Source organism: Staurois parvus, unplaced genomic scaffold (assembly GCF_062004578.1).
Source record: "Staurois parvus isolate SC_StPar_1 unplaced genomic scaffold, SC_StPar_1.0 ptg000071l, whole genome shotgun sequence".
NCBI classification, from domain to species: Eukaryota; Metazoa; Chordata; class Amphibia; order Anura; family Ranidae; genus Staurois; species Staurois parvus.
In genome coordinates, this window is record NW_028317867.1 from 1,002 (window position 1) to 73,090 (window position 72,089).

The window sequence follows — 72,089 nt, forward strand, 5'->3', positions numbered from 1 at the left end:
TGACATGTTTATTTACTTTATATTTTAAATTGCCTTTAACCACTTGCCCTCCTGAGGATTTACCCCCTTTCCCTCACCAGGCCTTTTTTCGCTGTTGGCGCTGCACTATTTCGACTGATAATTGTGCGGTCATGCAATGCTGTACTCAAACAAAATTAACATCCTTTTTTTTTATTCCACACAAATAGAGCTTTCTTTCGGTGGTATTTAATCACCTGTGCCCTTTTTATTTTTTGCACTATAAGCAAAAAAAGACTGAAAATTTTGAAAAAAAAACTATATTTTTTACTTTCGGCTATAAAAAAAAGTTAAACTTAAAGTTAGTAATAAATTTAGGCCAAAATGTATTCTGCTACATGTTTTTGGTAAAAAAAAAATCCCAATAAGTGTATATTGATTGCTTTGTGTGAAAGTTATAGCGTCTACAAACTATGGTATAGATAATTTGAAATTTACACAGCTTTTACTTTCTGGCTGCCTATCACATTTCTTGAGGTGTTAAAATGCCAGGATAGTACAAACACCCCCCAAATGACCCCTTTTCAGAAAGTAGACACCCTAAGCTATCTGCTCAGAGGTATATTGAGTCCATGGAAGATTTATTTTTTTCCCACAAGTTTTTGGAAAATGACAAAATCTGTTTTGTTTTTTGGGGTGTTTTTTTTTTTTTTTTTTTTTTTTTTACACACAGTTGTCACTTAAATGATATATTGCTCACACAAGCCATGGGTATATGTGGAATTACACCCTAAAATACATTCTGCTACTTCTGCTGAGTATGGGGATACAAAGTGTGTGAGACTTTTTGGAAGCCTAGCCACATACAGAAGCCTGAAATCCAATGACCACTTTGAAAGCCTGAAGGTGCGTAACTTCCTCATTACACTTCCTCACTACCTATCACAGTTTCGGAGGCCCTGAAATGCCAGGATAGCACCAACCCCCCCCCCCCCTCACCCCCTTAAATGACCCCTTTTTGGAAAGTAGACACCCAAGGAATTTAAAAAGAGGCATGATGAGTATTTTGCAGATCTAATTTTTTTTCTCATAAGTTTTGAAATATAAAGAAGAAAAGAAAAAATGGTTTTGTTTTTTTTTTTTCTTTATTTTCCAAAACCTTGTGGCAACAAATGAGATCTGCAAAATACTCACCATGCTTCTTATCAAATTCCTTGGGGTGTCTACTTTCCAAAAATGAGTCATTTGGGGGGGGGGGGGGGTTGGTGCTATCCTGGCATTTCAGGACCTCCGAAACTGTGATAGGTAGTCAGGAAGTGTAATGAGAAATAAAGCCCTTTTAAAAGCCTGAAGGTGCTTATTGGATTTGGGGTCCTGTACTTGGCCTAGACTGCCAAAACGTTTTTCACATGTGGTACCCCCATACTCAGGAGAAGTATCAATGTATTTTGGGGAGTATTTCCACATATATGACATTTGTGAGCAATAAATTATTTAAAAACATTTACAAGCTATCATTTTAGATTTACAGAGGAGGTCTAGTGCTAGAATTACTTCTCTTTATCTGACATTCGTGACGATACCTCACATGCATGGTGCAACCGCTGTTTCCATACTGGCACAGGGTCAACGCTCATGCACGCAGGTGCGTGGGGGGGGGGGGGGCGCGAGGGTACCTTTTTTTTTTTTTTTTTTTTTTTTTTAAAGTTATTTTGATTTATTTGATTATTTTTACACTGTTCCTCCCCCCTGCGCCTGTGTGTGCAAGCATTGACCCTGCGACGGTATGTAAACACCATGCATGTGGAGGTATCGCCGCGAATGTCAGATCAAGGGCAGTAATTCTAACACTAGACCACCTCTGTAAATCTAAAATGGTAGCTTGTAAAGGATTTTAAAACCTTGCCTATGGATATTAAAACCATATGCAGTTTGTTGCCATGCACGGGCATGCGCAGTTTTAAAGCATGTCATCTTTGATATCTATTTACTCGGCATACCATCATCTTTTATATGTTACCAAATAATTGCCAACTATATTGTGTTTTTGTGCATTATAAGTAGAAAAAAAGTTTGGTTTTTTTTAAATTGCGTTTGAAAAACAGATGTGTGAGTACTATGTGATATAAAAAATTGCAGCTCCCACCATTTTATTCACTAGGGTGTCTGCTTTAAAAATATATATAATGTTTGGGGGTTTAAATTAATTTCCTAGCAATAAATACAGATTTTTTTTCATGTGAACAAAAAGTGTCAGAAAAGGCTTGATCTTCAGGGGGTTGGAAGAGTGAGTGATGTGTGGCATAAACTTTTAATGCTGGACCTAAAGTGCCCCCACCCCCCCCAAAGCGACCCCTTTTTGGAAAGTAGACACCCCAAACTATTTGCTTAGAGGCATGTTGAATCAATAGAAGAATGCATTTTTTACCACAAGTTTTTGAAAAATAAGTTTTTTTTTTTGTTTGTTTTTTTTATTTTTTTTTTTAATACAAAATTGTCATTTAAATGATTTATTGCTCACACATGCCCTGGGTATATGTGGAATTACTCCCCAAAATACATTCTGCTACTTCTTCCAAGTATGGGGATACCACATGTGAAAAACATTTTGGCAGTCTAGCCAAGTACAGGACCCCAAAATCCAATAAGCACCTTCAGGCTTTTAAAGGGCTTTATTTCCTCATTATACTTCCAGACTACCTATCACAGTTTCGGAGGCCCTGAAATGCCAGGATAGCACCAAAACCCCCAAATGACCCCTTTTTGGAAAGTAGACACACCAAGGAACTTGATAAGAAGCACGGCAAGTATTTTGCAGATCTTGTCTGTTGCCACAAGTTTTTGGAAAATTAAGAAAAATCAAAAACATTTTTTTCTTTTCTTTTTTTTTATATTTCAAAACCTTGAGAGAAGTGAGATCTGCAAAATACTCACCATGCCTCCTTTTAAATTCCTTGGTGTCCACCTTCCGAAAAATGGTCATTTGGGATGGGGGGTGCTATCCTGGCATTTCAGGGCCTCCAAAACTGTGATAGGTAGTGAGGAAGTGTAATTAGGAAGTTACGCACCTTCAGGCTTTCAAAGTGCTCTTTGGATTTCAGGCTCCTGTATGTGGCTAGGCTCCCAAAAAGTCTACCGAGTATGGGGATACCACGTGTGAAACTTTTTGGGAGCCTAGCCACATACAGGAGCCTGAAATCCAATTACCACTTTGAAAGCCTGAAGGTGCTTAACTTCCTCCATTTCACTTCCTCACTACCTATCACAGTTTTGGAGGCCCTGAAATGCCAGGATAGCACCCCCCATCCCAAATGACCACTTTTCGGAAGGTAGACATCCCAAGGAATTTAAAAGGAGGAATGGTAAGCATTTTGCAGATCTCATTTCTTCTCACAAGGTTTTGAAATATAAAAGAAAAAATTGTTTGTTTTTTTTTTCCTTTCTCTTCATTTTCCAAAAACTTGTGGCAACAGACGAGATCTGCAAAATACTCACCATGCTTTTTAGTAGCAAAAAGAGGCCTGGTCATTAAGGGGGGTAAATCCTCTGGAGGGGAAGTGGTTAAGAAGGTGCTCCTAACAACAACTTGTTACTGAATGTGTAAAAAAGACAACTATTCACAGAATCTCTTTCTTGGGCACCACCAGGGCAAGACCAAAGAGCTGTCAGAGGGCATCAGGGACAAGATTGTAGACCTGCACAAGGCTGGAATGGGCTACAAGACCATCAGCAGGAAGCTTGGTGAGAAGGAAACAACTGTTGGAGCGATTATTCGCAAATGGAAGAAATACAGAACAACCATCAATCTCCCTCGGTCTGGAGCTCCATGCAAGATTTCGCCTCATGGGGTAAGGATGATCATGACAAAAGTGAGGGATCAGCCCAGAGCTACACGGGAGGAGCTTGTGAATGATCTCAAGGCAGTTGGAACCACAGTCACCAAAAAAACTATTGGTAACACAATACGACGTCATGGACTGAAATTCTGCAGCAAGGTCCCCCCTCCTCAAGAAGGCACATGTACAGACCCACCTGAAGTGTGCCCGCGAACATCTAAATGATACAGGGAAGGACTGGAAGAAAATGTGCTGTAGTCAAATGAGACCACAATTTTAGCTCTTTGGCATTAACTCAACTCGGCATGTTTGGAGGAAGAAAAATGCTGACTATGACCCTAAGAACACATCCTTACAATCAAGCACGGAGGTGGAAACATTATTCTTTGGGGATGTTTCTCTGCTAAAGGTACAGGCCTACTTTGCCGCATTGTGGGGCAAATCGACCATGTGTTGTAAAATCTTGGATGAGAACCTTCTTCCCTCAGCCAGAACACTAAAGATGGGTCATGGATGGGTCTTCCAGCATGACAATGACCCAAAACATACCACCAAGGCATCAAAGGAGTGGCTCAAGAAGAAGCACAATAAGGTCACAGAGTTGCCCAGCCAGTCTCCAGACCTTACTCCTATAAAATATTTATGGAGGGAGCTCAGATTTCGAGATGCCAAGAGACAGCCAAGAAACTTTAAGGATTTAGAGAAGACCTGTAAAGAAGAGTGGACCAAAATCCCTTCTGAGATGTGTGCAAACCTGGTAATCAACTACAAGAAACGTCTTACCTCTGTGCTTGCCAACAAGGGTTTCTCCACCAAGCACCAAGTCATGTTTTGCTTGGGGATCAAATACTTATAAATTGAAGTGCAGTTTAGTGAGTGAAATAACATTTGTATCATGTGTTTTTTTTTTTCCCGGATTTTTGGTTGATATTCTGTCTGTATTGTTTAAAATACACCTATGGTAAAAATTATAGACCCTTGATTTGTTTGTAAGTGGGCAAACTAACAATCTGCAGGGGATCAAATAATTATTTTCCCCATTGTAAGTGGCAACCACAATCTATAATTAGCTTTTACAATAAGGTGCACATGGAAGGGGCTGAGGACATTACAAACAGAAAATTTCCCAGCACACCAGCTTGCCTGCAAAAAAATAAATTAGCCTGAACAGCTTAAGTGGTTTTAAAGGCTGAAGGTTTTTTACCTACATACATTCTATGTATGAAGGTAAAAAAAAAAAACCTTCAGTATGCAGCCCCCACCCCAAAACCTGAGCCTGATCTCGTTTCAGCAATGTGCACAAGAGCAGGTCTCACTCCTCATTGGCTGGGGGACAGCAGCTGGAGCCATTGGCTCTCAATGCTGTCAATCACAGTCAGTGAGGAAGGAGGGGGTGTAGTTGAGCCATGCTCTGTATGTCCCATAGACACAGAGTGCCGGCTCGGGAGTGAGCACACATGAGTGCCCATTACACAGAGCAGGTAAGTATGATGTATTTATTATTTTAAAGAGAAAAAATTGAGCCCTTACAACCATTTTTCATGTTTAAAAACCAAGGTTTAGTTGCACACGTTTGCAAATATATGTGAAAGCCACAGTGCCTTGCCAAGTCTCCTCTGTAGGTCCTATCTCTATAGTTATGACCCTGTGCCTCCATCCCACTGGACAATTTCAGTAAAGATGAAGTTTTCCTTCAATGAAGAAGTAAAGGCAGAAATCTTGTTGAATCCCCCAGAGAATGCAGTGCATGTAATCCCACTAAATGTGAGCAGTGTGATTTGATGTACGAAGGAGACAGACCTATCATTGCCTCTGACTGTGCATAGAGTAGAGGGGGTGCCACAGACAGTCCGCACAGAGCCCTCTGACTATTGTGAAGCCCTGTGCCTCGTTTGTTGCCTTTAATATACAGAATAGAAAATCTACTGATCACACAGCCAAACCCAGGCCCAGGTCCAAAGCTGGCCACCACTTGCTTTTCCGAGGCGAGTACACTTGTACCTATCAGCTTGTGTTGTTGTGACTGAGAGAGCTGGAGAGCAGCCCTGATCATTCACAAAAACACAAGCACACTACAACTTTGAGCCACCTACTTTTTCTTTTAATGATCAGGGCTGCTCTTCAGTGCTGTCTTTCACAACACCACTAGCTGACAAAAAAAAAGGCAAGTACCCCACTGATCTGCTACTGCTACACCCAAATGAGTGCTGGCCCAGCTCATAGCAGTCTTCACTGCTACAAGGAAAAAAAAGGAAAAGATTTTGGTCAGCTGCACAAGGTGTATGGTGTTAGTTCAACTTTTCATTCTTCCTAAAAAGGTGAACTAATCCTTGAAATCTATAGAGCTGTACCTGCACATGTGTGCTGCAACTGCCATCCACTTCAAAGGACAGTCCCCAGCATGACAAGACAGACTTTCTATTAAAGGGAATGGAGGGGGCAGGGGCTTACATGCACAGTTCTCCTTCTGTAGATTTTGGAGAGGTAGAGAAGTGAGGGTAGTACAGGGCTTCATAAATTGACTTTGAATCTAGAAGCCATCTAAAAAAAGGAATTTTTATTTTAGTGTAGCGTGGGTTGTCAGCGTCCGGGGCAAGGCAATCTTTAGGCGACAAGCTTCACGCGATGCGATTTTCTGCACGACAATCATGGCAAAACCGGACCACGTTTTAGGTGCCTTTAGAAATTGGTGCGGCTCCGACCAAGTTTGAACCACACCAATATAATAGCGGTCACATTGAGTGCTACTTGCAAATTGTATGCCAAGTCGCACCCTATTGTCCACTATTAGAGCGGTCATATAAGTGCGTTCCCGACTTAGAGCCGCACTGATTTCTAAAGTAGGATCATGTACTACTTTTGTGGTGATTTGCATAGACATCTGTGTCAGAAGTCTTGCAAATCGAAAGGAAATCGGCAACTTCACTGTAAGTCGCACGATTTCCATCCGGGGTGTAATGTCTTTTATATTTGATGTCCCAAGTATTTTTCAGATGGAAAATCCTGCATACTGGCAAAAGTGAATTGACATTTTCAGTATCACATGCGAGATGTGGTCATGTGACTGCCTTAACTCATGCGATAAGCTTGAGTGAATTGTGCCAATGTTGCCATGGGGTTCCCCTTCACATCCCTGTTCAATTTTCTGTTGTATGTTCTTTCTGACTCTTAATTTGTGGGGCCTGTATACCAAGGGTTAACGCAGGTGGAAAGAGGATTTGTGCCAGCTAATCAGGTGCAATCATTTTCTCTGACCAAATGAATGGCAGTGGTGGGTGTGGCCTTCATTGGGGGTGGGACCTTGTTTGGCGTGCTCCAAATCCAATCTGTTATATGAAGGGCTGCAGTAGTGAGGGTGGCTTGGCCCTGTAATAGGCCAGGTTATTTTCAGCAAGTCCTTGCCTGTGGTGGTTTTGGGGGAGGAGGAAGAAATATTGTGTTGAATTGCCCCAGAGCCCACTCAGGCTGTGTTTTGATGTGGGCTGTAAATGTTTTGCATTTTGTCCTTCTAAAGCGTGTTTGTATATTATTGTACAAAGTTTGTGTGTTTTATTATCTTTGCATTGTAATCCTAACACATATCAATTGCTTTGCTCTTCCAGATCAGCATTGGCTATAATATGCTTGCTTATTTAGACTGAAATGCAGTTTTAGGACAAACCTGATGAGATTTGGGGATGTGGGAAGCATTTGTTATTTTGGTACTTTTATGTATTTTTATATTGATATTTTGATCTGAAGCCAGTTTTGTGGATAGATAATCCTACTAAGTGATGGTGTGTGTTAATTTTATGGCCCTGAAAATGTTGCTTGATTCATATTAACTGTTTGCTACTGTACCCAGTAAAATCACTTTTCATTAGAAGGTATAATCTTTTAGATTGTAAGCTCTTATGAGCAGGTCCGTTCTATTTCCGCAACATCAATCCTGCTTTTTCTTTTTTTTTTTTCCCACCTAGAAATTGAATGTACCAACTTGTTACTGCTGTCAAAATAAATGTTGAATATGTATTTGATCAATAAACATTTGGGCTAGGTATTGTTTAATTTTTTTTTTTGGGGGGGGTTTATTTCATGTTCTAGTTGAATGTATTTGAACCCATACCACTTTTTCTTCGCTACCTATATAATATGCACATATGCAAGTATGTCCCAAATAAACCAAAAGCCCCTTATTGCACCACATAACAATGTTATGCAACAATGCATAGGTAGTGTTCAATGTGCAGCTAGCTATTATCTTTCTAGTAATCATTTGGGCCTTCAGTTTGTTGACTGACCCTTTAACCGCAAAATAACATATATTTGCTAATGCCAGATATTCATTAGTACTGCAAAGGAAAACCACTATGGCGCACGATGAGGCGTCAGTGCGGCTGTCCCACTGGAAATACGTCATCACATTTGCGGAGGGCATTCACGCGCACACGGAAGTGGTAGTGGGGAGTGTTGGTGGTTTGGAGAGCAGCGCAGTACTATAAACTAAAATACGGTGCTAAATAAATCCAACGTGCATATGTGAATAGTGAAACATACAATTGTGCTTTGTGACAATAATGTGTTATATCAACACATCTATCTATATATATATCCATAAAAATGCATACATCTGTGCTTAATGAATAATGTATCCAAATACCAAATGAACTGTGTAAAATGGTGAACTGTCCCTTTAACACTCCAAAATCTTCACATGTGCTTATGCGATCCATCTTCTGTACATCGTGTACCAAATACCAACAAGTGTCCCAATATTATGGTATTTGAATGCTGGTGAACTGTCCCTTTTAATATACATATATGGTTCTCCTGTGTCACCCCTTAGTGCTTATCCACCTCCGATGCACTATTGCTCTCACCTTCAGGTTTGACCTGAATACTCAGGTAAAACTACACCTTTCCCTTTAACCCAGGAGGCATATACTGGTACAAAGATCTCCACCACCGTCAGCACTTCTAAGCTTCAAAACACACACTATAGAGGTGCACCCAGGGCCGTGTGTAGTACAGGACAGCTGTGTGATTGGATCTCCTGTCCACAGCTGTACAGAGATGACAATAGGTAGCGATGTTCTGCTCTCCAGTAAGAACCAGTTTATATATCTGAATTTGACTTGGTATCAGCCGCTTGCAATCCCCTGTGCAGTAGACTATGAGAAGGAGAGGGCAAAGGTGGGAGCTAATCTAGTGTATCCCTTTCACAACCTATAATTGTAATAAAGTAATTGCTGTCATCCAACTGGCTGTGCTTTGTGTAGCCAGTTAATCTATCAGCATGTCTATGGATTGTGGGAGGAAACCTAGCCAAGCAGACGGAAACATGCAAACTCCATGCAGATAGTCTCCTGGCCAGGATTTGAACTGAAGACCCCAGTGCTGCAAGGGTGAAGTGCTCCCCACTAAGCTACTGTGCTGCCCATTAAACCTAACATGTCCCAGAGATGTGTGACACTTTGTCCTAGGAGTAGGGTGTGCATAGTGGCTCTTCAGTGCAGAAGAAGGCTAAGGGTGATCATTTGGCCATGGGTATTCAGATGGTTGTCATTTTGAAGGAGTCTATAAGGCTGTGATCAGCTAAGGTCTATCATTTATACATACTGTATATACATTAATAGGAGTGGCCAACATAAAACATACACTGGGAGCATTTTATGCTTGGTAGTGCTACATAGTCGTCGTACATTACTTTGCTTCTCAATGTTGGCTCAGGAAATTTCCTCTGGAGCTTATTTTTGTGTTTCAGAAGTGGTTTCAGTGATTCTGTATTTTCAAGCCTAATAGAGGTAAGAGTCACAGAAATATGGTCATAGAGAAATGGGAAGCAGTATGAAAATGTTATTGTCACAACAAAAATGCTTTTAGATAATTGTTACATCTTGGAATATAGCTACTTAACCATACACTGTAGATTCTTTATAAATTGACAGTTAAATAGAATATGCATATTCACTATGTAAAGGATATATTCATTGCAACATAAAAAGATTTGAGACTGAAGGGTAGGGTAACCACATTGCCATTTTGTACGATCGTGGGACAGAAAAACTCACCTTTGCTTGGCAAAGGATCTCTGTTCAGATATCAGTGACTGTAGATGTTGTGTTATACCTATAAGGTCTCATTCACATGGGAGTACTGATCTGTACACCTGTACGAAGGGCCGTCTTTACCCACATTGGATGTATAGGTGTTCAGTGTTGACCACCTCTTCAAATCAATAATAGGTGACCAGCTGCATGGATCTCAGTATGTACATCCCTTTGTGTCCAATGCACAGATCAAGACTGAGTCCTGACCCATGCATCATGCCGGCGCAGTAGTACAGTGGCGAAAATAATTATTGATCCACTGCGAATTTTGTAAGTTTGTCCACTTACGAAGAAATGAAGGGTCTATAATTTATCATAGGTGTATTTTAAATGATAGAGACAGAATATTAACCAAAAATGATACAAATGTTATAAATTAAGTTGCAGTTCAGTGAGTAAAATAAGTATCTGATCCCCTACCAACCAACAATATTTCTGGCTGCTACGGACTGGCTATGTGGTACACAGATTAGTCCTATCAATTTAAGAAGGTGGTCCTAATGACAGCTCGTTATGTGTATAAAAGACACCTGGCCACAGAATCTCCTTCTTTCATTCAAACTTCGCCATCATGGGCAAGACCAAAGAGCTGTCAAAGGTCATCAGGGACAAGGATTGCAGACGGCTGGAATGGGCTACAAGATCATCAGCAAGAAGCTTGTTAAGAAGGAGACAACTGTTGGAGCGATTATTCCCAAATGGAAGAAATACAAAATAACCATCAATCTCCCTTGGTCTGGAGCTCCATGCAAGATTTTGCCTCATGGGGTAAGGATGATCATGAGAAAAGTGATGGATTAGCTCAGAACTACACGGGAGGAGCTTGTGAATGATCTCAAGGCAGTGGGACTACAGTCCCCAAACAAACTGTTGATAGCACCATATGCCACCATGGATTGAAATCCTGCAGCGCCTGCAAGTGTCCCCCTCCTCAAGAAGGCACATGTACAGGCCCATCTGAAGTTTGACAATGAACATCTAAATGATTCAGAGAAGCTTTGGGAGAAAGTGCTGTGGTCAGATGAGACCAAGATTGAGCTCTTTTGAAATTAACTCGCCGTGTTTGGAGAAAGAACAATGCTGACTATGACCTCAAGAACACCATCCCTACAGTCAAACACAGAGGTGGAAACATTATGCTTTGGGGCTGTTTCTCTGCTAAAGGTACAGGCCAACTTTGCTGCATTGAGGGGCCAATGGACGAGGCCATGTATTGTAAAATCTAGGAAGAGAACTTTCTTCCCTCAGCCAGAACACTGAAAATGGGTTGTGGATGGGTCTTCCAGCATGACAATGGAAAAAAAAAAAAAAAAAAAACATACTGCCAAGGCAACAAAGGAGTATCTCAAGAAGCATGTTAAGGTCATGGAGTGGCCTAGCTAGTCTCCAGACCTTAATCCTATAAAAAAATTTATGGAGGGAGCTGAAACTTCAAGTTGCCAAGTGACAGCCAAGAAACCTTAAGGATTTAAAGAAGATCAGTAAAGAAGAGTGGACCAAAATCCCTCCTGAGATGTGTGCAAACCTGGTAACCAACTACAAGAAAGGTCTTACCTCTGTGCTTGCCAGCAAGGATCTTCCCACCAAGTACCAAGTTGTGTTTTGTTTGGGGATCAAATACTTATTTTACTCACTGAACTGGAACTCTATAACATTTGTATCATGTTTTTTTCTGGATTTTTGGTTGATATTCTGTCTCTAGCATTTAAAATACACCTATGATAAAAATTATAGACCTGTCATTTTTTTGTAACTAGGAAAATAAATTATTTTCCCCACTGTACATTCCGGTATAGGCTTTGATATCTGTGCAACTGCCTGTTAATCATTGATTTGAACACACTGTCTGCATGGAACACCTGTGCATCTGACATGGGTGAATGGATTGGTATGTCTGTGTCCATAAGGACTAAGTGCTCGGTCACACCGGTGTGATTTCAGGTGCAATTTGCAAATTGAAATCGCACCTAATGAATGTCATTCTCTTAACGTGCGATTTGCTGCAGCGTGATTTCTAAAGTAGTTCTTGCATTACTCTTTTTGCAGTTTTGTTGTGATTTCACATACGTACAATATAATGGAAATCACAATGTAAGTTATCTTTGAAAATCTTCACAAGTAGCAAAGTCTTCCGAAATCACGCTTAAATTGCACACAATTCGCAGCAGTGTGACTGGTGACAATGTTGTTTTCAGCACTTTTCTGTGAACCAGGTGGGGTTTAGTGATCAGTGTTTGAATAGGAACATTGATAAAACATTGATGAGGAAAATTATCTATCAATTATATTTTCTGTGTTTCAGCAAAAAGAACAAATATGGAGATGTGTGGGAAGAATTAAAAGCCTTCATTACTGCTGAGGCAATTTCATCATCTGCAGATAAAGTCTGTACTTAATTTGTTGTGTGCTAATAATAAATACACAAAGTACTTCTCTTTTCTTTAATAAAAAAAAAACCTTTTTTTTGTAGGAAATTAAAATTTACAATCTCTAAAAGCTTCACTGTCTCTTCTTTGCAACTCAAAAAAAAAAAAAAGTGAAAAATGTGTTGGGAGGTTTAAAGCTATGTATAGTTGAAAAAACTTAAGGGTATCTAAATCCAACAATTTAAAATATTGTTGCTTGACAGCCCTTAGATGTGATGGCTGCAATTTGTTTTTCTAATTGGGCATCCCTCCCCGCAGGTAGTCCTGCAAATAACACACTTTATGTTCCAGGGTGGCTATGCTCACTTCACTGCTTCTGTGGGGAGAGCCATGGTGTAATACTAGGCTTTTCTGCTGTTTTGGACTACAAACACTTCATCTCCATTACATGGGAGTGTAGTTTACAAAAGATAGCTTAGAAGGAAGGTAACACTTGTGATTTCAGTTTAATTCGGAGAAGTGACATGGACACGGAGGTTGATTTACTAAAGGCAAAAAGAGACTGTTGACGTTGCAAGAGAATTTTCCCCAGAACTTTGCTGACTCCTGTCATCCAATCATGTGCAAGCGAAAATACTGTTTGGGGTTTTTTTTTTCCATGTAATGGGATCTAATTTTGCAAAGTGAAGTTTTAACACATTCACTCTGGGAAAGATTCCCTTGCAAAATGATCAGCCTATATTTGCCTTTGGTAAATACATTTATGCATCTCTGGCATGGTTTACATGCATTTTCTGTGCTTGCTGAAAATGTCCACTTTTAAATACAATTCTGCAACATGCATGCAATGTCTAGCAAACCTATAAAAAAAAAATATAGTGGTTTTTAACTATAAGATCCAGTTTTTGTGTTATGGGACCTAGCGACTGTGGGTACTGCAGTGATTTCCAAAGGATGGGACCATCAGTAAATTACACTAACATTTTAGAGCAGCATTAAAACCCAAAAATGTTAACATATTGCAGTTTACCAATCCTTCAATGTGGTGGCAGCATTCGTTTCTTGTTTTTTAATCTTTTTTTTCACCCCTTGATCTGGATGGCACGTTGTGGTCCCCCCCTTTCTTTAATGGATAAGTTCATCTTTTAGAAAAAAATAAAATGCATGCAGAATATCTGCTTGCTGTACGGGATGTACAAACAAGCAGATATTCTGACAGGAAACATGAATGAACTACCACGGCGCCTCATGCTGGTAATTCATTTAGGTCTACAAACAGACAGCCGCTAAGATGACTGAATGAGCGACAGGGCTGTGTGGGCGGAGCATGGGCACGTTTTTTTTAAAAATTGACAGCTAGTAAGGGGTAGAAGATCCCCCGCTAGCTGTCAAAGTGGGGATCAGGGGGGGAATGGGGGCCGGTCTGAAAGCAACATGTTACACCCATATTCAGGGTGTAATATATGTTACAAAAAGGTGAACTTATCCTTTAACAGACCAAGCTGTCCAGTACACGTGGCATCTAGAGGATTGAGACAAACCATTACACATTGACTGGGGTGCTTACAATGATCTTTTTTTTTCTTGGGGGGGAAATGTAAAAGGTTTCCATGAACAAATAAAACCGGATGCTTACCTACTTTAACACATTATCTAGAGTTTTTGGCTTTGTTAAGTCCATCCAACACTACCCTCTCCCCATATTGACAATGCAGTTGTGCAAGGGTATCTCTGTGGCTCCTCCATCCAGGGTGGAGACATCCTTAGACAGAAGTGTGTTACTGGCAGTATCAGGTGGTGAAAAAAATAAATAAATAAAAAAACCAAAACACACCACTAAATACAGCCAGTACATCTAAAGACTGGGTAAGCTGCTTTAAACACTCATTACAAGAATGTGTTACAGGCAGACTTGCATGTATGCGACAAATAAGGCATGTAATGAGACAGAGTTGTGACATTAGCAACTGTTTGGCCTATGGGACCAGAGTGGAATTTGCATCTACTCTATAGTAGACAGAGTGAACCTCAGGGATGGGGCATGGGTCATTGTTCACTGCAAGTCAGTCTGAAGGCCGCTGTCAATGATATCAGTTTAAGATGCTTCAGAGATCAGTCAGAATTGATTGAGAGGTGCATTTGACCTAGGAGGCTTTGTGTGTGTGTGTATATATATATATATATATATATATATATATATTTGTATGGGAATGCAAAAGCTGTTGTTTTCAGAAAACAAGTGTGTTGATACAAGCCCTTAAACTCTCTACCTACTATATTCATGTGAAGTTCACTGCCAGCCAGCTAAGTAGTACAGTAGACAGGCTTTAGGTAGCAAATTGCAGTAAAGCTTTCTTTAGATGCTATGTCTGTGGCAAAGCTCAAGGTTTTGAAAGTACTGCTGTTAAAAAATTAATATACCGAGACTCAGACTAGGCAACATTTTTCCCAATCTTATATTGTCCAGTTATATTGAGCCTGTGCAAATTGTAGCCTCTGTTTTCTGTTCTTAGACAGAAGTGTCACCTGGTTTGATCTTCTGCTGCAGTAGCCCATCTGCTTCAAGGTTCATCGTGTTGTGTGTTCAGAGATGGTATTCTGCACTTTGGTTATAACAAGTGGTTATTTGAGTTACTGTTGCCTTTCTATTGTCTTGAAGCAGTCTGTCCATTCTCCTCTGACCTCAATAAGGCATTTTCATCTACACAACTGCCACTCACTGGATATTTTCTCTTTTTTTCAGACAAATTGCTGACCGTCTAAGATTTACAGAGGTTTTTTTTTTTTTTAAATACTCAGACCAGCCCATCTGGCACCAACAACATTCAAAGTCACTTATATCCCCTTTCTTCCCCATTCTGATGCTGTTTTAACTTCAGCAAGTAGTCTTCACCACATCTAGATACCTAAATACATTGCTGCCATGTGATTGGCTGATTAGCAATTTGTGTTACCATGCAATTGAACAGGTGTACCTAATAAAGTGGCCAGTGAGTGTACACTTTCTGAAAATCCCATGCATAGAAGCACAACTGGGGTGAAACTGCCAAGCATGAACAATTTCTTTACTGAATTAATTTGCTTCAGATGGGTTTCTCATCTGTTACTGCAAAGCAAATTTACCCCAAATATTTAGGAAAGGATGGGTTTAGAATGGATGTAATTTCTCACCACTGATATGCATGGACTTATCCGTGCCATTAAGTTTTAACAATAGATTCCTGAACAAAGATAGATATGCTTTTACCTACTGTGGACTATGGGATTACTGTATTGGCGGTAGCCAGTATGAAGATATCAGACAAAATGACTGGGTGAAACAAGGCTATGGCAGAAAATGGTAGCAAATTCCACTCTGTAAATTTAGGAGAAATGTTCAAACATGTAATAGTTGTTTATAGTCATGAGCACCAGAATACTACTACAAAACAAGGAGGGAACATTTTTGCTCAGCTACTGTGACAGTACACTGCGCATTAATAGTACTTCGGTAATGCTGATATAGGAAGCATACTTTGTTTGTTGCATATTGCATTTTAACCACTAGATGGTGGTGTAAGTGCATGACCATCTGCCTAGGATGTGGAAGATATTGGCAAGTAGCCGCTTAGTGCACTCTAACTACTAGATGCGGTTGTTCCTTTAAAAGATAGAACAGAAGTCTTTAATATTTTCATATATTTTATTACAAATACCAAAATCTAAGAGGGTACACCAAATGCTTGCTTGTCACTGTATCCATGTGGTCAAATCTACGAAAACAAGAAAAAAAAATCTTGAGTTGCTAGAAACTGTGCAAAAGAACAGTCTTGCTGATCTATGAATGTTTTGTGTATACGTTTAGTTCTAAAATTGGACCCTTGGGTTCTGTTTTATGGGACAAAGACTACCAGATATAGAATGCAATTTATTAGAAAGCTCATTGTTGGAATAACAGCAAAACTTTCCCAGAAACCAACATTGTTTATGTAAACTATTCACCAAATGTAGAGTGGCAAAATCATGAAAGCCTAAAAAACAAAAATATATATATATATATATATATATATATATGTGTGTATGTCAGAGTAAAATCTCATGAAGTGGCCCAATCAATTAAAGTAAGAGGGTCACATGATAAGCATGCAGTTTGCATTTTTTATAAATATAGGCTAACAAAGGCAGATCTGAATGAAATTTTTTAAATGACTGGTTTCTGTTAAGCCGTGTGTCTATGCTGGGACTGATAAATAACTAACTTTCCTTATCCCTTTATTTTACCTTGCATGACTAATACATGTAAAATCAATGCCTACTATCTGGATTATTGAGGAGAAAAGGTGCAGTACAAGCTATATCCAGCAGGTGACAGCACAGCATGATGCCTTTTTATATGTAGGTTATTTGGAAAACCTGGTTTGTATTTTGCTCCTGTACTGTAGGGTTCTGTTTGCCATTTCTAGAAGATATTTACACACATGGCGGATATAAGGCCGCACACTAGGCTAGATTTAAGCAGTGTATAAATGAAGCAGATTTCCACTATCAAATCACCATGCATTGTACCATACTGTAGGGATACGATTACGGGCTTCAAATTCTATCACTACCATCTGTCTTGACAAATGAACAGCAAGTTCCTTAATTGCTGCTGTCCTACATCTGATTTAAGCATTTTCCCCAAAACCAATTTTAAAATCTTGCATTGTTTTGAAACGGTCACCTTTCTAAAAGTAATTTGTCAGTGGAGGAGCCTGGAGCCACCATTGCTAGCCTCTCATTTTAACAACTCTAGTTGCCTGGCCACAGTTTGATACTTTAACGTGTCTGGAAAGCCAAAAAACTTATTTGGATGGAGTGTAGTAGGGTTTGAACCTTTGTCAGGTCTTTTCTTCTGTCCCTGCTGTGCTGGGGAGGTTTATCCTTTCTAAGTTTGTCCTGTTGACCATTGTCTCCAGTAAAGAAAGTGATGGGAAATGCAAAATATTTGTGTCGGCACTGGAAGAGAAATTTTTTATTGGAGACACCTGTTCCAGTTACAGGCTTTTAAGAGATCTCTACTTACTTCCTGTGGCATCTCTGGGACAAGAATTGAAGGTAAATCTCCTTAGCAGGACAGACAGCACAAAAAAGCACTCCACAAAACCGACAGGGGTTCCAATCTCTCCCTACTCTACATTTAAAAAAAACACCCACAAAAAACGCGCGATTTGGCTTTGCACATCTCTAACCTGGAACAAGTATCCAGGTATAAGGAGTTCTGAAGCAATTCTATCCTTCCTTATCTGCATACTTTGTTCAGGTCAGGAACTCGAAATGTATTAAAGTTAGAGGTCAGTATAACAGCCAAGCAACTGGTGTTTTCAGCAGGAGGTCTCCCTGCACTATTCGCTCAGGTCAAGTTTGCGCTCAACTCTGCAGTAAAGTACATCTATTACAGTATGCATAAGCTTCCTTGGTTTCCAGTGAAATGTCTTTAGCATCAAGCAGTATTAAACCCCAACCAAAAATGTAGTATTGCAGCTTACCAATCATTGCATGTGGTAAAACTACATTAGTTTGTTTTTTTCCCCAGGCTTTTTTACCCCCGTTTTCATCTGGTGATCTGGCCAGTAACACACCTCTTGTATTAGAGACACCTTTGGACAGCAGCTTTGTCAGTCTGGGGGGACGGGAGTGTTAGTGTATCTAAATCTGCTAGTACATTAACAAATTAAAGCCAAACTCAGGCTAGATATGTAGCTTTATAAGCAGATACAGCAAACAGTTTTGATCCATTTGGGAGAAAATGTTTTACATAAATATTAAAAGTTCATCATTGTTAACCTCTTAGTGCCAGCGCCTCCGGACCCTTTAAGGGGTTTCAGAAGCTGGGAGGTGGGTGGGGTTTTAGGGTCATGTGACCGCAGAGAAAAGGTCCCGATCGAAAGGGGAGATCGGGACCTTTCCGTGAGTCACGGACATATGTGCTGAGAAACAAGCTCTCAGCACAAATGTTTTTTTTAATTGCACGCTCAATATGCGGCCGCTCGGTGTCAAGGCCCAGACGCCGAGAGGCCGCATATTTGCGTGCGCTCGGTGTCAAGGGGTTAAGCACTGCTGTCAGTGGTAAATGGTTTGTCTCAACCCTGAAACTGCTACATCTTTAGGATAGCTCCAGTTGAAAATCAACCAGACTTACAGCCAGTATCACCAACTGAAAAAGAAAAGCTTAAAAATTAAAACCTAATGCAGCCATCACATCAAAGAATTGGTAAGCTGCACTATAACAAAATGTTTGATTTGGGGTTAACACTTAAAATAATGCTATCAAAAGGAAACTTGAGCAAAAAAGCAAAATAGAGAGGCTGCCATTGCTAACCTCATAAAAATGCCAACTGCCCACCTGCTATGCTGATCTTCTGAGTCACCAACTTCAAATATGCCTCCAGCCAGTGAAGTCAGTACTCCGTATTTGCATACTTGTTCTGGATCAGCAAATCAATAAGTACTAAAGTCAGTAGATCAGCATGACAGCCAGGCAACTAGTATTTATAGAAGAAGTTAGCAGTAGCGGTCTATATGCCTTGCTCATCAAAAGTTTAATATTAGGGCAGAAGAGCACACACTGGAGTTTATTTACTAAACTGGAGAGTGGAAAATCTGGTGCAGCTGTGCATGGTAGCCAATCTGCTTCTAACGTTAGCTTGTTCAATTAAGCTTTGACCAAAACAAAAAAAAAAAAAAAAAACCACACACCACAAACTGGAAGCCGATTGGTTTCTGTCCAGAGCAGCATCATAATTGGCACGCTCTGGTTTTAGTAGATCAACTCCAATGTCTATTTTAAAAATTAATATCGAAGTGCAAGTGTTGCCATCAGTGTGGGGCGAGTTGATAACCTTCAATTTCTAAATCGGTTCAAAAGAAATGAAAAGTTGTAATTTGTCTGTTTTTATTGAACATTGCCTGACCATTTCCTTAAGTCCAGTTTTTATCAATCTGCTCAGAGATTGAGTTTTGCAGAAAAAGCTACTGCACCACATTTCTGGCATTAACCCCCCTTGGTAATGTAGGGTGCCAAATTCATGAAGCATCTGTGACACTTTTGGGTATGACAGCAACTCATGCACCAAATTCAGGTAGTTCTACAATATGGCACTTCTACATTGTGGCACATTGAATGTGCCACTTCTACATTGTGGTGCATGGAATATTCCAAATTCAAAATAAAATACAATTCATATCTTATGAAAGTGGAGCCAATTAAGAACAACTCCCTTTTGCCGTAGAGAGAGAAACTGAATCCGATAGATTTTGCAAAGTGTCTCATTCTAAAAGTGCTGCAATATGCACCAAAATCAAGTACAAGTTCTAGATGGGTACATAAATTTAGCGCACGCTACACCATTTTTAGAACACATAAGACACTTTTGCAGACTCTTTCTGCACCAGTCTTTATGAAATCTAGGAATTAAATTACAAAGGGTTACATTTGTGTCCTTCCTGCCAGAACAATCCGGCCAACTTGATTGCCCCTCTCAGTTTGACCTGGTAACCTCCTGAAGAGTGAAAGGTAGGAAAAAAAAAAAAAAAAAAAAAAAAAAAAAAAAAATTCTAAAATTATGAACTGCCAAGAGAACAGAAAGAGGGGGGAAAAAAATCTTCCAACAAATGGATACACTTATTTCAATGACTACCAAGTCTGGCTATACATGGGACGAATTCCGAACAATTTTTCTTTCAAATATCGGAATTTTATTTATTCAAATTTTGACCATTATTGGGTTTGCAGCCATCAAACTTGAGTGATCGGGCATTTTGGAAATTTTTTGAAAAATAAACAAATTTGTAATCAATGATGGGAGAAGCACGCGAGAAATATAATTGGAAAAAAATTAATATGAACTGTGACTTGGAAAGAAAAAGGAGATTCCTAGCCACAACAGGAGGTGAAATTGAAGGCTTGGTTGGTAGATTTTCAAAATCAATGGTGGCACCATCGTGTTAGAAAATGCACAAAATTTTTGATCGACAAATTGTTCAGAATTTGACCCATGTATAGCCAGCATAAGAGGGAATATGCCCGCCTCCATTTGGAGAGATTCCTTATTTCCTGGTGCTTTTGCTTTACATAAAAATATTTTTTTCATCTATCCTAGTGCAGTGGGTCATATGCATGTATGTAGAGAATGACAGGAGAGCTTCTAGTTGTCATGTCCTTAGAAGCAAGCTTACTTGCGTTCAGGAGGTAGAGGGGGGCTGTGCGGTCTGTTCTTTTTCCTTTGAACATTTCTTCTTACATTCCTCGGCACATTTCTTCTTACAGTCCTCGCAGTGGTGGTGACAGTGCCTGATGAACAGAAAGATCACAGTAAATAAACAAAAAAACAACAGCACAATGGGAGGGGAAGAAATGTTCAGAAAGCAGGGTTTGAAAGTTTCCTTTACATTAAAATCAAATGACAATTTATAGCATGATTATTCTTTTAAACAATAAAAGTGTACCGGTACTTTTTAAATGGCTTTAGAACATATTTTGCCAAGATTTCAAACATACTGTATAATTAAAAGTGGTAGTAAACTTTTTTTTATTTTTAACTTACAGGTAAGCTTATAATAAAACTTACCTGTAGGTAAAATTAGTATCTCCTAAACAAGCATGGTTTAGGAGATATTTTAGCGAGCAGCAGCCGGTGACATCGGCACATGCGCTCTGAATGAACGACATAGCCGTGCCATTTCTTCAGAGCTGTGTTCCATGGCCCAGACTCCCGCACGCACGTCAGGATTGACATCATTGTAGCTCAGCCAATTAAGTGGCCGCAGCTTGCGAACCTGGAAGGAAGACAGAGTGAAGATGGAAGCCTCTGCAGCGGTGACAGCGTGCCGCTGGAGGAGTTCGTTTTAAGGCAAGTCCTTCATAATGTGCTAAGTATACAATGCATACTAGTACATTATGCCTTTGCCTTGCAGGGGAAAACTTTTTTTTTTTTACTTTATTTTTTTATTTTACTGCCGCTTTAAAAGAGACCTTTTTAAAAAAGCAGGTTTAGGAAACCGCGTGTGGTTTGGACAGGAATCGCACCACATTCCTGTTCAAATCATATGCGATTCTTTGCAGTGTGTTTTGAGCCCATTAATTTTGTAAGGCCAAAAATTGCACCACACCCGTACAAAAAAGGTGCCGGCACGCCTTTTGTTGAGACAGTGGAATCTGATCACATGGGTCCGGTACTACTTTCAGCCCAGTTCAGGTGTGATTTCATACAGTTTAACAATTTTCATTGAAATCGCACCTGAACAAAACCGAACTGGACCCTTTAAGAAATCGCACTGCAAAACCGCCCGCTCATATGTGAACCTAGCCTAAGCTTGTATATCTGTCTTCAGTTTATATCAGTATACATCCTTTTTTTCAATTTTTTTTTTCTAGTTGTTGAAGAACATAAATCATAGGAGGTCAAAGTATAAACAAAAAATGTTTTGTTTTTCTTTTGCCTTCGGGCCCAGTCATACCAGAATAAGGTGCAGTTGCCTACCTGCTCTGTCACTGGCTCCCATCCATGACATAGAGCAGATCCTGGTCAATGATTCACATCGGTGATGCGCCGATCATTGGAGCAAGTGACAGGAGAAGAGATATGTGTTGGGGATGTACCAGTGCTAGGCACACAGTTAACCCTTCGATTGCCACAGATGTTAACCCCTTCCTGCCCAGTGTCATTAGTACAGTGTCAGTACATTCTATTAGCGCTGATCACTGTATTAGTGTCACTTGTGAGGTCAGTGACAATTATCCAGTGTCAGAATGCTCGCCATTCTATCCCAGTCCTGCTATAAGTTGCTGATCCCCACCGTTACTAGCAAAGAAAAAAAAAATTAACTCTAGTATACACACACACACACACACACACACACACACACACACACATTTGTAGACGTTATAACTTTCATGTAAACCGATTAATATTTACACATATATGCATTTTTTTTTTTTTTAACAAAGACATGCACCAGAATACATTTTGGCCTAAATGTACAAGTTTTTTTTTTTTTTTTTTTTTTTTTTTTTAATTGGATATGTTTTATAGGAAAAAAGTAAAAAAAAAAAAAAAAAATAATGTTTTTTTCCCTCTCTACGTTTGTGTTTTTTTTTCCATTTATAGCACAAAAAATAATCCAGTGGTGATCAAATACCACCAAAAGAAATCTATATCTGTGTGAATAAAGGAATATAATTTTTTTTGTGTACAGTGTTGCATGACTGTGCAATTGGCAGTTAAAAGTAGCGCAGTGCTTTATATTAAAAAAAATTATATTATATTATATAATATATATATATATATATATCCTGGTCATGAAGGGGGGTTGGGTAAATCTTACGCAAGCAAGTGGTTACGTTGATGACACCCCCAAATTCAGTGCCTTTGCCTGCACCAAATCTCATGGTACAGCAGTACCATGTGATCCAGTTACTGTGCAATTTTTTCTTTTCCTTTTTTAAGTAGTGCATGCACTATTTTTGCTGCGGTCCAGTGTGATTCAGGCCATTTCAAATGAATGAGCTTACAGTTGCAAGAAAAAGTACGTGAACCCCTTGGGATTTCGTGGAGTTTTGCATGAATTGGGCATAAAATGTGCTCTGAACGTCATCTAAGTCACAATAGAAGAACACAGTCTGCTGAACATAATACTACACAAACATTAGATGTTGCCATGGTTTAATTGCACATAACATGTAAACATTCATAGTGCAGGGAGGAAAAAGTATGTGAGGCCCTAGCTTGATGACTTCTTCCAGAGCTAATTGGAGCCAGGAGTGAGCCAACCTTGACTCCAATCAGTGTGATGATATTGGATGTGTTGCCGACAGCTGTCCTGCCCTTAAAAAAAACACACCTGTTTTGGGTTCACTGGTTTCAAGAAGCACTGTCTGATGTGAACCATGGCTCGCAGAAAAGAGCTCTCAGAAGACCTACGATCAAGAATTGTTGACTTGCATGAAACTGGAAAGGGTTACAAAAGTATCTCCAAAAGCCTTGATGTTCATGTGTCCACGGTAAGACAGACTGTCTACAAATGGAGAAAGTTTAGCACTGTTGCTACTCTCCCTAGGCGCGGTCGTCCTGTAAAAATGACTGCAGGAGCGCAACGCAGAATGCTGCATGAGGTAAAGAAGAATCCCAGAGTGTGAGCTAAAGACCTACAGAAATCTCTGGCACATGCTAACATTTTTGTTGACACATCTACAATAAGGAAAACATTAAACAAGAATGGAGTACATGGGAGGACACCACGGAGGAAGCCATTGCTGTCCAAAAAGAATATTGCAGCACGTTTGAAGTTTGCAGAAGAGCACCTGGATGTTCCACAGCACTACTGGCAAAATATACTGTGGACAGATGAAACCAAGATTGAGTTGTTTGGGAAGAACACACAACACTATGTGTGGAGAAAAAAAAAAAAAAAAAAAGGCACAGCACACCAACATCAAAACCTCATCCCCACTGTAAAACATGGCGGAGGGAGCATCATGGTTTGGGGCTGCTTTTCTGCCTCAGGGCCTGGACGGATTGTTGTCATTGATGGGAAAATTAATTCCAGAGTTTATCATGACGTTTTGCAGGAAAACGTACGACCAACTGTCCGCCAACTGAAGCTCCTCAGAGGATGGGTGATGCAACAGGACAATGACCCAAAGCATACAAGTAATTCAACAAAACAATGGCTGCAACAGCACAGAATACACCTTCTGGAGTAACCCAGAGTCCTGACCTCAACCCGATTGAAATGCTGTGGAATGACCTTAAAAGAGCGATTCACACCAGACGTCCCAAGAATATTGCTACACTGAAACAGTTTTGTGAAAAGGAGTGGTCCAAAATTACTCCAGATCGTTGTGCAGGTCTGATCTACAACTACAGGAAACGTTTGGTTGAGGTTATAGCTGCCAAAAGGAGGGTCAAACAGTTATTAAGTCCAAAGGTTCACATACTTTTTCCTCCCTGCACTGTGAATGTTTACATGTTATTTGCAATTACACCATGGCAACATCTAATGTTTGTGTAGTATTATGTTCAGCAGACTGTGTTCTTCTATTGTTGTGACTTAGATGACGTTCAGAGCACATTTTATGCCCAATTCATGCAACACTCCACGTAATCCCAAGGGGTTCACATACTTTTTCTTGCAACTGTAAATCTCACTGCACTGAACAGGAATGTGGAGTGTGTTTAGTGCGATTCCTGGTGTGAACCAGCCCTAGAAATGTTTATGTCCGCAAAAATAAAGCGGAGTGAAAATCTTATCTTTTTTTTGCAGACAAAACAGACTCTAAATGTAAGAGGAAGTATGTAAACTTCTGTCTGCCCAGACTTACACTGTGGTTCAGTCCAGAGGTGTATGAAAATCTGACAGATGGATGCAGACTGAATGTTCATATGAAAGGGCCCTAAAGCAGTGGATATCTAAGAAGATGGGAGTTTAATAGTTCACGAAAAAAAAAAAATGGTATGGGAAACACACATGGAGGAAGCCCATTCTCCACGCACTGCACCTTATTGCCAGCCAGCTGCCCCTTCCCCCAGATAACTGGCACTACATACTCCACCACTGCTTCCCAGGTCACCTTTTCAGGGACATGCAGACAGGAGGAGAGGCAGAGTCTGGAGTTTCTGGGTTCTTTTCCCACTGAACTCTGGAGACATCACCTCCTCCCCAGTGCAGCCTGTACAGGCAAGTCAGTCCTCTGGCCTGTAGGGGTTCTGTGCACTTTGCAACGTTCCCTGGAGAAAGTAAATGCTTCTGTTTTAATTCCTGTATTTTTCTTTTACATTAAGTATAGGTTATATCTTTTGACCATAGAAGATAAGAATATGACACTTACTTGTGACGTTTTCCAAAAAATTGGGGACCAAATCCACATCCGATGCCAGGAACAAAACCAGCTTGAAACATATTATCCATACCGGTGTTTTGAAACTTTTTCTGGCAAGCGCTAATGTATGAAATCTTTCCAACTGCGAAACCCAGGACACCCGCCACTGTTCATAAGGGCGACAATTCATCATATTACCATTAAGTCCTCTATAACATGTTCTATTTCATGTGGACCTGAATGTGCCCAAACAGAAGGTGAACTGGACATTACACTAGAGCAGTGGTCTCTAAGCTGTGGCCTAAGGGCCAGATGTGGCCCTTTGCTTGCTTTTGTCAAGCCCTTGGGGCCTATTCCATCCACTGATACAAACAATGGGGCATAATTTCATCCTATGACACCAACAATAGGGCCCAATGGCCCCACTGATGGGGCACAATTGCTCTCAGTGACACCCACAATGGGGCGCAATTCCTCCCACTAACCCCTAACAATGGGGCATGGTTTTTCCTCACCGACATTGGGACCCTTTCTACTCCCTAAGGCCACAGTCCGGACCCCCTAAAGTCTGAAGGAAAGTAAACTGGCCCTTTGTCTAGAAAGTTTGGAGACCCCTGCACAAGAATGTCAGGAAGTAATATCTTTTTCAGAGATTTGGTCATAACACATGAGCCATACAGGGGTTTATTTACTAAAGCTGGTTCACTCAGAATCTTGTGCACTTTTGCATGGAAACCAATGAGCTTCCAGGTTTTATTGCTAAAGCGTGATTAAACAAGCTGAGGTCAGAAGCAGACTGGCTACCATGCATGGGTGCACGAGATTCTGAGTGAATCAGCTTTAGTAAATCTCCCCCACTGTGTCCAAGTCCAGCTCCCAAGATCACCAACAAATGTGGTCAGATAGCCTCTACCATCTCAGATCAATGGCATAGATTTATTGAAACCGGAGAGTGCAAAATCTGGTGCCGCTGTGCATGGAAGCCAATTGGCTTCTAACTTCAGCTTGTTCAGTAAAGCTTTGGCAATAGAAACTGGAAGCCGATTGGTTTCTGTGCACAGCTGCACCAGATTTTTCACTCTCCTGTTTTAGTAAATCAACCCCAATGTCTAAACTGATATTAGTTGACCACTGAAAATTCTTAAATTTTGGAATACTGTGCAACTCCTAGATTGTTAGGAACTGTAATTGTTGCTGTATTATCTCCCGTTATACTGTAAATCGTTGAGCAAACTGTTGGCGCTATATAAATCTTGTATAATAATTAGAGATGAGCGAATTATTCAAAAATTCGATTCGGCTGATTCGCCGAATTTGCGGGAGAAATTCGATTCGATGCGAATTTATTCGCTGCGAATTTAACTTATTAAAAGGGTTTCTAGGCTTCAGAGAGCCTTTATATTAGTGCAGAACACTGTACCTTTAATTTAAATGCCCTTGGAGTCTGCTGGGGAAGAGAAATAATACTGTCAGTCAGTATGACATGCAGATGAGTGCCGTCGATCTTAGAATCACCGCACACTTCACTCATTTGGGCAGTCACGGGGGGAAGAAGAAAAAGAAGAAAAAGAAGAAAAGGAAGAAAAGGAAGAAAAGGAAGAAAAGGAAGAAAAGGAAGAAAAGGAAGAAAAGGAAGAAAAAGAAGAATTCCAGTACAGCAAAAAGTGTATCTGCAGAGAGCGCCGCTATTTCTGACAGTTCCTTCACATTTACAGCAGTTGAAACATTGTATCTATTTGTTTCCGAATAAAAACATCTGTATCCTAAATGGAAACAAATAGATACAATGTTTCAACCGCTGTAAATGTGAAGGAACAGTCAGAGAACTGTCAGAAATAGCGGAGCTCTCTGCAGTGACACTTTTTGCCGGCTGATCGGGGAAAATTCGATTCGTGCATCCGAAGTTTGCTAAAATTCGGATTCGGTGCGAAACGAATTTTTCCTAATATTCGAAACGAATTCCACTTCGCCAAGTTCGATTCGCTCATCTCTAATAATAATAATCTGAGAATTAAATCTTAAAGCTGAACTCCAGGTACATAAAAAATACCAATTGCAATTATTTTGTTATTAAAACTATTTAATTTTTTCACTAAAAAAGTCAGAATGAGGAACAGTACTTACTTTCAATCTGATTGTCCCTTGCACTGCTGGCTCCTGCATTAGTTGAAATCTTCCTCCTCCAATCCTACCCCCACCGCTGTAATCATCTGATGCAGCAGGGGTTGATAGACTTGACAGACCTGAGACAGGCACTCATCTTGTGTTGGCTATGCCCTACCCTTTTCCACCTCCCCCCTTCATTCATGGAAGTTGCGCTACAGCTTCTATGAATGAAAAATGATCTATGAATGTGGGACAGACTGATGAATGAAAGGTCCATATCCTCCATTCATAGAGCACTTATTTATAGGAACTATAGTACGGTTTCAATGAATGGAGGAATGGGGCTGAAAGAATGGGCAGAGTCAGTACTCTTGATAAATGCCTGTCGCAAGTTAGTTGGCTTTAGTAACCGGAAGACTACAGTGGCAGAGATGGGGGTGGATTGGAGGAGGATTTCAACTAATGTGGGAGCCAGCAGAACAAGGACACTTTGGATAGAAGTAATGTTCCCAATGTTATTTAAGCTTTACATTTTTCTTAAGGTGTTAGTAAACACTGCTCGCTCACCTGTACTTCCAGGTAAGCTTATAATAAAGCTTACCTGTGGGTACAAGGAACATATCTCCTAAACGTGCACCATTTAGGCGATATTCCCTACGTCTGCAGCTGGCGTGCCATCCATTCAGAGAGTTGTGCCGCAGCCGTGGCTCCCATGTGTGGGAGCGACGTCATCATATCTTGGCCATTCAAATAGCGAGAGCCCGCAACATTGGGTGGAACTCTCTGAGCAGAAGAGCAGAGGCCAGAGTGACAGCAGAGGAAGCTGTAATTAGAAATTGAAATCTGCATGTAGTTGTATACTTACAAGCAACTTTTGGCAAGGATCCAAACCTTTTGTTTGCCGACAGATATCCTATAAGGAAAAAAAAAAAAAAAAATCCAGAAATCACTTTTTGCCAAAAGCAGTTCTAGAAAAAAAAAAAAAGTCAACAGCTGTAAATTCTGTAGCTGCTGACTTAACCACAAGCCTACAGGGCACTTATACCCCCTTCCCGCCCAGGCCAATTTCCAGCTTTCAGCACTGTTGCGCTGTCATGCAACACTGTACCTACATGAAATTTTTATCTTTTTTTGTGACAGATAGAGCTTTATTTTGGTGGTATTTAATCACCTCTGGGTTTTTTATTTTTTCTTAAACCAAAAACCACTGAAAATTTAGAAAAAAAATTTGACACTGCCATGATGCATTTAGAAACTATGAATGTTCTTTCTATCTCCCCCCAGCAGTCTTCTGCACTCTCACTCAGTTCTTCACGCCGATCCTCCCCCCCCCCCCCCCTCGCTGATCTCCAGTGATGTTCTGAGAGAACCTGGGAGGTGGACCCTCCACCTCTCATCCCCCCCCCCCATTTAACTTGTCTTAATATTTAATTTGTTTTAACAAAACTTGTTTGACGTTTCATTTCACTTATTACCATTAAAAGGGCCTAACAAAATCCTTGGCAGTAGGCCCATGATGCTTTCAATCTGGCCCGGGGGGGCTAGAAGTGGGTGTAGGTACCTGTAAATCTAGGTACCCACCCCCCCAAAAAATACGTAAAAATGGGGACTTTAGGCAGATCTTCCTCTTTTGGGTGAAGTTCCACCTTAAAGAAGTGTGGAGGCCATTGCTGATCTCAGAGTACAGCCTAATACAAGCCTGTGGGGGCTCACTATGCAGACACGACTAGCACACAATGAAGAATTGACGCGTGGATAAATGCAGCAACATCAAACAGGGAGAATTTCTTCAGCTGATGTGATGCATGGCGGTATTCAAATGCTAAATATTCTAACTTTATCAGACCTGAAAGTAAAAATGTTTCAGCCTAAAATAACTAAATATGGCAAATATTAACAAGGGGTTGATAAAAAAAATTAAATAATGCATAGCCATTCAACCAGTGAAAGCGCATGTATATGTATGAATGTATCAATACGGAAAAAAGATTGTCAACATGCTACAGCCTGTGCTGTTGGAATGTAAATCGTTGGTTTAAAAGCTGAAAATACCACATTAGGCCACAAGCTGGGGCTATGAATCATAGGAATTTCTTATAGTACTTAGCTCCATCTAATGGCCAAATGCAGTATTTTCTGTTTTAAATTCACTTTACATTTGAACAGCATAGGATATAGTCCTATTTTCATTCATTCTTTGCCCCATTCACACAAAATGAACATATATGAACATTCACTGGTCAAATGGCTATCCAAATGCTTTAAAAAAAAAAAAAAAATCAAACCCCAAGTGAATACCTCACTCCTTCCTTCTCACCTCTGTAACATAAGGGGGATATGTTCTGTGGTCTAGCAGAGCTGATAACACAGAGAAAAAAAAAAAAAAAAAAACACAAAAAAAAAAAAACACAAACATTGTGGAAACATGCAAGAATTGCATATTTACTTGTTTTAACCTTTTTTTTGCTTTTCTTCATTTATTTCCTGGTTTCTGTGCCTTGGCAAAAATGATGCCATACATCCCAGGAGTCTTCATGAGGGGAGGGAGGGTTCTTAGCTCAGCCAATGCCTGAGCTAATGGCAGATGGATTCCAGGAAGCAACTGCTACATGAATCATCTGCCTTTACTCAAGTTGGCCAATGCCAGGAGGTGTTTTTCAAAATGATTTCTCAGCAAAGTAAAGCATAGAGACATGGATTGATGGAGGAATTTACTCGGAATATAAAAATTAAAATTATATAGCATTTTTGGTTTGTGGTGCTCAGATGCAGTGCAAATTCCACTTTAAGAATATGTGATGGATCCAAGTACAATGATGGTGTTTCATTGCACATGATTTACTGACCTTTGTAAACGAGGCCCTGAGTGGCAAGCATGCTACCAAGAGACAGAGGCAGAGCTGTTAAGAAAAAACAAACAAATTATTAAATAGCCACATGAATAATCAGGCACTCACACCAGTACGACATATACTCCACAGTCAGGCTGATCACCTGACCCCTACCAGTGGGTCTGGCAAGAATGGTTAGATTTTTTATTTTTTTTGTAAACTTTGCCTAGTTATTTGAGAAAAAGGAGAAAATGTAACAGCCACAAATAAGCCCCTTCAAGTAATTAAATTAGGACTAAAAAAAAAAAAAAAAAAAAAAACACACAACAAACTCTCTTTTCCCCCTTGTTTCTGATAAAAGGAAGGGGTGGTTATAATCCCTATGAATTTTATTTTTGCCAACTGTGTCCCAAAGTGAGAGGAAATCCCTCCAAAGTGAGTTTTCATGAGAACTAGTGTCCCCCAAAAGGAAGATTTCCCATCTATTCCTGCACTGGTGATAACCAAAAATTTTGGGTTATCTTTCACTTTTGGTGAGAATGGTAAACAAGACAAAATAGAAGGGTGAATCTCCTTAATGGTGACACAGAGAGCCATAAAAGTGTGACAAGTGTTCTAATCCCTCTCCACGCTATCCAAAACTTAGTATTACTAAACCCACAACAGTAAATAAGTCTGTAAAATCAGTCTGCATATGCAGTAAAGCATGCTTGTTATACGCACTGTGGAACCTAAGGGGTTAATCCTCCACATGGTGTAAAAAGGTTGTTTGATCCTGTCTTCTCTGATCCTCCCCTTTTCCTGCTGTCCCCAATCCATCTGCTGATAGTACAGAACTCTAGGAGTGACTTAGCACATGCTCAGTTTAGTGTGTATGGCTAGAGAGCTCTTTTCTCCTTTGGGAGGGTGCATGTGTTCAGGCCAATCAGCACTTCCCAGACAGAGGGTCAGGGGTTACGCAGCTTCACAGGACAGTCAGAACAGAATGAAACTCTTCCTACAAGCTATAACCAGTGCTCAGCTAGACACTGATAGAAGTTACAAGATTGTTATATACTGCTGATGGGAATTTTTTTATTTTCAGCAGTTTATATTTACTAAAATTACATTTCCATGTTCTGTGTACTGTGGGAGACCAGATATAGTGAATGCAGGGTCCTGGGTTTAGTAACACTTTAAAAGTGGAACTTTAGTCAGAAAATTAAGTCCTGCTAGATCACTTCAGGCTGGCCCCTTTTGCAGGTATATCAATGTAAAACATTAATAATAAGTGCCTATGCCATTTAAAATCCAGTAATACACTATCTCATCCTGCTCTGCTCAGTTGCTCTCCATTTTCAGGCAGTGTAGAATTTGTAGATCTGCTGACAGCCTTAACCAGTTTGGCAAAAGATCAAAATAACTTAAGATAAAAAAATAACTTAAATCAAACAATATATAAATTTTCTGAAAGCAGAGACCCTGTAGAATAAAAAGAGGATAGTTGCAAATCTTTATGTCACATGATTTTTGTGCAACGGTTTATTAAAACACAAGGTTTTCAGAAAAAAAAAAAAAATCTAATAAAAAATAAAATTTTAGTGCAAACACACAATAGGATACCCATTTTGGTTAAAATATAAAAGAGGAGATAACTTTCACCCCGATTTAATATCCTATTGCAGGTTATTACTGTACTCACCCCACCCCCAGTCGGTTTTAGATCTGTTCTGAATAGTCTTGTTGAATTTCTTTTCACTTATCTATGTAAGATTGCGTAATGTATTGTACTGGCTTATTCTGATTTAATAGAAATGCAGCACATTTCATGCCCTGATTTTGGTAGAATATCCCAGAGAACATCTGTGCCATGTGCCTGAATTGAGAACCAATACACTCCTCTTGAATGCTGTAGAATACAGACAATGCATCCCTGTTACCTTGTCATTTCTCTGCAATGTCTTTGGAAAAATAATAACATTTTGAGAAATATATATAATTTATGAGGTTGCACCAAGTTGATACCAAACATTCCATGTCATAAAATTGCATGCACCTGCGATGTCACCAAAATCTACAGTGCCCAAAAAAAAAAAATCACCATAGGTGACGTTAACTAGGAGATCTTGTGCTAGAAGTATTGTTCTCACTCTGACATACGTGGCGATACGTCACACATGTGGTGTGCACACATGTGGTGTGACCACAGTTTACACAAGCATGCACACGCTGGGCTTGCGTTTGCGCAGGTGTGAGGGGCAATTGGGGGTTATGGCAATTGTTTTTAAATTTTAAATATATTTCAAGTTTTTTAAACTTTTTAAATTATTTATTATTACTTGATTGCCATCACAAGGGGCTAATAAACTCCTATGTGATAGCATTAGGCAGGTGACAGGTACTCTTTATGGAAACATTAGGGGTTGTGAGGGCACCACGCTATGGATCTGCTGCATCACTTTCAAGCCAGCATCCCGCTGATCAAAAAGGTCAGCTGGATGCTGCTTCTGTTTGATGTACAACTAGCATGGTGCTGCACGTGATCAGTTATGACACCAACCACTTGATGACAGTTTGGTTGAGGACACAAGCAAATGTGACAGGTAGCAATCCCAGCATTCCAGGAATGTAACGGTTTTTTGATTTGACTTTAGTTATACTTTAACTGCCAGTAACTGAAATATTACCTTTGGTTGATCTGACCATTGAGGTTGTTGATGAACTTAATTGTTAATTGGCAATTATGCATTTAAAGAGTCCTAGAATCACAGGTTTGTAAAATTACCTCTGTACCAAAAGCTTTCCTCTTTACATTCCTTCATGATTTTTTTAATTTCATGTCTTTGTTCAGGGGTAAAGGGACACTTCTGTGGAGGAAAAACAAACAATTAATACACATGATGTATTCTTAGCATGTATCCAGAGTACAGCACACTATTCTTTGTAAAACTGGCATATGCTCTCAATTATCTGAAGATTTAAAGGAGAACGCCATCTTTTGCACCATATTACACCCATATTTCAAGTGTAATATGATGCAAATAGGGCCCTACACCCTCACATTGCTTTCCTCGGGACAGGGAGTTTGCTTCCCCTGGCTGTGCAGGGCCTGTGAATTAGTAAACTACAACCCCTACTCCTAGATGATTGACACTTTCTCCAATACTCCAGCTTAAATCCAGAGAGCTGGAGGAAGAATCTGCAGGAGCCAGGCATTGCACCCGCAATGCTTTGCAGATTCCTATGAACAAAAAAAGTAATACATGCACCCCCCCCCCCTTGCAAAATATGTCAATTGTTTTTCCTCCAAATATATTTACCTAGGAATTCAGGGGTAGGAAACCTGTGGCTCTCTAGCTGTTGTGGAAATACATTTCCCATGAGGCATTGCAACATTACAAAACTGACAGTTACAGCTATGACTTGCAGAGGCATGATGGAACTTGTAGTCCTGCAACAGCTGGAGAGCCGCAGGTTGCCTACCCTGACCTAGGTGAATGCAGCATCGTTCCGATGCTACATCTGTCCCCCGATGACTCTAAGTGTGAGAGACCAGCAATCACATGACCCGGTGGTGCAACGTGTAGGGGGAAGGGCTCTGACATCACCACACACTCGAGATCACAGCGGCGAGTATAGGCTGTGTGTTCAGCACACACAGAGGAGGCTGTATAAAGCTTGATTTTATTGACATTGTGAGTGTATAGAATACTGATTGCAAATAAAAGTTGTTTCAAGGATAAGGCACTATATTTCTTTCTTCCATATATTCACCCAGTGGAGAGATAGGAGAAAACGGAGAGATGGAAAGATAGATCTTTATCCTGCAGGAGATAGGAGGGAGAGATCCATGCCACCTAATCTGTACTAAGGGAGGAGACCATTAAGAAAACCCTGGTGGATGAGATACAGAATTACATCTAATCAGCCTGTATATCACAAACACAGAGAAGATCAATCCTATTATATAATACAAAGCTATAGTTGCCTAATCGCAAATTAGGCTTCCATTGAGGTGAGCGCATGTTGATATTCAAATTCGGAGGGCACGTTTGCAAGAAAAAGCACTTGTTGGAATATATGAATTGACTTTGGGACTATCACTATATATATTAATAGTATATTTAATACATTATTTATCTTTTGTTGAATGTTTCTTTGGGTTAAATCACAATAACATTGGTATTTAATTTACGATTAACTAAGCAATTTTAGTAATTCTAATCATTATTTCGCGGAGCGCGACACAATTGCACTTTCATTTTTGGTTATAGATTACACATTATATGAGTGTGTGTATCAATGTCAGTGAACCATAGCATTATAAATGATATAATTTCACAATCACATTAGATCCTAGTGGCTCACAAGCACTTTATTTTATTATTAAAGCTCTGATATATGCTGATGTAGCATCCTCCCCAGAAAGGGTTAAAGCGGAGCTCCACCCAAAAGGGGAAGGTCCGCTTTAAGGACTGCTCCCCATTAAGGATTGGAACCTTTGGGGGCCAAGAGCGCGTACCTGAATTTGACAGTTACCCGCTCCCCCTTCTGGTCTGATCGCCCAGATGATCAGAAACGGAAAGTGTCCTCCCTCCCTGTAGTCTTTTGGGACACGTGACAGGTCCCAAAAGACTACAGGATCATTCATGAAGAGCAGCGCTACTCATGCATGCGCAGTGGGTACCCAGCTGTGAAGCTGCAAGCTGTCACAGCCGAGTGCCCACACTGAAGATGCCGGCCTCCTGGAATACAGGACGGCTGGTGAAACGGGCTGCGGGGGACACACCACAGTACCAAGGGACAGGTAAGTGGCTGTTTTTTAGAAGTCAGCAGCTACAGTTTTTGTAGCTGCTGACTTCTTTTTTAACAACGTGAGTGGAACTCCGCTTTCACTTATATATATTAGGCCGATCATTTAGCTCCTATGTATCCAGAAAAAGTTTCTGGATGATAGGTGTGGTGTTATCAGGATGGGAGCATGAATATTGATACAGTCTCAGTCTATCCCAGAGAGAGGGGGCTCTAAGGTATGCTGGAAACTGTATATATTGAATAAAGCACAGAGAGCTCTGAGTCTTTCCTGTACAGAATTGTTCCAGCCTGGGAGAGGGCACATTGACCTCTAGGCATCTGCTGCCATGCAGCCTCAGGTGGGCAACCTGAGGGCCTGAACGCCGAGACCTGGGTTCTGCTATGTTGACCAAGGGGCTGTCTACTGAAGATCTGGCCTTGTATCACGGAGGAATGCATCCAGCTGCTCTTGGGCCTTTTGAGTACAGATATCCCTAAAGGATCTTCTTGACTTAGTGCTGTTTAACCCCCTCTTGTGCTAGGAAGTCAGCTGTGGGTCTTGCAAAGGGAACATCAGCTGGTGTTCTGAAGAGCTTTGTCCATCTGACCTATTCCTTAAAAAGGGACACTGCTGTGGGGCTCTAAAGAATTTACTGCTACTACTGTTGCTATGGCCTTAAGCAAAGTCCACAGTTTCACTCAAGCAAGGACTCAAACATAGCTTATCCTGAATATTAGATAAAGTCCTCAATGTACATCAGGGGTCTCAAAACTTCCTATACAAAGGCCAGTTTACAGTCCTTCAGACTTTAGGGGGGGGGGGGGGCAGTGGGAGTAGAAGACATCCTGGCATCCAGTGGGAGTAAACAATTCCCTATCTTTGGTGTCAGTAGGAGGACTAGTACTCCATCATTGGTGTAATGGAGGGAATGCTGTCCCATCATTGATTTCAGTTGGAGGAATAGTGCCTAGTCAATGGAAAGACTTGTACCTCATCATTGGTGCCAAAAGATGAAATTGTGCCCCATCGGTGTCAGTGGGAAGACTAGTGCCCCATTTTTGGTATCAGTGGATGAAATAGTACCCCAAGTGCCAATTAAAGGCAAGCAAAAAGGGCCACAGTTTGGAGATCACCGATGTGCCAGAAAAAAAGTTCCAACAAGTTAATTATAAAATTTCTTCTGTTTCAGTAATGTCCCGAAACCTTTGAATTCGTGCTCCTGCTTTATGGATGTGTAGGGGCCAGCTATTGTGGGGGGGGGGAAAAAAAAAAAAAAAAAAAAAAAGATATTGTTAACCAAAGTGGATTGATTCCAACTGTCATTCCTCAAGTGCTCTTTAGTTAATAGCTTACATTATATCTTCCAACTGTCCAATGACAGAGGGACACCTTTAGCACAAAGTATGTATAAAAAAGGGACACACCCCTCTGCCATGCCCCCCACAATTACATGACACTTAATATAAAAGAATTGCCTAAACTCACATCTTCTAATTTAGAGATTTTATTTAAAGCAGAAGTTCTTTAAATGTGTGTGTTGCTGATTTCCTATCTTCACTGAATGTGTCATCATCATCTGGTTCACTCAGTAGTTGCTCTGAAATATCCTATTCATTTTCAAATCAAACAGTTAATTCTCTTTGGTTTTCTGTTTGTAAGACCAGTGGCTGCTATGCCTCCTATTCCTCCAGCCACTGGTCTTGGCACATTCCTTCTGTAGTTCTTTCTCCAGGAAGCGGTGATGTAATTCAGCCCCACTTGCAGTGGTGGATGGACCAAAAGACTCTCAGACACATTCAACATGGAGAGAATCCCTACTGTTACGCCTCCTCCTTGGCAGAGCAGATGCTGTTATCTTATGAATTATAGAGATTAGGCCATGAAAATTCAATCAGACTTTTTCCCTAAATGGTAAGGATTTTAAAAAGGTTATTAACGTTTGGTTGACAGTCTTCGGCCTGGTTCAATGTCACGTGGGATGACTCCTACTCCTAGATGATTGACACTTTCTCCAATACTCCATGTTCAACATGGCCACCCAAAACGTTGTCCACTTTCTTCTTTTCTTAGGAAGCGGCTGATATTCACTCACAGTCTATGACCAGCTTTATGATGTGTCAGGTTATGGCTGAATACTTGGCATGCAGCTCTCTAAATGATGACATTAGAACACAAAGGACACTTCACACCCTTTGCTACAGTGAGCTGAAGTGTGTGAAAGGTTGTGACAAGTCACTGTGTAAGGCTACTAAAGATCATAAAAGGAGACACTGGCTGCTGCCAACCCAATTATTGTACTTGTTAAAAATGTACTCTGTATAAAACATCATGATTCCAGTTTTCTATAATATACATTCTATGACATTAACTAAAGCTTTAAACACACACACCAAAAAAATTAAAAAAGGAACACTTTTTAATCAGAGTATAGCATCAAGTCAATTAAACTCCTGAGATATTGATCTGGTCAGTTAAGTAGCAGAGGCGGTTGTTAATATGTTTCAGCTGCTTTGGTGTTAATGAAATTTACAACAGATGCCCTAGATGGACAACAATGAGATGACCCCCAAAACAGGTTTTACAGGCTGGAGGCCACTGACATTTTTTCCCTGCTCATCTTTTCTGTTTTTCACTAGATTTGCATTCGGCCAGGGTCATTGTCACTGGTAGCATGAGGCGATACCTTGACCCTACAGAGGTTGCACAGGCAGTCCAACTTATCCAGGATGTTACATACATTATATATATATATATATATATATACACACACACACACACACACACACACACACACACACACACAGTGGGGATCGAAAGTTTGGGCACCCCAGCTAAAAATTTGGATTAATGTGCATAAAGAAGCCAAGGAAAGATGGAAAAATCTCCAAAAGGCATCAAATTACAGATTAGACATTCTTATAATATGTCAACAAAAGTTAGATTTTATTTCCATCATTTACACTTTCAAAATAACAGAAAACAAAAAAATGGCGTCTGCAAAAGTTTGGGCACCCTGCAGAATTTATAGCATGCACTGCCCCCTTTGCCAAGCTGAGACCTGCCACTGTCATGGATTGTTCTCAATCATCGTCTGGGAAGACCAGGTGATGTCAATCTCAAAGGTTTTAAATGCCCAGACTCATCTGACCTTGCCCCAACAATCAGCACCATGGGTTCTTCTAAGCAGTTGTCTAGAAAACTGAAACTGAAAATAGTTGACGCTCACAAAGCTGGAGAAGGCTATAAGAAGATAGCAAAGCGTTTTCAGATGTCAATATCCTCTGTTCGGAATGTAATTAAGAAATGGCAGTCATCAGGAACAGTGGAAGTTAAAGCAAGATCTGGAAGACCAAGAAAAATATCAGGCAGAACAGCTCGCAGGATTGTGAGAAAAACAATTCAAAACCCACGTTTGACTGCACGATCCCTCCAGAAAGATCTGGCAGACACTGGAGTTGTGGTACACTATTCCACTATAAAGAGATACTTGTACAAATATGGTCTTCATGGAAGAGTCATCAGAAGAAAACCTCTTCTACGTCCTCACCACAAAAATCATCGTTTGAACTTTGCTAATGAACATATAGACAAGCCTGATGCATTTTGGAAACAAGTTCTGTGGACCAAAGAGGTTAAATTGAACTTTTTGGCCGGGATGAGCAAAGGTACGTTTGGAGAAGAAGGGGCACAGAATTTAATGAAAAGAACCTCTGTCCAACTGTTAAGCATGGGGTTGGATCAATCATGCTTTGAAGTTGTGTTGCAGCCAGTGGCACAGGGAACATCTCACGAGTAGAAGGAAAAATGGATTCAATAAAATTTCAGCAAAAAAGCTTGAAAAAGCTTAAGTTAAAGAGAGGATGGCTTCTACAAATGGATAATGATCCTAAACACACCTCAAAATCCACGGGGGATTACATCAAGAGGCGTAAACTGAAGGTTTTGCCATGGCCTTCACAATCTCCTGACCTCAACATAATTGAAAATCTATGGATAGACCTTAAAAGAGCAGTGCGTGACAGACAGCCCAGAAATCTCAAAGAACTGGAAGACTTTTGTAAGGAAGAATGGGCAAAGATACCTCAAACAAGATTTGAAAGACTCTTGGCTGGCTACAAAAAGCGTTTACAAGCCGTGATACTTGCCAAAGGGGGCAGTACAAGATATTAACTCTGCAGGGTGCCCAAACTTTTGCAGACGCCATTTTTTTGTTTTCTGTTATTTTGAAAGTGTAAATGATGGAAATAAAATCTAACTTTTGTTGACATATTATAAGAATGCCTAATCTGTAATTTGATGCCTTTTGGAGATTTTTCCATCTTTCCTTGGCTTTTTTATGCACATTAATACAAATTTTTAGCTGGGGTGCCCAAACTTTCGATCCCCACTGTGTATATATTATATACACACACACACACACACACACACACACACCATTGCCAGAAGGTTTGCTGTGTCTCCCAGCACAGTCTCAAGAGCATGGAGGATATTCCAGGAGACAGGCAGTTACTCTAGGAGAGCTGGACAGGGCCATATAAGGTCTTTAACCCATCAGCAGGAACAGTATCTGGTGCTTTGTGCAAGGAGGAACAGAATGAGCATTGCCAGAGTGCTACAAAATGACCTCCAGCAGGCCACTGGTGTGAATGTCTCTGACCAAACAATCAGAAACAGACTTCATGAGGGTAGCCTGAGGGCCCGAAGTCCTCTAGTGGGCCCTGCACTCACTGCCCGGCACCATAGAGCTTGATTGGCATTTGCCAATGTAAACCAGAATTGGCAGGTCTGCCACTTGCGCCCTGTGCTTCTCACAGATGAGAGCAGGTTCAACCTGACCATGACAGATGTGAAAGGGTCTGGAGAAGCTATGGAGTGCATTATGCTGCCTGTAACATAGTTCAGCATGACTGTTTCGGTGAGCGAGTCAGTGTTGGTCTGGGGAGGCATATCCATGGAGGGACACACAGACCTCTATAGGCTAGACCAGTGGTCTCCAAACTGGAGCCCGGGGGACAGATGCAGCCCTTTGCTTACTTTTATCTGGCCCTTCAGGCACCACTGATAGGAGTCACTTTTCCTCCAACTGACACCAAAAGTAGAGCAATAAGTCCTGCACTGACACCAATGATGGGGCACTATTCCTTCCACTGACACCAATAATGGGGCACTGTTTCTCCCACTGACACCAATAATGGGGCACTATCCCTTCCTCGGATACCAAAGATGGGGCACTAATCATTGTACTGATGTCAAAGATGGGGCACTATTCCTCCTCCTAATACTAAAAATGGAACACCATTTACTCCCACTAAGGCCAGGACAAATTTCTACTCCCACTGGCCACAGTCCGGCCCCCCTAAAGGCTGAATTGACCCTTTGTTTAGAAACCAAAAAGGCACCCTGACTGCCATTAGGTATTGGGATAAAATCCTTGGAGCCATTGTCAGACCCCACACTGGTGCAGTGGGTCCTGGGTTCCTCCTGGTGCATGACAATGCCCAGCCTTATATGGTGAGAGAATGCAGGCAGTTCCTGGAGGATGAAGGAATTGATACCATTGAATGGCCCCCATGCTCACCTGACCCAAATCCAATAGAACACCTCTGGGATATCATGTTTTGGTCCATCCAACATCGCCAGGTTGCACCTCAGACAGTCCAGGAGCTCAGTGACTCCCAGGTCCAGATCTGGGAGGAAATACCCCAGGACACCATCCGCCGTCTCATTAGGAGCATGCCCCGACATTGTCAGGCATGCATACAAGCACATGGGGGCCATACAAACTACTGAGTACCATTTTGAATTGCTGCAATTAAATTTCAGTAAAATGGACTAGCCTGCTGCATCATTTTTTCACTTTGATTTTTGGGATGTCTTTAAATTCAGTTCTCTGTAGGTTGATAATTTTCATTTCCATCAATATTCTTATGACAGTCCAGCGTAAATAATCAGAAAAAAGGTATCAGCATTTTAGTTTACATTTTTGCATTTCCTAATCATCTAATATCTCCATAATCTTGAATCATAATATAAAAACAGGTAAAACAGAAAAAGAGAGAATAAAAAAAAAGTATTTGAAGTTTTAGTATTTTAGTCTCTTCATGTTCCCTCATGTTTACGCTCTCCCCAGGAAGAAGAATTGAACAATAGCAGATGACCGCATGTTTACATTCAAATAGAAACGATTTCTGTCAGTGCAGGCGTGTACAAGGCCGTCCTGACTTTTTACATGTGGTTTGTTTTTTCATAAAATAATGACATGAAATTGTAAAGTTTGTCCAGTCACTATTGTTTGCCCCTGATAAATCAATGTCAGACGTTTTAGTAGAGCTTAATCACCATCTCTACCCAGCAGGCTAAATACAAACGGTTGCACAATGCAATCATACTTAGGGAAGTTCAGGTGATTAATGGCGGTCAACTTCTGAGTGCACGTCCAACCCTGAGCTCATGTCTACAGATTTCATTTATTTCAGGTACTTATATAGCGCTTTTACATTATGTATATATTACATACACATCAGTCCCTAACCCTCAAGGAGCATACAATCTAAAGTCCCTAACTTACATTCATACACATACTAGGGCCAATTTAGACAGGATCAGATTAACCTACCAGCATGTCTTTGGACTGTGGGAGGAAACTGGAGTGCCTGGAGGAAACCCGCACAGGGAGAACATGCAAACTCCAGGCAGGTGGTGCCATGGTTGGGATTTGAACCAATGACCCTAGTACTGGCAGGTGGAAGTGCTAACCATTTAACCACTGTGCTGCCCCACACATGCTCCAAAAGCTCGGTGTTGATTCTGGTTTTTTTTTTTTTGTCCCCATTTTAAACACAGAAAATGGAGTAAAAACACCATGTGTCGGCCCCTTTTTTCTATTTTTTTCTCTTTTTAATAGATCTGTTTGCCCCAGGCATGTTTAAAAGCACTTATGGTTGACTGACTCACTAATTAATTTTATTATTTTAAGGCCTCACTCACATGGGTCTGGAACCCATAGTCCATGAAGTGTGTTTATACATCTGTGACCGCCAGGTGCTGCGTGCAGGCAGCCCATGTATGGGGTTGCAGCTTGCCCCAATTTGACAGGTGGGCAGCCCTGAACGCAGACCGCGTGCATTCATGGCTACACACCTGCATTCCTGTCACATTGGGATGAGTGGCTGTGTTTGTGCAGCCGCCGCGCCCCCAAAGACTTGAACAGGCTTCCTGCACACCTGGCAAGCCTGCCCGCAAGGCTCCGTTTAGTATTTTCTAGTTTACTTGAAAAAACTTAATAGAAGTCTAAAAAAACCCATCCCATTCAGGGACTACAGATCTCAGCACCCCTGTAAATGAGGTCCAAAGACAAGATGCAAATTAGTGAATTATTCCAATCAAAAGGGGTTTTAGGTTTGAAAGGCCATTTTTCAGGCAGATTTAAGTATAGAAAGTAAGCCTTTTTGTCTAGTCTACTTTCTATAACTACATACAAATAGAGAGCAGCATCTATAAAACAAATACTTACTTTAGGACCCGGAGGTGCAGGGTCTGTTCCCTGGGGTGCTGCTTGCTCTGCCATTCTTCTAGAAGATTAGAAACAATTGTAGGACAATGAAAAGACCTTTCCTTGTATTCTGCTGCTCCTGAGCTTTGGACTGATTTTTAAACTCTAGCAGCTGCCTGTGTTTACATGTGGGAAGTGAAGGAGACTGTCTACGCCCAGTTCTCAATGACGCTTGTAAACTGAGCTGGGGGCCTGAACAGGGAAATACCAGAAATCTATATCTAATATCTATAGGGTGACTTACAATATATGTCTGCCCTTTAACAACATCAGTAATATGACTTTAGATATGGGATCAATTCAATTTCTTTTGTTGTGGTGTTATTTCTTTAAAAGCACACTATCTCATATGTCCATTTGCAGTGCGTTGCTTCCAGTATTTCATTGCACACGGGAGGGACAGTTGCAGCATCCAGCCTTGCTGCAGGCAGCCTGTCAAAGTCTTTGGCAGGCTGCGGCTGGATGGGACAGAATGCTGTACCAGGAGGTACCGGCATTTAGGCTAGGTTCACATCTGTGCGGGTGGTGCTGCTGCGGATCCGCACGAAACTCCGTGCAGCTGCACCACCCGCACAAATGCGGACCCACGGGCGAGTGCCATTAGTTCTAATGGCACGCTGCCCGCACTGGAAAATGCAACTGTACTGGGAACCGAGGTTCCTGTGCGGGCTGTGTTTTCAGAAGAAGTGCAGGGACATCTTCCCTGCGTGTCACAGGGCACGGTAGTCCATTCAAATGAATGGGCTCTCGTGTCCACGCAAAACACGGCCCCACAGCTGCATATATGTGAACCAGGGCTTAAGGTCCTGTATGTATAGAAACAAAGCTTACACTTCACTTGACAGTATGCATAGACATGCATTGCAAATCATTGACATGCGTTGTGACGCTATAATATCAATGTGCTGCACTAATAAAAATGTGTGTTGTAATCAATGATGCCCAATGTGATTGTACAAAAGAAAGGAAACATCATAAAAAAGAAATAGGGAATTGTGAATACTCCAATGAAGAAACAAAATGGACAGTATAACAAATAACAAATGGAAATATATAAGTCCTCTAAATATCATAATAGTCCCAAAAATAGTGATGTGATCAAATAAACAAAATGTAGTGACTTCTGTTACTTTCGCACTGCACCTCCACCATAAATCATGCACCAGAAGTAAGTAGCAAGCAAGCCCACAGCGGAATGACACTAATGCAGGCCATAGATGGGTCGAAAATCGGCCGATTTTTCGGCCGAAAATAAAATCGGCCGATTTTCGGATCGTTAGTGGGCTCTTTGTTCGGCCATTTTTCGGTATTTTGGCCGTTTTTTTTTTTTGGTAAAGTTGGAAAAAAATCGGTCGATTTTGCCGATCGGCCGATTTTCGCGGCAATTAGTGGGCAAATCGGCCGATTTTTTTACCGATAAAAAATCTACGCATGAGCAGTGACCTGCAAGAGGAAGACAAAAAGAAGAAAAAGAAGAGGAAGAGGATGAAGAAGAGGATGAAGAAGAAGAAGAAGAGGATGAGGATGAAGAAGAAGAAGAGGATGAGGATGAAGAAGAGGATGAGGATGAAGAAGAAGGAGAAGAAGAAGAGGATGAGGATGAAGAAGAAGAAGAAGAAGAGGATGAGGAAGAAGAAGAAGAAAAAGAAGAAGAGGATGAGGATGAAGAAGAAGAGGATGAGGATGAAGAAGAAGAAGAAGAGGATGAGGATGAAGAAGAAGAAGAGGATGAGGATGAAGAAGAAGAGGATGAGGATGAAGAAGAAGAGGGTGAGGATGAAGAAGAAGAAGAGGATGAGGATGAAGAAGAAGAAGAAGAAGAGGATAAGGATGATGAAGAAGAAGAGGATGAGGATGAAGAAGAAAAAAAGAAGAGGATAAGGATGAAGAAGAAGAAGAGGATGAGGATGAGGATGATGAAGAAGAAGAAGAGGAAGAGGATGAAGAAGAAGAAGAAGAAGAAGAAGAAGAGGATGAGGAAGAAGAAGAGGATGAGGATGATGAAGAAGAAGAGGATGAGGATGATGAAGAAGAGGATGAGGATGAAGAAGAAGAAAAAGAAGAAGAAGAGGATGAGGATGAAGAAGAAGAAGAGGATGAGGATGAAGAAGAAGAGGATGAGGATGATAAAGAAGAAGAAGAAGAAGAAGTAGGATGAAAATAAGAGGAATTCCAGTCCAGCAAAAAGTGTCTCTGCAGAGAGCTCCGCTATTTCTTTGACAGTTCTCTGACAGTTCCTTGACATTTACAGCGGTTGCAACATTGTATATATTTGTTTCTGAATAAAAACATCTGTATCCTAAATGGAAACAAATAGATACAATGTTGCAACCGCTGTAAATGTCAAGGAACTGTCAGAGAACTGTCAGAAATAGCAGAGCTCTCTGCAGGGACACTTTTTGCCGGCTGTAGACGGGATGAAAATCGGCCGATTTTTTTTACCATTGGTGGTATCGTCGGCCACTTGAACGACCGATTGTTCGTTTTTTTAAAAGAAAAATCGGCTGATTTTCGACCCATCTATGGCCTGCATAAGGGGTGTTCCTGCTTGTTCCTCCTGGTTGAAGATGGGATCTCTCCAGAAGCCAGTGATACACCAAATGAACAATCAAAAGTAAAGTAGCCAAGTCTCCATCTCCAGCCCATGGTGAACCAGGGAAAGGGATTCCTCCTAGAGTGCAAGCTCATATACCGAGCCTGGAGACAGTATCATATAGAGTAGTATGTTTTATTAAAAAGATAGCAACCACGCGGCGCATAAAATCATCAATGGATAAAAAACACTTACAAAGATGGCCGCCGGACCATCAAGTGGATGCGGTGACGTGATGTCAGCACATAGGCTCCTCTCTGACACGTTTCGTGTGCACGCACATTCTCAAAGGGATCCACCTGGTGGATTTCATGTGCTGTACTACAAAAAAATGCAGCATGTCTAAACTTGTCAACACACGCCAACACATTACTTGTTGTGGACTGGGCACATAGATAACAATAGCAATTGCTGTGTCTTTGCATTGAACCTGCATTGTTCAACTCAGATTAATGCAGTTTGACACACCATGTGTGAACCAGCCATGACTCCTAACTTTGCTCTGACAGTGAGAATGTGGATGGGGAGAGACAAGGCGGGGGAGGTGATTACCTGCAACTATTCTCTGATAAGAAAAAAACCCAGTGTACAACACAGCTTATGGAATGCAGGGATCAGGAGTAAAACACAAAAGATACAGAGTGCAAAGGTCAGGAGTATGTTACATAGTGTCATCTGCTGGTGACTGGAGGAAAAATGTCCTGGCATTGGTAAAGCAGTTGGAATTAAAGATGCAAAGGCGTCCAGAGTCAGTGAAAGGAACAAATGCCCATGGTCAGTGGGTAGAAGAATTCCCCATCATTAACTGCAGTAGGAGGAAGAATTCCATCAGCATCAATGGGACGGAGAATCCCCCTTCCCAACAACCATGCATCAGTCACGGCATTGCCTCAGCTTTGTTAGCTGAGAACTTTGTTCATTGGGTTAATTTAGGAACTTTCTGTGTAAGGTTACTGTGGCTGTATCCTCTGCAACCGCTGTGAAATTTGAACATTTTGAGGATGTTATTCGTACAGATGATCTGCCAAGAAAATCTTTTTTCCTTCCAATTTGTATCAGTGTATTGATTGCCAAAATACATTTCCAGCCACATAATAACAACACACTACAAACATGCAACTTATTGACCAATATTAGGTCACAAAGGTTAATTCTGCTCTTCTTTTCTCCTAATAGGAAGAGCTCTGGGAACAGGGCTGCTGTTAGAAACCATGGGGCCCCATACAGTCAACTTGACAGCCCCCCCCCCAAAAAAAAAACCCCACAGTTTACTATGCTTCAGTTATGAATGAGTGATAAGTAACAGTCACTCATTGTGTTCATTCAGGAAAGGAAGGGGCTGGTGAATGTGACATATTTACTGGGCCCTTCCCCCACTCTACATGCTGAAGGATCCTATTTTGTGCTCACAACTGCTGGTGGAAAGGAGAAGAGGGAACCCGGCAGCAGTGCAGAGGTGCGGGCAAACAAGGGGGCCTGGGCAGTGAAGGGAAATGTATGGTATACAGGGAGAGTGATTGGTGTGGCGGGGGGCAATTACTAGAACCGATTCTCTGTATTACTCCCTCTGAAGCAGCTGAAAGCCAGGGGAAAGGAGAAGAAGAAGCTTTCAGCTGCTGCAGAGCAAGCCATACAAGGGATTGGTTCTAGTAATTGCCCCCTGTTGTGCTGATCACCCTCTCTGTCCATACCCAATTCACCCAGTTGCCTGGGCCTCCCTGCTGTCCTGGGCCCTGTACAGGAGGACTGGTGGTACCCGCTTATCCATGGCTCTGTTTGGGAATAATGCTGCAGACCTATACATTACATTTCCTTTGCAGCAATCTTCTAGGCCAGGGGTCTCCAAACTGTGGCCCTCCAGCTGTTGAAATACTACAAGTCCCATCATGCCTTTGTCCCTGGGAGTCTTGCCTGTGGTTGTCAGAGTCTTGCAAGGCCTCATGGGACTTGCAGTTCCTCAAAACCTGGAGGGCCATAGTTTGGAGACCCCTGTTCTAGGCCAATACAAAACCTATTAATTCCTAATTTACAACACTTTGATATTAATGTACCTGACTGTTTGATCACTTCAGTAGGAAGCATGGGTGTCAAAATGGCGGCCCTCCATCTTCTGTCAAACTACAAGTCCCATGAGGCATGCAAGACTGACAGTTACAAGCATGACTCATAAAGGCAGAGGCATGATGGGACTTGTAGTTTTGCAACAGCTGGAGGGCCACCAGTTTGACACCCCTGAGTAAGAGAATAACCATACATGGACATTCCAGCAGTGCAGATCAGGGTTGAGCAGATGAAAAAGCAATGACATTTATGTTACGGGCCAACAAGAAACATTTGTGCAGCACAATGCTGCTCTGTTATGCACGGACATTTTTAATTAAGGGGAATAGGGATGTTTGGCCTGGGCCCACATGATGGAAGGGTCACCAACAGACTTTTTTGTTTAAACAAGTAAACTCCTAAATATTTATATCTAGCCAAAGCAGCCTCCATACTTTTGCATTGCAAGTTTCCTTTTGCAGTTGTGCTACTCTCTTGAGAAATGTCTTCTAGGACATAAATGCCTTTACTATCACAAAAAGGTGGGTGAGATATAACAACCATTGGTTGGGGCTACACTGTTCCACAAATATCTTATTTAAAAAATACAAAAGCTGCTCCCTGCCTATTTCTTTCAGTTGCATCATTGCAGTTTAAAAGAAAACTTACAGTCACATCTTGCTCTGGATTTGAAAGAATGTATTACCTTCATTGCATCATTCTAAAGACAAACCTTATGAAACCAGAAGCAATAAGAAGGACAAGAGGACAGAATACCGCTACTGTCATTAGTAATTTGTTTTCTCTTGTCACTGTCAGTGCTAGCAGTGATTCTCTATACCAAACATGACAAAACACACGGCAATATCATTGTATTGTGTCACTGTCTGAAAAACCACGTTGTTACTTTAATAAATACATGCTTAGAAAAATGCGGCAAAGTAGGTTCCTGGACATGAAGCCTTATGTTGGCCATAGACAGTTCGAAAATCGGACAATTTTTGGGTCGAAAAAAAAATCGACCGATTTTTGCACTGTTAGTGGGTTAATTGGTCAGCCGTTTTTCGGGTTTTTTGCACATTTTTTTTTTTTTCGGTCATGTATGAAAATTCGCGGCCGATTTTGATGATCATTGATGGGCAAATCGGCCAATCGTTTTACCAATAAAAAATCCGCACATGAGCCGTGACCTGCAAGGGACAAAAGTTATGGGGTGAACTCTATGATTACCGTTGGTGGTAACGTCGGCTGACCGAACGACCAATTTTTCGTTTTTTTGTTTTTTTTTAAATCGGCCGATGTTCGACTCGTCTATGGCCTGCATTAGTGCAGTAGAATTTTTCCTGTGCTTTGTTTAAATTGTTTATTACATTACTCCCCAGACCTGAAGGTAACACATGGCCTGTCTGATTGCTAGGAACTACAATGATGTGTCATCATGCATGTAAGAAATCATCAACACAAGATTTTTAGAGATATAAAAAACAGCTAGATGTATAATGTATATACAGTATGTTAATAATGTTCTTTTTTTCTCCAGGTTTGCCACAGGTTTCCTTTAAAATAAAGTGACAATGTTTGCTTTAAAATGACAAGCTGTTGTTTTAAAAAGAAACAAATTATATTCAAATATGTATTCTTAACTAAGAAATGTACATTCTATTACTCTCTGCCTTCTCCAAATTCCTTTTTTTTTGCTGCTGTGATCAGGGGCGGACTGACAACTCATAGGGCCCCCGGGCAATAGGGGATCATGGGGCCCCTGTATCCTTGCCCAAACTCAAAAAAGCCTATGAAAAAAGTACCAGGGGCATCTCATGGGGCCCTCTACTGACCCTGGGCCCTCTGGCAGTGCCCGAGTTTCCAAATGGTCAGTCCACCCCTGGCTGTGATCCAGCTTCCTGTTAGAAGGTGGCTACGTTCATTCTGTATGGTTCCACTGCAGGAAAATAGTCTTCCTCTTGTTCCTGAGATGGACTAGGGACTATGGACTACGGGATTTGTAGTATGCAAAAAGTAGTGTATATCCCTGCAACTGACATGCACTGCTCATTCCAAGCAAACAGACTTGAGGGGGATAAGGAGAGGTTCAGGAACTCACAGAGGACATTACAAGGATGTAGAAAAACGCAGTAAGAATCAATTACTGGTTATAATCCCTGTCTGTTTCTTTTTGCCATCTCTGTAGATTAGAGGTAATCCCTCCAAAAAGAGAATCTCTGGTTGTCACCAGAACTAGTGTTTCTATTGGAAGATTACCCTTTATTCCTTTTCTGGTGACTACTAGGGTTGAACCAATACCAAATGCGATGCAATCTGAGCCCATACAAAATGAATGGTCTCAAATCACACTGCAAAGAATCGCATGTGACTTGAACAGGAATGCAGTGCGATTCCTGTTTGGATCACATGCGGTTTCCCTGCGGGTGTGGTACAATTTGAGCCATTCATTTTGTATGGCTCAAATTAGTCCGCTCTCTCAGGGAAACCATATGTGATTCAGACAGGAATTGCACTGCATTCCTGTTCAAATCACATGCGATTCTTTGCTGTGCGATTTGAGCCCATTCATTTTGCATGGGCTCAAATCACACTGTGAAGGTATCGGTTTTAGATATCGGAGCATTTGCATGAGTACAAGTACTCGTGAAAATGCTCAGTATTGGCACCAATACTGATATGACAACCCAAAATTTGGGACTTTCTTTCATTCTCAGTGATACAGTAATTATAAACAGGACAAACGGGGGGACAATAAAAACTGACAGCTGTCCTAATCTCTATCCACTCTATCCAAAACTAAATTAAAAAAAAAAATTACCTTTTAGTTATACTTTAAACAAAGTGGAAATGTTCATGAAAAGTGGATAACACTTGTGCAAAATTGAGCTGTTGATTATAGCAACCAATCAGGTTTCATCTTTCATTCTCTGGGTGCATGAAAGAATTTTCAGTGATCGCTAGTAGCAGTTTTTTTTTTTAAGTCATGTTATCTGTAGAGCGTACATGTATTCATTGGGACCAGCAGGAAAAGTGCAAGTCATGCTGGCTTGCAGCGTGTGGGAGTGTGTAGGAGGTGGAATATAGTGGAGGACAATATTATCTGCAACTCTTGTAAAGAAAGGAAACCCATAATTATGTATCCTCACCTGAAATTACCTGATTGCTGTAAAACATTGTAACACTGTGATTGTGACCTGCAACCTGACAACATTACATCTTGAATAAGGACCACACTGTTATTAGAACAATGTATAACAGATTAATATTGGATTGAATTAATATTGAACTTCAGTCCACTAATTCCCCACACAAGAAAGGTCCACTCATATGCAGATGTGCCAAAGGTCTCCAATGGATCCCAAAGAACAGGCAAAGCCCTTCAACACATCTGTACATGCATGGAATGCATGGATGCATGGTCGCATCTACAGTAATGCATTTCTATTGCACTGTCTTAATAGGTGTGATTTGAAAAATAGTCCCTGCATTACTTTTTCAATACTTCGGTGCAATTAACTCTCGTAAATGGCATTGAAATTACACCTGTGTCTACATCACCTCTACTTTTGAAGTCGCGCTTTAAATAGGACCAAATCATACCACTTTGAAATCGGATTCAGTGAAAAGGGAGACGTGCTGCCCTGCAGCACAAAAAAGTAAAAAGCACTTAAAAATGTTTTTTGATTTATTTGTGGGAGAAGGGGGGTGGAGTCAGGTCCAAACAATTAGTTTTTGCTTTAAGCAGCGATTACAAACAGATACCAACTTTTTGGAGCTTGGTTGCAGTTCACATAGATCTGCATGCATGGTGAACATGAAATCATCCAAATGTCTCAAACTTTGTTTCCAAAGATTTCACTTTCTCAATGTATGCATGCAGTAGCTTCCAACCAGGCCTGGACTGGGACAAAAAATAGGCCCGGGCACTTGGACTGAGCAGCCTGAAGCCCAGGGACCATTTCCTTGGAGCCCGGTGGCAGAACGCCAGGGCCCAGGTAGTTCCGCCACTAGTGTCAGTAGGTTTTTATTTTATTTAATTTTTTACAATTTTATATTTTATTTTCTTACATTTTTTTTATAGGAAAGAAGAAAGAAAAGGAAGGAAGGAAACAGGAGACAGCGAGAGAGAGAAAGAAAGAGAGACGTATAGAAGGAGGGAAAGAAAGAAGGAAGGAGGGAAACAGGAGACAGCGAAAGAGAGAGAAAGAGAGACGTATAGAAGGAGGGAAAGGAAAAGAAAGAAAGAAAGAAAGAAAGAAAGAAAGAAAGAAAGAAAGAAAGAAAGGGTAGAAAGAAAGAAAGAAAGGGTAGAAAGAAAGAAAGGGTAGAAAGAAAGAAAGAAGAGAAACAGGAGACAGAGAGAGAAAGAAAGAGGAAAGGGGGAGAAAAGACACAAAGCTGGTGGGGAGTGTAGGTGGGGCAGACACAGGAGGAGAGGAGGAGAGGGCAGGAGGAGGGGCAGAACTAGACGTGTCTCTCCTCTCATGTCTGTGGGGGGGGGGGGAGCTGAGGGGGACTGTCAGCACTGGGGACAGAATATACTGACAGATCCCCTGCAGCTCTGCAGGAGATGATGGGGGGGGGGGGGGGGTGGCTGCGGGGAGAGCATAAAGGAACCCACGGCATGCAAGAGATGGATAGGAGGGGTTGCCGTGCAGAATATGGAGGAACCGAGAAATGCACAGTCCTCTATGTGCCACCCAGCTGCCTCTCCTATCCAGGCAGCCCCGGCCCACTGGGCAAATACCCGGTGTGCTATATGGCCAGCCCGGGCCTGCTTCCAAGTATACCACATTTTGAACTAAACCTCTATTTCCCTTTTTCCTCCTTAGTTGACTCTCTTTTTGGTCTGATAGACGTCTATAATAAACTAACAAATATGTTACAGTCATGGCCAAAAATGTTGGCACCCCTGCATTTCTGTCAGATAATGCACCACTTCACCAAGAAAAATGTTGCAATTACAAGTTTTGGATGGAATGTGTCAGATTTGGCTTTTTGTTTCTTCAATTTTTTGGCCCTGATTTACTAATGTGCCTAGGCGCATTTCCGTGGGCTAACGTCTACTTTTTAATAGCGACTGTCTACTTTTAAACGGCAAAGACATTTACTAAAGAAAGCATCAACAAGTAGACACAAAATCAAATTTACTAACCAGGCACAATCCAGGAATCAGTCTAAGAAAGCAGACTTGCTAAGAAGCACATCTAACACAACGAAAAATCACTGCAGAAACATCTTCACATTGAAATTTGCTTTCACAAATATCGGGACTTCACTTTAAACAATATCTTCCATTTGAAAAAAAATTTTAAATGTGTAAAAAATAGTTTTTTAAAGGAAGTCATGACAGTGAAGAATCAGATGCTTTTCCAGCATCTATGGATGGATATAAATGTGAATGTGCAGAACACATTTTAGCCGTCTGCCATGGGCGCTTTCTTTTTAGACGCTGTTTAATAGTATGAATCCACCTTTGATAACGTGCACGGGCACGAAACGCGTTAGGGAGGAACCCAGTCAGTGACGTCACACCGCACAGGCCACGAGGGAGGCTGGCGGCCATCTTTAACACTGTATAGTACAGATGTGAGTGTATTTTACTCTAGATGCGGATTTACCTAATTATAATAAAAATTACTACACTATCTAAGCTTTTTGCTTGGGCTCAGTTTATTGCGAGCCCCCCCTTCCCTTTCAAGGTGGATTCCATTGTGCTCCATGCATACTATTGGAAGTGTTCCCCCTGCTGGATGAATGTAAATCTCTGTCACCTGGAGTACGATCCCCCTGCTGGATGGATGAGTAATACTGATACCTGGAGAATGATGACATGCTGATTACCTGTCTTGCGGTGGTTTGCCAGATGATCCCCTGATTCTCACCTTTCCAGATCCAGATGACCAGGAGTGGTCTGATTACTCAAATGCGCATTATTTTGTGCTATCTGATTAGTGCAATATACTGTATACTCATTCATAATCACTGGAGTCACGGAATTCACTTGAATTTCATATCTGGACTTTTATAGATTGTTTTTCTGTGTTTTATTCTGTATGTCACTTTTGCACTTTAAACGTCATTCCTAAGACGTTTTATGCACCTTTATACATCAGAGCGCTCCACAGCGCATGTACAGAATTTTCATTATTACTTTTCATCATATATTATACAGAAACGTAGCGCTGCATTTGTTGTTTAGTTTTGTACAGAAGGTTCAGAGGTTTCACCTTTATGCTAGCTGCTTATAACATTTACTACCTAGCGCTCGTATACCCTTTTATATTCATTGTAAGCACACCTGTCAGCAGTAAATTTTGTCTCAACACTCTAAACTACTACATTTGCTGTAGAGCTTGTTCTGTTAAAAAAATAACAGACTTACTGGCTTGATCACCAGGTGAAAATAAACGAAAAAAAGTATAAAAAAAACTAAAACTAATGCAGCCACCACATCTAATAATTGGTAAGCTGTTATGTAATAAATGTTTGCTTTTGGGTTTGTTGTTACCTTAACAAGCCATCTTTGGCAAAAACACACATATCACACATGTCAGGCCTGGCCTGGAAGGTCTGTAATTGTGAGCGCATTACTTTGCATTTGAATGCAGTGCAACTCAACCACATGCAGTTTTGGTATGGGTGCTAGGTTTGACCTGCCTGTAACACAGCTAGAACAATTAAAGCAGTCTTTCACAGCAAAATAACACTTTACAGCATTGCAACTCTCTCCCTCTGCATACTTGAAAAAAAACAACACTTTTTTGGGTTTCTGTTCTACCCCATTCCACTCCATTCTCACCAAGAATGACATCACCCTGCTCTAGCAGCCTCCTGGGGTTTCTACATCACATATCCCAGAAGGCACTGGCATCCATCCAACAGCTGAAAAATGAAGGGCCCGGTGGCATGCCATCAGGGGGCTGGCTGCAAGAAAGTGAAAGAGATGGCTGGCTTCCGTTGACATAAGAAAAGAAGATAGTGGCACAATAATGGTCAAGAGGCAGATCACAGCAGGACAATGCTGGATTCACTGGGTGTGTGAGTATGTCAATTGAGCATAAGCCAGCAAAGTTAAAAGTGGGCTAAACGCAAAATTAAACCCAAACGGTGAAGTTCCTCTTTAAAGACTGTCAGAACAGTCATTCAAAGGTATTGTGAGTTGAAATCTGAAGATTTCATTTTAATATACTGTATGTGAATTGAACATGAAGATGTGACTAAAATGTGCTTCAGATGCAAGGTGAAAAGAATCATACCTACACCTCCCCATAATAAGAAATGTTTTGAAGAGCAGCAACCAGACTTTAGATAGTTTGACAATCTCCCAGGAGCTTCCACCTGTGCCAACAAAGCTCCTTCAGAGAGGAACAAAGGTTGGTTTTCCACCTCTGATTTTCAAAGAAATAAATTGGCAGCCAAACCCTGACAAAGATCACCTTATCAAGGGCGGGCAATGTGAGCATGATCTTTCTTTTATAACTACAGAATAACAGCTTTTGCCTGGTATTGGCTCATTCACCTAAGTGTGTTATGGAGTTAACTTTCATTTACCATGGGCATGAGTCACAACAACCAGAAAAAATAAAAAGTCAGATGTTAGGTTATATGCCCACCATTGTATAAAGCATTGTCTGCTTTTCTCTAGGTAATATGGGATCTTGAACCACAGCTGTAATTGTAATGGTAATGCAAAGTGAGCCCTCACAAAGCTGTGTGGAAGGGCAAGGATGCCATTTTGCTCAGATTCAGCCATGACAGTTTGTAGCACAAGTTGATGAATAGCAGTAGTGGTTCCCTTCTCTTCATCCCCCAGAAAGCCTCTAGTGCAATTGTTAATTGATGCCAGAGCCTTTTTATCAGACCAGGACAGATACAGGTCTCTCATGTTTATTAGCCCAATCCCCCATTCTAGTCTGAAAACCCTAAAAAAAGCTGTCACCCCCGCAAGCTTGAGCAATCCGGAGAGCTAACAGACCTTGGGTCACAAATGGAATACACAATTCTGATAGACAGCTTATCAGCCAAGACTGTAAAACTTCAGCATGTGTCATAACTTCTGAAATTATGACAGTATATCCAAAAAAAGTCAGATTCACCTTCATCAGTTATTGGGTAGTATTTTCAACCCTAACCCCCCCCCCCCCCATGCTAGGAGGTACCAGAGTGGATCAGGCCTCCACATCCCTCCTATGAGAAATGGATATCTGAGCCCTGCCATATTTATATTCATTTTGAAGCTAATTTCATGCTGAACAATAATCTGCCTGGTAGCAGACTGCAGCTGGTAAGTATTCAGAAATATGAATACTAATAAGAAACTGTATTGGGACTTAGTCATAAACGTGGTGACTTCCCAGCACCTACCCCTTAAATGATTGCTCAATGATCTCTGTCAATACTCCCCTTGATGTCAGATAAAAAAGAGATTGCAAGCAGATTTGATAGCTCAGGTTTAACATCAACCAAGGAACACTTAAAGTGTTACTAAGCCCACAACAGTAAAATCAGTCTGTATATGCTGTATAGAATGCTTGTTAAACTCACTGTGGAAGCTAAGGGGGTAATCTTCTGCATTGTGTAAAAACGCTGTTTGATCCTGATTTCTCTGATCCTCCCCTTCTTCCAGTGTCCCCCTCCTATCGTGTGGAGTTACTCTGCACATACTAAGTTTGGTGTGTATTGCTAGAGAGGTTTTTTTTTTTCTTGGGAGAGTGCATGTGATCAGCACAGGACCAATCAACGCTGTCCAGACAGAGGTCAGGGGTTTTAAATCTTCCTAGAGCAGAATGAAAACTCCTCCTACAAGCTTTGACATGTGCTTGGGTGGACACTGATAGAAGTCACAAGACTGCTCTAACTGCTGATGAGAAAAGGTATTTAGCAGAGAGATAATAGGAAGGAAGTTAAAGGGTTACGTTACTTGCCATTTAAGCCTTTGATGTAAGCAGATCCAAGTTGCAGAGTGAAAGGGTCTCCCCAGGTGGTATTGATGTTACAATTGGGAGATGTCTTCAACTTAACTTTTTAGGCCTGCTAGCCTGTGTTTTAAAGTCCCCCAGCAGGGGGGTGGCTCTGAGTAACTGAACAATACTCTGTTTAGGGAGGGATCGTCAGGCGGACTCTGAATTAAAACCAACATCTTCATAATCCATGATATGAAACATAGGTGACAAACTGACTTGAGGAATGTTCATTTAATTCTGTCACCTAAGCTGGTAGGTTTTATGAGGTTACAATCTCTTTCAATTCCTGGGAAAAGCTACCTTATCTCGGTTACGAGGTGAGAGCTTACACACATTTTTGGACAGCCAGGCTCTGTCTCTCTGGGGGGCCTTTGTAGCTCTGGGCCCCCTGCTGCTCTAGCCTGCCATCAACTTTTAACACACACACATCTGTCACTGTGCCTCTCAGGAAGGGAGGGGGAAGGAGAATAAAGGATAAATGAATACTTTTAATAAAAAGGGGGAATTTGCATCCATCTCTGATGAGCAAGTTTGCTACACCCCCATAATCCTGACTCTACACCACTTTAGAAATGGTACATCTGGTAGTGTGGGAACACATTCTGCATGTACCTACCTACCTTCAAAGCTGTTCTGTAAAAATTACAAAACCTATGGCGCTATTCTTGATAGTGTGCCTAAACTCCATTAACCTTCAAAGAGAAGTAAGACTAAGTACTTAGATTTGCACTTAAACTGCTGTGCCTCTAAAAAGCGATATGCTGGAACTAAACACTCAAAGTGGTTGTAAACCTTAGACATCAAATACGAACAAAGCATATCCCTCCATAATGTGTACTTGTCTCAATCCAGAGCACAAAGTGCAGTTTTTGTCTGCTGCCTCTTTCCTCTGCTATCTGCATGAGTCACTTCTGATGAGTTTTCCTGACACCAGGAGAAAATTGGTGACAGGGGAGGGACCTCCAGCATATTGACAGCCTCAGCTCTGTTCCTGTGAGCTGTGTGTAGGGAAAGGGGGGGGGGGTCCTTGGTCCTATCCTCCAATCATCTCTCTGAGCTCTCCTCATTGAGCTCTGCAGTGTGTAATTTCATCTCCCTGTCCCATTTTTTCTGAATTCTCGGACAAGCTATACAGTTTTGTCACGATGCATATGCGCAGGAGGGGAGATGGCGAGCAGGTGGGTAGGAGCATTTTATTCCAGAAAAGACAGTGCATGTTTCTTCTGCAGTAAAAGCCTACTTGCTCACAGTTTTTTTTCAAAGATACTTCAGTTCCACTTTAATGTATATTTTGAAGAGATGAAAAATGCTGAGGTGTACATTTATTAAACTGAGATAAGCTGTGATAGTGATTATCAGAGCTTAGCTCCGCTGTACAGCATCCATCATGGCCATTCACCGTGTATTTCATTCACTTCATAGTTGAGAAAAGAAGGGAAAAACTGTATTTTTGTTACTAAACATAAAAACCCTTTCTCTGAATTTGTTGATGGACACAGCCTCTCTTCTTTAATCTGGGGGTTTTATACTAGAAGAACTGCCCATATGAGGTGCCAAGTTTTTTTCCTGCCTAGTATCCTACTCTTGTAGGTGGTGCTATAAAACCCTCTTTGGTCAAGATTAAAGAAGAGAGGCTGTATGAATGTATGAGAAATGCTAATTAATATACATTGACTCCGCACTGTGGTGAAGGGCTGTGATGTGTAAATGTAAAAAACATCCCAGCTATCATGGCAGGAAATGAGGGCTTATTCACTAGCCATCCATGGCAGAGGTAGGGCCTTGTCCACTTGTCCACCATGGCAGAGGTGGGGCCTGATCCACGTGTCCACCACAGCAGGGTGAGAGCTGATCCACTTGCCAACCGCAGCAGGGTGGGAGCCGATCCACGTTCCCACAAAGTAGGGACGGGAGCCAAAGCACTGACCAACAATGGAAGGGGTGGGAGCCAAACCACTGACCACCAATGGAGGGAGTACACTATTTTATTTTTTTTTACACCATAGGGACTGTGATGGATGTGGTGATGGCCACTTTACTGGCCTCCCAGTCATTTCGTGTATGTCGTCTTTTTTATTATTATAATACAGGATTTATATAGCGCCAACAGTTTGCTCAGCGCTTTACAATATAACGGGAGACAATACAGCAACAATACAATTCAATACAAGAGGGATAGGAGGGCCCTGCTCCTTGGAGCTTACAATCTAGGATATTTATGGCGTCATTCTTTTGTAAGGCTGCATTCACACGTGGGCATTTCAAAATGCTCTGCTAAAATGACAAATCACAGCACTGCGTGTTCAAGTGCTATTCAATTTATTGGCCCCTGAAAACAGTGCGGTTCTATTGCATAAATCATGCTTCAATCATGGCAAAATACATTGTGCAAAGCATGTTATCCAAAAGAAGCTGAGGGGCTTTGGCAGAATTGCACCGCATTTTCATGTGCCATTAAAATGAACGGCATCTAAACACGCGGTTCTGCGATTTGTCATTTTAGCAGACTGTTTTAAAATTACGGGGATTCTGCCCGTGATTCAAAACACCCATGTGTGAATGCAGCCTAAGATGCATATCCATGAATAAAGAATTTAAAGTGGAGGTTTAAGTCATAATGTACGAGTGTGCACCCCATACTAACACTTTATGACAGAGTTACCTGAACATGGAGCCCTCCAGGGAAATGCTGTCTTGACTCCTGGGCACATCCATCTTCACCCGGTCTTCCTTCCAGATTCCGTCAATGAACTCAGAGAAAGGGTTTTTATGGTAAGTAGAATTATCTCATGGCTTCACTGCTCTCCTCTCACCGGGGTATCTGAGATATATACTGAGCACAAGTGACTGACAGGTAATCAGTGTGTGGCGGTGCACGGGTCACATGATGGTGTGTGTGATACCTGGGGGGCTGACAGCTGCTCCTAGGAGACTGTGTGTGTGTCCTGTACATATCTCTGTGTCTGTAGTGTGGGAACAGATTCTGCATGTCTTCTTCATTCTCTCCTCATGTCATGGAGGTTGCTTTGAGTGGATGTAAAATAAACATGTGCTCTCTGCCTTACCTATGGAACGTAAAGTCTGATTTCCTCCCTCTGCTCATTTTCATCGCTGTTCTGTAATAATGACCAAACATGGCGCTATACTTGATGGTGCACCTGAACTCCATGAACCTTCAAGTAGAAGTAAGGCTAAGTAATTAGATTTGTGCCTAAAGTGCTGTGCCTCTGAAAAGTGATCTGCTGGAACTAAATACTTAAAGCGGAGTTCCACCCAAAAGGGAAAGTTCCGCTTTAATGCTTTGGTCCCAAAAGACTACGGGGCCATTCACAAAGCGCAGTGCTTCTCGCACATGCACAGTGGGCACCCAGATGTGAAGCTGCAAGCTGTCACAGCCGGGTGCCCACACCAAAGGTGCCGGTGCCAGAGAGAGAAGATGGCTGGTGAAACCAACGGTGGTGAGGACACCGCTGGACCGAGAAACAGGTAAGTGGCTGTATTTTAAAAGTCAGAGGCTACAGTTTTTTTTTAAGCTGGAACTCTGCTATAAAGAAGGATCTTGCAGGATTTGGAGCCATGCTGTGGGTATGAGAACACTGGCGGTACTAATCTCTATGACCCATGTTTATCTATGTTGAGATACATAGCACTCTGGGTGCTTTTTAAATATAAGTATGGATTTTTAGGAGCTTTTAAACAATTGAGTACTGTCTGTGATACTTTTTTTATTTGCACTAACATACAATTTTGAGGACAAGCTTTCGGGGAATGTCCCCTTCTTCAAGGTCTAAGCAGTACTATTACAAATCACAAAGTTTACACAATATGGAAGACCTCAATATTTTAGTTCTGAAAGGAAAATTCAAATCCATCCAGGAAAGAAAAACATTAGAACTAAGAATGATAATTCTATTTGACACAAAAGATAACAGCCTTAATTTGGACATGGGATTCCTCAACCATTATCCGACAGCTTTATGACTATCTATTAGCTAAAGCTTGACCCCCTCTGTGTGAGTGTAGTATTCCCCCCCTCCCCCCCCTCGCTTTTGATGTATCTTATCTGTAGCCCTTTTTTTTTTTTCTCAATCCCTTCTAATATTCTGCTTAAACTTTGTGATTTGTAATAGTACTGCTTAGACCTTGAAGAAGGGGACATACCCCGAAAGCTTGTCCTCAAAATTGTATGTTAGTGCAAATAAAAAAAGTATCACAGACAGTACTCAATTGTTTCTGTCGCAAATGCACTAATACGGCTACAATCACCTCAAGCAAATAGGAGCTTTTAATAAATTGTTACTATTCTGAGAGCACTATTATGGTCTCATTCTGTTTTTGCATGTGATATTTTCAGGGTGATGAATACTGAGGAGGAAGGAGCCAGAGGAATAACTGATGCCACATATGCCCAAGGTGGGGCAGCAAGTGTGTTATGACCTTGATCTGTACTGAGGTCCATTGCACAAGGTGAGTGCACAGTATCACTGGATGTTTGCATGTGTCACAGAGCTTGAGAAAAGAGGAAGGAAGAGATCAATCACATCACCGTGGTGCAGGAAATACAGCTTTCATGGTTATTGAAGGACTGTTATATTGTTTTGAATTAAGGACTGTCACATTGTTTGATGGGATTGTGCTGCATTGTGGAGGACGTTATACATTTGATTGAGGTGTGAAGTGTGGTGCAATAATTGATGTGTCAGCAGCAATCAATTTTTATTTTATTTTGTATTCTTATTTTATTTTTCATGCATTTATGAACTGTAATTATGAACTGTGCAGATTGTTTACAGTGATTTGCAGTATTTCAGAATACCCTACTTACCTCACAAAAGTTTAATCAAGAAGCCTTAATAATTGAGTACTGTCTGTGACACTTTTTTTTGCACTAATCTCCAAATTTTATGGACAAGCTTTTAGGGTGTACCCCCTTCTTCAAGGTCCAAACAGTACTAATACACAAAGCTTTAGCTGCAGGTCCACTAATATGGCTACAATCACCTCAATTCAAGAAGCCTTAACCACTTGCTCTCCTAAAGATTTACCCCCTTCCCCACCAGGCCATTTTTTGCATTACGGCGCTGCGTTACTTTAACTGATAATTGTGCGGTCATGTAACGCTGCACCCAAATGAAATTTACATCCTTTTTTTCCCACAAATAGAGCTTTTTTCAGTGGTATCTGTTTGCCTGTGCATTTTTTATTTTTTGCACTTAAAAAAAAAAAAAAGACAGACAATTTGAGAAAAATCTTTTGCTATTAAACATGTCCAGTAAAAAAGTTCAAAAAATCAAATTGTGTCATAAATTTAGGCCAAAAAGTATTCTGTTACATGTCTTTGCTAAAAAAAATCCCAGTACGTGTAAATTAAATGGTTTACGTGAACGTTTTAGTGTTTACAAATGGCGGTATAGATATTGCAATTTTTACTTTTTTTTTAACTAGTAATGGCGGCAATCAGCGACTTATAGTGGGACTGCAGTGGGCATTCTGACACTGGGGGGTAACTGACTTGGTGTCACTGACATCCCCAGTGACACCAATACAGCGATCAGTGCTAAAAAAAAAAGCACTGACACTCTACTAATGGCACTGGGCAGGAAGGGGTTAACATGAGGGGCGATCAAAGGGTTAACTGTGTGCTGGGAGTATTTTACTAGGGGGCTGTGTCAGTGTGCTTCACTGTAAGCACACTGCTTTGGTTGGCTGTACTGTGCACAGTATACAGCTGCTGCATCCCCCATACATGGGCTCCCTGCATACAGCTCCTGGTGACTCCAGCAGCATAAACAAGATGCTTAGTCATGCTGTATGGGGCCATAACGCATGTGTGAATGAGCCATCAAAGTGAAATGGCTTGCACTGATTTTGCAGCAAACTGTGAGCTTCTCACAGTGTGCACTGGAAGCTACAATAAGTAAATTTTATATATATATACTGTATATATATATATATATATATATATATATATATATATATATATATATATACACACACAGTGGGGCAAAAAAGTATTTAGTCAGCCACCAATTGTGCAAGTTCTCCCACTTAAAAAGATGGGAGAGGCCTGCAATTGGCATCATAGGTAGACCTCAACTATGAGAGACAAAATGAGAAAAAAATCCAGACAATCACATTGGCTGATTTGGAAAGAATTTATTTGCAAATTATGGTGGAAAATAAGTCTTTGGTCTTCACCATAGTGGAGTTTGTAGTGTGACTGTTTGAGGTTGTGGACAGGTGTCTTTTATACTGATAACAAGTTCAAACAGGTGCCATTGATACAGGTAATGAGTGCAGGACAGAGGAGCCTCCTAAAGAAGAAGGTACAGGTCTGTAAGAGCCAGAAATCTTGCTTGTTTGTAGGTGACCAAATACTTATTTTCCACCATAATTCTAAATTCTTTCCAAATCAGCCAATGTGATTGTCTGGATTTTTTTTCTCATTTTGTCTCTCATAGTTGAGGTCTACCTATGATGCCAATTACAGGCCTCTCTCATCTTTTTAAGTGGGAGAACTTGCACAATTGGTGGCTTACTAAATACTTTTTTGCCCCACTGTATATATATATATAAAATTTTAGTTAAATCAAATGGCTAAAAATGAAACTGTCTAGAGAGAATTCTTCCTTTCTCCAGTTCTGACATTTTTAACCAAAAGGTTACAAACCTGCCGACCACGACAAGGTAGACTCTTTTAGGGCAGGATCTACACTAAACAACACTATGCCAACCTACTGTACTCGATGCTAGTCATCATTCCTTTAGTGTTAGATGCCTGTTTGTAATAGGTCCCATCCTATAACCTGCCTTCTTCCTTTCCAGACATGTTTACCATGATTTACAAGAGTAACCCTTTTCTAACACAAAATGGAGATCAGATTTGAAATGTGTGATGCTGTTACAACATGGCTGGTGATGTGGTGGTCAGCAATGATCATTTGTAATTTCCCTACTTATTTCCCCCAGCTATGATCAATGCTGAGCACTCTTCCACAAAAATCAATCCACATTAGCCTGTGAAGTATACAGGATGGGAGACTCCCCAAGATGTGTCTATTACCTGATTAGACCTGTAGAGACACTAGGGGTATTGCCACCCATCTTCCACACATATTCTTTCCTACTGATCCTCCAATGCAGATGGATGCACATAAAAATTGTCCCTTACTAGTCTACCTATTTAAAAAGATGGTGTCTTTTTCTTGTCCTCACCCAGACCTATAGACAGGTAAGTTTCAATGTGCTAACAATAAACTACGCTGTTAACCACTTGAGAACCAGGCTATAGCTGAATGGCAGCAAGAGTACGTTTGTTCAGTTCTGGGAGAGCGTCATATGACGTCCTCCCAGAATCGCTCCTCCCGCGTGCCCCCTGGGGAGTGCACCCAGCACACTCTGTGATCACTGTGTCCGTCAACTCATGTCAGATCAATCACAGCTGCCCTTTACCACATGATCAGCTGTGTTCAATGACACAGCTGATCATGATTTAAACACAGTTGCTGGCCATTGGCTGCACTTTTCTCATACTGGCATAGCGTGAGAAGAGAGCTGGTAACCAGCAACTGTGAAAGAGGGCATCAGTGCAGCCCCAACAGTGTCCATCAGTGTAGTCCCAACAATGTCCATCAGTGCCGACAGTCAGTGTCCATCATTGCTGCCTATCAGTACCCATCGGTGCCACATACCAGTGCAACCTCATCAGTGCCCATCAGTGCAGCCTCATCAGTGCATATTAGTGAAGGAGAAAAATTACAGAAACTAAGAAAAAATGTTTTTTAAACATTTTTGGTCTTCTTTTTGTTTATTTAGCAAAAAATAAAAAATCCAGTGGTGATTTAATACCACCAAAAGAAAGCTCTATCTGTCTCTAAAACATGATAAGAATTTTGTTTGGATACAGTGTTGCATGACCACGCAGTTGTCATTCAAAGTGCGACAGAACCAAAAGCTGAAAATTGTCTTGGGCAGGAAGGGGGGGGGGGGGTGCAAGTGGTTAATATAAAAATATAACAATTGCTGCTCTATATATGTGTAACCGCCTCAAAAATTCAAAAACCAAAATAAGCACAGAAAGTGCAAAAAAGTTGCTTCATAGAAACCAAATGTATACTCCAAACTTTGTTACCAACAGATTGGCGAAATATTGTATCCAGTCAGATTCATAAAGAAATCTCAACCATATTGAAATATAATAAAACAAAATAAAACAAAGTGTCCATCTTTTCTCCCTCACATTGTAATGTTCACTTTGTTGTATTTTGTTTTGTTTAATATGTTTCAATATGCTAGAGATTTCTTTATGAATCCACCTGAGATAATATGATTCACTAATTTGTTGGTAATGAGTTTGTTGTACAAATTTGGGTTATAAGAAAATCTGTGGAGCCATGGCAAGAAAGTTAAAGTGTTACTAAACCCAGGACCCTGCATTCACTATATCTGGTCTCCCACAGTACACAGAAATGCAATTATTTTAGTAAATATAAACTGCTAAATACCTTTTCTCATCAGCAGTTAGAGCAGTCTTGTGACTTCCATCAGTGTCTAGCAGAGCACTGGTTAAAGCTTGTAGGAAGAGTTTTCTCTAGATCACATGCACTCTCCCAAGAACATAAAAAAAAACCTCTCTAGCAATACACACCAAACTGAGCATATTCAGAGTGACTCAACAGGATATGTCTTATCAGGAGATAAGAGGGGGGCACTGGAAGAAAGGGAGGAGCAGAAAAGACAGGATCAAACAGTGTGTTTACACAATGCAGAGGATTAACCCCTTAGGATCCACAGTTATTATAACAAGTATTTCCCTGCTGCGCATGCTGATCATATTTATGGCAAAGGGGTGGCACACCTACAAAGAAGTTCTCTCACAGCAGTAAAAAAAAAAAAAAAAAGAATTTGGACATTTTGGAGGAGGCTGAGAAAAATACAAGGCACTTTACTGAGTTAAGAATATATACTTATAAAAGAGGTTCTGTTTAAAACTGAAGTTTAGTGTCGCTTTAAACAGAAGGCAAACATCAAGTATTTTCCAACAATCTTTTTAATAGTAACCACTAGGTGGCAGTGGAGCAACAAGAATTGCAGGCCAATCCACAGCAGAAAATCTTGTTTCATTGTATTTCATCAGTTTTGTTAGCTGTCTTATGCAGGCCATAGATGGGTTGAAAATCGGCCGATTTTCGGATCGTTAGTGGGCTATTTGTTCGGCCGTTTTTCGGTATTTTGGCCGTTTTTTTTTCCGGTAAAGTTGGAAAAAAAATCGTCCGATTTTGCCGATCGGCCGATTTTCGCGGCAATAATGGGCAAATCGGCCGATTTTTTACCGATAAAAAATCTGCGCATGAGCAGTGACCTGCAAGAGGAAGACAAAAAGAAGAAAAAGAAGAGGAAGAAGAAGAGGATGAAGATGATGATGAAGAAGAAGAGGATGATGATGATGATGATGATGAAGAAGAGGATGATGATGATGAAGAAAAAGAAGAAGAAGAGGATGATGAAGAAGAAGAGGAAGAGGCTGATGAAGAAGAAGAAGAAGAGGATGATGATGATGATGATGATGAAGAAGAGGATGATGATGATGATGAAGAAGAAGAGGATGATGATGAAAAAGAAGAAGAGGATGATGATGAAGAAGAAGTAGAAGAAGAGGATGATGAAAAAGAAGAGAAGAGGATGATGATGAAGAAGTAGAAGAAGAGGATGATGATGAAGAAGAGGATGATGATGAAGAAGAAGAGGATGATGATGAAGAAGTAGAAGAGGAGGATGATGATGATGAAGAAGAAGAAGAGGAGGATGATGATGAAGAAAAAGAAGAAGAGGAGGGTGATGATGATGATGAAGAAGAGGAGGAGGATGATGAAGAAGAAGAGGATGATGATGAAGAAAAAGAAGAAGAGGATGATGATGAAGAAGAGGAAGAAGAAGAAGAGGATGATGATGAAGAAGAGGAAGAAGAAGAAGAAGAAGAGGAGGAGGATGATGATGATGAAGAAGAAGAAGAGGATGATGATGAAGAAGAAGAGGATGATGATGAAGAAGTAGAAGAAGAAGAAGAAGAGGATGATGATGATGATGAAGAAGTAGAAGAAGAAGAAGAAGAAGAGGATGATGATGATGAAGAAGAAGAGGATGATGATGAAGAAGGAGAAGAAGAAGAAGGATGAAAAATAAGAGGAATTCCAGTCCGGCAAAAAGTGTCCCTGCAGAGAGCTCCGCTGTCAAATTTCTTTGACAGTTCTTTGACATTTACAGAGGTTGCAACATTGTATCTATTTGTTTCCGAATAAAAACATCTGTATCCTAAATGGATACAAATAGATACATTGTTGCAACCTCTGTAAATGTCAAGGAACTGTCAAAGAACTGTCAAAGAAATAGCAGAGCACTCTGCAGGGACACTTTTTGCCGGCTGTAGATGGGATGAAAACGGCCGATTTTTTTTACCATTGGTGGTAACGTCGGCCGCTTGAACGACCGATTTTTCGTTTTTTAAAAGAAAAATCGGCCGTTTTTCTCCCCGTCTATGGCCTGCATTAGAGCTAGTTCACACGTGGCTGTTTTACCAACGCTTGCCAAACGCCCCTATAGCGTTTGGCAAGCGTTGGTCCGGCGTTTGCGGAGCATTTTTTAACGCTCGGCAATCGCTCCGCAAACGCTGCATGCGCGGTTTAGCGGCAGTTGCTAGGCGTTTGCCGAGCATTAAAAACGCATCACAAATGTCTAGAATGAAGTTTGAATGGTGTTACCGCTCCGCAAACGCCCCGCAACCGCTTTGCAACCGCACCGCAAACACCGCCAGGGCGTTTAAAAGCGGCACCATAAACTAGAATAGGAGGCTTCAACGCCTCCTGACACGACCAGAAGCGTCCGTTTTGCCGCGATGCGACGCTACGCTTCCGTTAAAACAGCACCATGTGCTGCAATGTGCAGAATTGTCCGAGTCATTTGGGAAGCGGTAAAAATGCTTCCCAAACGCCTCTCTGCCGCCTGCACACAACGATAGTGTGAACGTAGCCTTAGGTATGCAATTTGACACAACAGGCAGGGGTGTATTTGCCACAAGGCAAACAAGGCGTTTGCCTAGGCCGGCACTTTTCAGGGGGGCAGCGCGGCAGCCCACACAGGCAGAGAGGAGGAGCCAAGAGGCAGAGTGAAGATCGAAGAAGCTGAGGGACCGGCCGGAGCCGGTTTAGAGGAGAGTGGCCGGAGAAGGAAGACAGCTGATTGGCAAGGTAAGTGTCTGTGCCGGGCCCAGTAAGGTAAGTGTGGGAGGAATAGTGCCCCATTATTAGTGTCACGGACCCCAATAATGTGGCACTATTCCTCCCACTGACACCAATGATGGGACACTATTCCTCCCACTGACACCAATGATGGGACACGATTCCTCCCACTGACACCAAAGATGGGACACTATTCCTCCCACTGACACCAATGATGGGGCACTATTCATCCCACTGACACCAATGATGGGGCACTATTCATCCCACTGATACCAATGATGGGGCACTATTCCTCCGACTGACACAAATGATGGGGCACTATTCCTCCCACTGACACCAATGAAGGGGATCTATTGCTCCCACTGACACCAGTGATGGGTGCTATTCCTCCCACTGACACCAGTGATGGGGCACTATTCCTCCCACTGACACCAGTGATGGGGCACTATTCTTCCACTGACACCAGTGATGGGGCACTATTCTTCCACTGACACCAGTGATGGGGCACTATTCTTCCACTGACACTAATGATGGGGTACTATTCTTCCACTGACAACAATGATGGGACACTATTCCTCCCACTGACACCAGTGATTGGGCTCTATTCTTCCACTGACACTAATGATAGGGCACTATTCCTCCAAATGACACTGATAATGGAATAAAATAAGAGGTGGAGCTCTAATAGGAAGAGGTGGAGCCTAAATAGGAAGGGTGGAGCTTACAGATGAAGGGGTGGGTCTTCAACAGGAAGGGGTGGGACAAATTTAGATGCTGCCGATTTTAGTCTTGCCTAGAGCAGCACAAAACCAAAATACACCACTGCCTGCACTCACCTTCAGCCCTCGGAGAACACATGTGGTGATGGAAAAAAATTACAGCAGGAGAGAGCACCAGATCTTAAAGTGCATAAACCATTGCAGCCACTTAAAATCATCTCTTGGTTTTTTTTTTTTTAAACTGGAGTCCTCTATGGATGACTGTACTTCACATTTCGCTATTTGGGCTTGATTATTGAATAAATGCTTAGGTAAATGATACAGAAACAACCATTACATCATGTTATGTGGATCCAAGATTTGTAAATTAGTAGTGGAAACTTACCTTATGACTTTAATAAGAACTCATATAAGCAAGTTTTTTTTATCACAATGGTACCTTTTATACAGTGCTTCATAGAAAAGATTGAACCAATCACACCAGTCATTAATCCTAAGGAGCTTACAATTGAATAGTCATTCTAAATTCACACACAACAGAGCAAATTTGTGAAGAATTCACTTTATTTTTTGAGATTGTGGAAGGAAACCAGAAAACACATGGTTGCAAGCACAGTGAAAAAATGTAAACCTCAATCTTTGCTGGTGATCAAGCTCAGGACCCAAGTGCAGCAACCACCATGCTGCTCTAACGAATTCATCTCATCTGCCTTCAGTATTAGAAATGTTTTAAATTTCTTTTCTCCATTTGTCATTATTTAATTTTATTCTGCTCTCGTTGGTCTAGTTATTTTATTTCTGATTTTGATTAAAGTTAATGAATATAAAACAGGTAAGATAATTGTACATATTTAAAGCAGTATTAAAGCCAAAAGCTAAAATGTAATATATTGATGCTTACCAATCATTCAATGTGGTGGCTGCATTTGTTTTCTTCTTTTTAGGCTTTTCTTTTTTTACCTGTTAATACAGCCAGTAAAACTACTCATGCTGCCATTCGCGGCCGCGGATGTCAATCACCAGGTCCCAGCCGGTAATTACCTGCCAGCACCCGGTGATTACTGAGCATCTCTGATGGTGAGGAAGATTGTTTTGGTAATAAACAATCTTCCTCCCTGTCAGCTCAAGCAGACTGTTTGGGATGGCTGTGCACAGTACAGCCATCCCGATCAGTGTGCTTACAGTGAAAAACACCCCCATCCCACCCCCTAGTAAAAACTCCCAGCACACAGTTAACCCTTTGATCGCCCCCACATTAACTCCTTCCTTCCTGCCATTAGTACAGTGTCAGTATTTTTTTTTAGCACTGATCACTGTATTGGTGTCATTGGGGTGTCAGTGACACCAAGTTAGTTCCCCCCCAGTGTCATAATGTCCGCCGCAGTCCTGCAGTCCCACTAAAAGTCACTGATCGCCGCCATTGTAGCAATCATGCACACAGAGACGGACGCGTTCATCCATTTTGCTCCAAACTCCTCTATTTTGTATCTCTCTCTTCCAAATCAGATTCCTCCGATATCCCTCCTCCCTCTCCGTTGAGTGACATGTGGTCTGGATGATGACAGAGATCACAGGCAGCAAACTCATTGGGAGGGTGTCATGGCTATAAACCTCACTAGCTGGTGATCCTCTGTCTGCAAGACTCTTGCTGGAGAAGGGATCGTAAAACCATAAACCCAGCCCTCACGGAGCTTCAAAGACATTCCACGTAGTCGTAAAAACAGACTTACATTTAAAAACTCACTTTTCCATATAATTTTATATCTTCAAATAGGACATAATTACATAAACATGGAGCACATATTCCGACGGCTCACTTTAAGACAAGTTGCTTGGTATATTACACCCCCTAGCTGGCATATACAGGAGAGCAGAAAATTATATCTCCTTAACCATCCAAGCAGGTAGTGTCAAGGTCCTACCTTTTCCCAGAGGTTATGTTACTCCATGTGCTGGCATCCATCTTGGATTTCTGCTGAGCATGGTGGGAATCCTTTATGCCTTCAGGTCTCTGAGGTCCATCCCCTAGAGGGGTGTGGCTGATGACATATAAGCCTGTGGCCCGCACATGCTCTTTGCACTTGTGTCTTGTGTCGCTATTACTCTGTTCTGACTCTCGTGACTCTCCTGGAATCTGACTCGGCTTGTGACTCGACTATTCTTTGTGTTCTCCTTTGATCTGACCCTCTGTTGCTGAACCCGGCTTGTGACCTGTGATTCTTGTCTGCTGTCTTGTACCGTTTTGTCCCGTTGTTGTCGACCCGGCCTGCCTGACTACTCTATTGTCTTTTCCACCAGCTACACGCCATTGGCGGCGGCCATTACCGCAACTGAGGTGTCTCGGGGGCTGTGACTTGGTTCCTGGCTGCGTCAAGTCCATCCCCACCATCAAGGACCCTGGTGAAGGGCAGCCTGGGACTTAGACTCCGTGCCCTGAGGGACTTCGGGCTGTGGGTGGTGGTTGTCGTCAGCCAGTGCGTTACATTGTTTAGGCCTGCCTGTCCGTTCCTCAGCTCCTGCCCTGACAGGTAGCTCATATTTCATATGTAGATGTTCAGCAGAAGATTCTGCGTATTAATCTACTCGTGGATAGAATGTTATATGTATCCAGGGTAAGTTATGAACCATAATATAAGCTAGGAGGGATTTTTGGTCATAGCTTGGGTCTCCGCCTGCCACACCCGCCGAATGAGGCGATTTGTTCTCTGCTTCAGGGAGACACCCTGCTGAGTTCCTAGATAAAGGCTGTGATGCTTGAAGTTAAGCTGAGTTGAAGTTGAAGATTCTCCTTTTTAACATCGGAACTAACGTTGGGAGATAAGGCATCCTTTTGGCTCTGAAACCTGACCTGCTTAAAACCAAGGCTGACTGTAAGTACTTTATCCCTCTAAATTTCTGTTATCTCTTTGCTGTGCTATTGCTTTCTGTATATTTAGATATATATATTTGTTACATCTTTTATGTATATATTTTTATTGCACCCTTTTGACCTTTTAGTAATAAATCTTACTTTCTGAAAGTGTTGAACTGTTTCTAAAGCTCTTTAATGCAAACTAAGCACCCCTGCCTCTGAAGAGTGCTACTGTGTGTGTATTTTAAACTTCGGTATATCTCTGCCTGCGGTGACAGTGATATACCGACGATTATTCAAACATCATAGTGTTATTGCTGATATTGCCGAGTTTCCTCTTTCTCTGTACAAAAAGGAGGTGGTGGCAGTGTGAAGGGTTAATTGCGTAATTAACCTAACCCAGTAACAATCGCTCCCAGGCTGCCGGCACACAGCTTGTGGTCCATTAGCTGGAAAATCTTTTTGCAGGGTGCAGCTGGGCGTGGCATTGTTATGCACGTGACAACGCAGTTTTAGATTGGCTAGTCCTTCGGTCACGAGTTTGGTGAGAAGGGCTGGGGTCTGATGCCACGATCATTACAGCCATTGCTAATAGAAAAAAAATATCCCAGTATCTATACTGACATTTGTAAACACTATAAGTTTCAAGTAAACCAATGAATTGACATGTATTGGAATTTTTTTCAGCAAAGACATGTAGCAGGATATATTTTGGCCTACATTTATGCCGAAATGTGATTTTTAAAATTTTTTTACTGGACATGTTTAATAGCAAAATGTTCAAAATATTGTTTTTTTTCTCAAAATTGTTGGTCTTTTTTTGATTATAGCGTAAAAAATGAAAAACGCACAGGCGATCAAATACAACCCAAAGAAAGCTCAATTCGTGGGAAAAAATGTAAATTTAATTTGGGTGCAGTGTTGCATGAACGCGCAATTGTCAGTTAAAGTAACACAGCGCTGTAACACAAAAAATGGCCTGGTTAGGAAGGGGGGTAAATCTTCAGGAGGGCAAGTGGTTAATAGACTGACTTCTGTACAACCACAGTACCCATACATGGATCACAATTCAGCCAATCCTTATGATCCATCTATGGGCAGCTTTATAGCAGATTGAGATGGGCTTGACTGAGAAATTGAAACTGAACTCCAGCTAACTCTTTTTAAGCAGATACAGCAAACATTTTTTTCCTTTCAAGATAAAGGGTTAAAATAGATAAATCAAAGCTGGTCATTATAAGCACTCCTGTCAGTGGTAAATGGCTTGTTTCAACCATCTAACTGCTACTTTTTATGGACAGCTTGGTTTGTTAAAGTAAGTTGAAAAACAACA

The 72,089-nt window shown here is 41.2% G+C and overlaps 1 protein-coding gene across 3 annotated transcripts; it reads right to left on the reverse strand.

The window, feature by feature from the left end:
* Positions 1–9,364: 9,364 nt before the first annotated feature.
* On the reverse strand, positions 9,365–42,484 carry OCIAD2 (OCIA domain containing 2). Of its 3 annotated transcripts, none has more exons than XM_089669234.1 (7): positions 42,312–42,484; positions 32,789–32,870; positions 30,040–30,093; positions 28,059–28,106; positions 25,097–25,253; positions 20,446–20,560; positions 9,365–9,568 (listed from the first exon to the last, which is right to left on the reverse strand). In XM_089669234.1, the coding sequence occupies exons 1-6, from the start codon at positions 42,363–42,365 to the stop codon at positions 20,452–20,454; spliced, it is 504 nt and encodes a 167-aa protein (XP_089525360.1). In that variant the 5' UTR covers positions 42,366–42,484; the 3' UTR covers positions 9,365–9,568; positions 20,446–20,451. The 3 variants fall into 3 exon arrangements, with proteins under 3 accessions (XP_089525360.1, XP_089525358.1, XP_089525361.1); XM_089669232.1 differs by lacking the exon at positions 9,365–9,568 and adding an exon at positions 15,913–16,001; XM_089669235.1 differs by lacking the exons at positions 9,365–9,568; positions 42,312–42,484 and adding exons at positions 15,913–16,001; positions 35,789–35,807.
* Positions 42,485–72,089: the final 29,605 nt, after the last annotated feature.

Excerpts from the sequence above, each read along its gene's own strand:
- OCIAD2 (XM_089669234.1), bottom strand. The coding sequence starts at position 42,365 with ATGGCAGAGCAAGCAGCACCCCAGGGAACAGACCCTGCACCTCCGGGT. Across the intron at positions 30,094-32,788 it reads GGAAAGCTTTTGGTACAGAG|CTCTGCCTCTGTCTCTTGGT; the intron begins GTAATTTTACAA and ends TTTTCTTAACAG. Across the intron at positions 20,561-25,096 it reads TTTTTTGGAAAACGTCACAA|GCACTGTCACCACCACTGCG; the intron begins GTAAGTGTCATA and ends TCTGTTCATCAG.